This window comes from Miscanthus floridulus, chromosome 4 (genome assembly GCF_019320115.1).
Source record: "Miscanthus floridulus cultivar M001 chromosome 4, ASM1932011v1, whole genome shotgun sequence".
Taxonomy (NCBI): domain Eukaryota; kingdom Viridiplantae; phylum Streptophyta; class Magnoliopsida; order Poales; family Poaceae; genus Miscanthus; species Miscanthus floridulus.
In genome coordinates this window covers 82,128,473-82,200,561 of record NC_089583.1, presented here as the reverse complement: position 1 = coordinate 82,200,561, position 72,089 = coordinate 82,128,473, and the positions used below count along the sequence as shown (strand labels likewise).

The 72,089-nt window shown below is 46.4% G+C and overlaps 1 protein-coding gene and 1 pseudogene across 2 annotated transcripts; one reads left to right on the top strand and one right to left on the bottom strand.

Annotated features, from left to right (window-relative positions):
* Positions 1-18,786: 18,786 nt before the first annotated feature.
* On the top strand, positions 18,787-22,148 carry LOC136551855 (protein DEEPER ROOTING 1-like). 2 transcript variants are annotated; one of them, XM_066543398.1, is made up of 6 exons: positions 18,787-19,011; positions 19,100-19,181; positions 20,821-21,308; positions 21,409-21,583; positions 21,688-21,743; positions 21,854-22,148. In XM_066543398.1, the coding sequence occupies exons 1-5, from the start codon at positions 19,006-19,008 to the stop codon at positions 21,705-21,707; spliced, it is 771 nt and encodes a 256-aa protein (XP_066399495.1). In that variant the 5' UTR covers positions 18,787-19,005; the 3' UTR covers positions 21,708-21,743; positions 21,854-22,148. The 2 variants fall into 2 exon arrangements, 1 of the variants encoding a protein (XP_066399495.1); XR_010782678.1 differs by lacking the exon at positions 21,854-22,148 and having other exon boundaries at positions 21,389-21,583; positions 21,688-21,738.
* Positions 22,149-22,763: 615 nt separating this feature from the next.
* LOC136551854 (heat shock 70 kDa protein, mitochondrial-like) lies at positions 22,764-56,381 on the bottom strand (annotated as a pseudogene).
* Positions 56,382-72,089: the final 15,708 nt, after the last annotated feature.

The following is a 72,089-nucleotide window of genomic DNA, read 5'->3' as shown; positions in this document are numbered from 1 at the left end:
ATTCTAACTCGAGCCAGACCCACAAAATCTTTGTTGAGGAGAGGCCAATGGGCCGCCTGAGCCCAACAAATGGCTCGGGCATCTGCCGTGAGGCAGGTTTAGAAGTAGTGGAATGCCACATGAGGGCTCTACCAACCCCGTCAGTGAATGATGGATCTAGATTCCACACAAACATACCCATTAGCGAGCTCATTGAGTGCGACACTCAAGCCATCGAGGCAAGTATCGTCAACTCAGCCCCTCTGGCCACAAAAACCGAGGACAGGGTAGCACGCAAAAACATGTCCGACCCCTAGCAGACCCTTAAGGGCTCGGGGGCTCGAGCCACTCGATCTAAGATCGAGAGACTGAGGTTCGATGGCTGACCAATGAAGGGTCTAGGGCTGCCTCGCGTCGAACAAGAGCTAGGGGAGAAAACACAGATAAGCCTCAACAGCCTTTGCCCGACCCGCATTAAGGTGAATAGGGTCATCTCAACCTTCTTGTTCAAATCCAGCCTCTAGCCAAGCCCATAGAAACCCCATTGAGGGGAATCTGTTGGAAGGCGGGCTAAGGAGTAGCGAAACGCCATCCGAGGGCTTCGCCGACCCTATTGTGAAGCAAACGGGATCGGATTCCATCAGAACATCCCCGTTAGCAAGCTCATAACGCACGGTCACACAGCAATCATCAAAGTCCTAAGGTAAGGGGTACGAGTAAATACAAATGTAAGTTCGCCTCCCTCACTCCGGTCTCCAGTAACATCCGACCCCAGTAACCCACTCGGGGGCTGATAAAGGTATGTGAACCTCCTTTCTTTTCTTCTCGAGAAAATATTACATTTGACCTCCTCTTCGCATCAAGACTAGGGGCAAGGTTCAGCAGAACAGACTGGTAAGACCACAAAAGGCCCACGCCTAGACAGCTATGGTAATTTTGCTCACCAACACAATCAAGTTTCCCCTAAAAAAACCTCGGGCCCTATGGTCTTAACAAACGGAAGGGTCGATTGTCTAAATCTTTTTCATCGCAAAAAGAGAAGGTAAGATCAAAACAAACGAAATGAGACTTATGCAACCATTTCTAGGACACAAAAGCACCGACACTTGTTCACATATTACAAATAAGTGTTTATCAAACCAATTCCACTAACTACTTCCGCGAAGGAAGAACCTCTTCTTTCAGCTTGTCCACTAGGTTAATCTCCTAAGCATAATGGGAATGGGTGACAGTGAAGGCCTATGTGATCCCGAGGCAAAAGGCACTCTCCTCAAGCTGGCCCACGCGCACCGTGATACCAGCAGCACGGACCATGAGGGAACCAGCCCCCTCCTCTTGTGTCACCCACAGGTCGTCATAGACCGCCAGGACAGTGGAAGACAGGCGATCATACTCATCACCTTCGACTTGAAGAAGCCCCCACGCCTCGATGAGATCGGCGTGCAGACCAACAGAAACTTCCTCGGCATCCAGCGTCGGGCCACCTCGACTCCAAGATCCGCTCGGCATGCCTCGGCCTCCTGACGTGCTTCGTCGCGCTCTCGGATGGCCCGATCGACCACCATGGCATCCTGGTTTGCCTTCTCCTACAACGTCGCGGACCTCTCCTCAGCCTTTAGCTTGAGGTCCCGCTCCGTCTACAACTCCGCCAGGAGCTCGCCGGCCCTAAATAAAATTCCCGCAAATAGAATACCACATTTCCCTTAAAAATATCCCGTCGACAAAAAACCAAGTTCTTCAGCCTTACCCATGAAGGGTCCGATACTACCCCCCGGGCGACTCTACTCAAGTCACCCGGGGGCTCGGGGGCTACACCCATCGGGTGCGCTCGCGCGTACCCTCTGGCAAATTAACTCCGATGAAATTGAAAACACCCCCCGGACGATTATGTCCGAATCGCCTGGGGGCTCGGGGGCTACTGTCGAGGACCTAACACCGGGTACCCCAGGAGGTGGAACCAATAACCATGAATGTTAAAAACTTTTGGATGGACAAGGGCACCGCTACGTTTCTTGCCCGAATGATGGGAGTTTGGTTCCGCCTCGCCCGACGCCTTTGGGCCAGCTCTGCCTTACCCGAGGGCTTAAAGATAGACTCCGCCTCGCCCGACCCTCGAGGGCCAGGCTCGGTCTCACCCAAGGGACACCCACAGCACTGCTTCCTGCTCCAACCCCATGACCAGGGCTCATGGGAAGCCTGCTCACCGCTCTTCTCCGACCGGCGCACTGAGGGCCGACTGGAGCCATCCGATCGGGGGCTCCCCATTCGGAGGGAACCAGAAGACGTGCGGAGAAAGGCAAGGCATGGCTCATAAGTCAAAACCACTGAACCAGAGTCCATACCCTGCGCCCCGATAGGAGAAGTACTGCTAGGGAATGACGGGATGGGTGCTTTAGACCCTTCCAGGCATAGCAGAGCCTGAATAGTGTTATGGGCACGTGCTCGTCGCCCTATAGAGTTGTGGGCGCCTCCTTCAGCCCTCGGGCATGGAACCTGATGTAGACATACGAGAACCACTACAGTCCAGAAAAAGACTCACGTCCTCCACAAATGACGGATATGCTATCACCACGATATGGTCCCAAGGGAGTGGCACCCGCTTCATGGCCCCTCGGGTCCACCAGATTGGAGTATTCACTTCAGCCTCCGGACGTCCCCTCTGATCAAAAGGCTTTGCCCACAGCACTGCTTCCTGCTCCGACCCCGCGATTCTAACCCCGCGACCGGGGCTCACGGGAAGCCTGCTCACCACTCTTCTCCGACCGGCGCACTGAGGGCCGACTGGAGCCATCCGACCAGGGGCTCCCCGTTTGGAGGGAACCAGAAGACATGCGGAGAAAGGCAAGGCATGGCTCATAAGTCAAAACCACTATACCAGAGTCCATACCCTACGCGGGGCAGTACTCTGTAGCCATCCTGACATTCTATAGTGGCATCGACAGTATTGTAGGCGCTTATCATCCTTTCGCACCCACTAGAATGGACAACAAGGCTTGGTAGACATGAACAACAAGGCTAGGTAGCATACGCATTTGAGCCCTCTCACTTGTAAAGCCATTCCCTTCATCTATAAAAGGGGATGTGCTTCCTTCAACGAAGGGACCGACTCTTGATGAACAACACACATCATACATAGTCAAGCTGCTATCAGGCTCTTGACATCCTTTTGACCCTTCCATCAGAGATCTGGAACTAGTCCCTCTCTCGATCGTTTGTACCCCCTACTACGAACCATTTTTGATGCTAATAACACGAGCAGCAACAGACTGGACATAGGGACATTCAGCCTGAACCAGTATAAATCTTGTGTCTATTAGCGCACCATCTGGGCCTAACACGCATAACTATAAATTTACTCACTGGTGCTTATTCGAAACGCCGACAACTATGTATATCCAGAAACTGATCAACTAAATTATACCCACGCTTTATATAGCTTCAAATCTCAACTCCAAACCTATATGACGATTCATATGAATGACCGCACAAGTAAACACTCGGCAAAAGGCCTGAGAACAGATGCCCAACGAACAACGACCAACATTCCTGCAGGCAAAGTGGAGAAACTTCTTCTTTCTCATATCTTTCTTCTTCTTCTTTCTACCACCGAAGAATAAGAAAGACTAATCTAAAAATTATTCTCCTTGGTCCTTCATCGTGGTCCAATCTAACCACAACAAAATGGAGAAGAGACCGAAAAAAATTATTCTGTGGTCTTGATGTCACCGTCCGGAAAGCCAAGTCTCCATGTCGTCAAGCTGAGGAAGTTGAAGTTGCTGACACCGTTGTCGCCCTCATCTTCCACAGAGCCACCATGAAAAAAATGAATCCACCCTACCCTCCGTCGCTGCTGGGAGGAGGAGGGGATAAATCTTCAGTACCAAGAAACTTGACATGGAGAGACGCTAACCCTAAAGGACTTGATCTGCTAGAAAAAACTTAATAAAAACGATGGATCCCCACCCCCTCCACCCTCTGGCAAGATGCTGGAGGAGGAAGTAGGGGGACCAACGACGGTGGCGGCGCTCGCTAGGGCGAGGGAGTCGCGAGTCATGAGTCTATCTCACAACCATTAAGCTCTCAAACATCTTCAATAAAAAGTTTAAACTTTAAGACCATACCTGTTGGCACAAAAAATGTCAACACACAGCAAGCTGGAAGGATATGCTTGATAGAGCAAGGCTAGAGAACTGCTTGGCTTTAACGTAGGACCAGTCGACCCTGTGAATTTTTCGAGGGCGTGCTAGTCAATTTGACCTGCAATTGATAAGGAGAGAAAATTTATCAGTAATTTAAGGTGAAACATGCCAGTTTTGCCCAGACAGTTCCAAGTGTACCGCTTTGGGAGCAGCTAAAAGGTCTTAATGGCTAGAGGGGGGGGGTGAATAGCCTATTAAAAAATTCTACAACAACACTTAATAAACCGGTTAGACAATTATGAGGCGAAACAAGTTTTACACTAGCCTACTAAAATTGCAAGCCACCTACCACAATTCTAGTTTATATAATTTCTATCCACACAATAGTTATGTCACTACACTAAGTTAGTACGCCCTCAAAAGCTAACTAAAGAGCCACACTAACCAAACTAACAAGCTCTCACAACTAGCTACACTAAAGAGCTTGACAACTAGTTTGTGGTATTGTAAAGAGAGAGAGCAAGATAGTTAGACCACCATATCAAGGAGTGAACCAATCAATCACAAGGATGAATACCAATGAAAACCAATCACCTTAGAATCAAATGATGAACACACTGATTTTTTCCCGAGGTTCACTTGTTTGCCGATAAGCTACTCCTCGTTGTGGCGATTCACTAACTTGGAGGTTCATGCGCTAATTGGCATCACACATCAAACCCTCAATAGGGTGCCGCACAACCAACACAAGATGAGGATCACACAAGCCATGAGCAATTCACTAGAGTAACTTTTGGCTCTTCACTGGGGAAAGGTCAAGAACCCCTCACAATCACCACGATCGGCGCTAGAGACAATCAGCAACCTCCGCTCAATGATCCTCGTTGCTCCAAGCCGTCTAGATGGCGGCAGCCACTAAGAGTAACAAGCGAATCCCACAGCGAAACATGAACACCAAGTGCCTCTAGATACAAATACTCAAGCAATGCACTTGGATTCTCTCCCAATCTCACAAAGATGATGAATCTATGATGAAGATGAGTGGGAGGGCTTTGGCTAAGCTTACAAGGTTGCTATGTCAATGCAAATGGCCAAGAGAGTGAGCTTGAGCTGACCATGAGGTTTAAATAGAAGCCCCCACGAAATAGAGCCGTTGGGCTCCTCACTACACAGAACACAGGTCGACCGGACGCACCGATCAGATTGACCGGACGCTGGACCTTAGCGTTCGGTCGCGCGATGCATGCCACATGTCCCCTCTCTTCAAATATTGAGCACCTAATCCCAACGGTTAAGTGATGACCGAACGCGCTACTTTGAAGTGACCGGACGCTAGACCTCAGCGTTCGGTCGTTTCCAGTAAGCATCCAGAGATGATTTTTCACGATCGGATGCGTCCGATCACCCTTGACCAGACTCACCCAGCGTCTGGTCAGTCACCCTCTTCACTGTGTGCTACCATATCAGTAGGACCAGACACACCCCGTCAATGTCCGGTTACTTAGTGACCCAGCGTCTGGTTGAAGACCAATGCCAGTGTCTTCACTGCTTCCACTGACCGGACGCACGACTCCAGCGTCCGGTCACTACGTGACCAGCGTGACTAACTCCTTTTCATCTCTATCTTCTTCACCCTTGCTCAAATATGCCAACAACCAAGTGTATCACCTTGTGCACATGTGTTAGCATATTTTCACAAACATTTTTAAGGGTGTTAGCATTCCACTAGATCCTAAATGCATATGCAATGAGTTAGAGTATCTAGTGGCACTTTGATAACTGCATTTTGATACGAGTTTCACCCCTCTTAATAGTATGGCTATCGATCCTAAATGTGATCACACTCACTAAGTGTCTCGATCACCAAAATAAAATGGCTCCTAGCATTTATACCTTTGCCTTGAGCCTTTTGTTTTCCTCTTTCTTCTTTTTGAGTCCATGCACTTGATCATCACCATGGCATCACCATCATCATGTCATGGTCTTCATTTTCTTCATCACTTGGAATGTGCTATCTATCTCATGATCACTTGATAAACTAGGTTAGCACTTAGGGTTTCATCAATTCACCAAAACCAAACTAGAGCTTTCAATCTCCCCTTTTTGGTAATTGATGACAACCCTTTCACAAAGATATGAATTGAAATTCAATTGAATCCATGTTGCTTGCCCAAGCATATTTACAATGTGTAAAAGGATATGGACAAGTTTCAAGAACCCCAAATGGTAGCAATTGCTCCCCCTATATATGTGCTAAGAGTTTGGATTGTAGCTTGCACATATGCTTAGATAGAAAATATAGGAGACAATGTCTATCAAATGATGCTAAGGTATAAAAGATGGACCTTTGAAGCGTGATACCAATCGGAGTGCACCATTATACCATCCTTAGCACCATGGTTAGCTAGATACCACTTGGAAACACTTAGAAATGTAATCACTAGATAACCTATGCATGCTAGATTTTCATTTCATCATTCAAACCTATAACTAGCATACACCACACAAGCATGAATATTGAAATTTAAAACTTGTGCTATGCAAGCAAACATATGAAATACACATTCAAATGCATCATACAAGTACATGAGCTTGCTCCCCCTACTTGTGTGCTCAAGGTTTTAATTGATCCCTTTCCTTTGTCATATCTCTCCTCCTATGTCAAATTCTCCCCGTTTGTTGTCTTTTCATTATCTTAGTACACTAATATCTTTGTTTTTCTCTCCATGTACTAATATCTTTGTTTTTCTCCCCCTTTGTCATCAATGACCATAAATGTTCAAAATATAGATAGGTTGAGATCATCAATGTCAATCAATGGGGTGAGGATCATTTTCCGAAATTTGGTTCAAACTAGAATATTTGCCAAAGATATTTAACTTGGTTTGATCCAAGGATAAGCTTCTTCACACCTCCAAATAAGGGTTATCTTGTACCATGTTGAGTTAAACACTTATAGCTCATTTTCTAGATCAAACACTAGGTTTACAAGCTCACAAACATGTCATTTGCTATCACTAGATCAAAATAAGCTTAGAAGCAATAGTGATACTATACAATCATCAAATTCATTTGATTTTCGTGAATGAGCCTATTTAATGTGAGAGATGACTAGATGCAATAAACATGTCCTTAGCAAGGATGTATGCCATGCCAATCAATTTTTACCTTGGATTGCTCGAAGGAGAGGCATATCATATGAGTGGGGGGGCATCAACACATATTTGAGAAATCCAATATGTTCAACTCATTCCTTAGCTTGCAAAACCTTTTCTCATCCAATGACTTGGTGAATATATCAGCAAGTTGATCTTTGGTGCCTACACTCTCAATGCAAATGTCCCCTTTTTGTTGGTGATCTCTTATGAAATGGTGGCGGACATCAATGTGCTTTGTTCTTGCATGTTGAGCTGGATTATTGGTTAGCTTGATTGCACTCTCATTGTCACAAAGCAATGGCACTTTCTTGAACTTGATTCCAAAGTCACTCAAAGTGGCCTTCATCCAAAGTACTTGTGCACAACAACTACCGGTGGATATGTATTCGGCTTCAGCGGTTGATAATGTAACACTATTTTGCTTCTTTGATGACCATGAAATAAGTGATCTTCCCAACAATTGACATGTGCCCGAGGTGCTCTTCCTTTCAACTTTGCATCCCGCATAATCCGAGTCGGAGTAACCAACTAGCTCAAACTTTGCTCCTTTGAGATACCACAAATAAACATTTGGTGTATGCTTTAAGTACCTCAATATTCTCTTTATAGCCTTCAAATGACTTTCTCTTGGTGAGGCTTGAAATCTTGCACACATGCATACACTAAACATGACATCCGGCCTTGATGCGGTCATATAGAGTAGGCTTCCAATCAAAGACCGATACAATTTTTGATCCACCATATTTCCACTTGCATCATTATCCAAGTTGCCATTTGTTCCTATTGGTGTGCTAATGGCTTTACTATCACTCATGTCAAACTTCTTGATCATGTCCTTGATATACTTGCCTTGACTCACAAAAGTACCATTTCTCAATTGCTTGATTTGAAGACCAAGGAAGTAACCTAACTCTCCAATCATGGACATCTTAAACTCATTAGCCATCATCTTTCCAAACTCATCACAAAAGTCTTGATTGGTTGATCCAAATATGATGTCATCAACATAGATTTGCAATACAAATAAATCTTTTCCAATCTTCTTGATGAAAAGAGTGATGTCAACTTTGCCCGTCATGAACCCTTTAGAGAGTAGGAAGTCTCTTAATCTCTCATGCCATGCTCTAGGTGCTTGCTTCAAGCCATACAATGCCTTCTTCAACTTGTACATATGGTTGGGTTTTTTGTCATCTTCAAAATCGAGAGGTTGCTCAACATATACTTCTTCATTGATGTAACCATTGAGAAATGCACTCTTGACATCCATTTGATAGAGCTTGATGTTGTGGGCACAAGCATAGGCTAGCAAGATTCTAATTGCTACCAATCTAGCAACCGAGGCATATGTTTCTCCAAAGTCAAGACCTTTAACTTGTGTATAGCCTTGTGCAACCAATCTTGCTTTGTTCCTTACTACTATCCCATCTTGATCTTGCTTGTTTCTAAAGACCCATTTGGTTCTAATCACATTTTGTCCATTTGGTCTCTCAACTAATTCTCATACTTGATTTCTTGTGAAGTTATTCAATTCTTCATGCATAGCATTCACCCAATCAACATCCTTCAATGCTTCATCTATCTTCTTTGGTTTAATAGATGACACAAATGAGAAATGCTCACAAAATAAAGCCAATCTTGATCTTGTTTGTACACCTCTAGAAATATCACCAATGATAGTGTCAAATGGATGATCCCTTGCAATATTGGTTGGTTGGAGGATTGAAACTTGATTGCTTGCACTTGCTTGATCATTGGGTTGAGATGATGTACTAGCCACTTGATCTTGTTCATTGTCATGAGATCCACTTGTACTAGCTTGATTTGTATCATCTTGCACATTTGAGTTAGAGAGCACTTGCACTTGATCATCTTCATCAACATTCACTTGTCTAGGCCTCAATTCACCAACATCCATGTTCTTCATGGCATTTGAAAGTTGAATGCCTCTAACATCTTTCAAGTTCTCATTCTCTACTTATGAACCCTTGGTTCATCAAATTCAACATCATGAACTTCCTCAAGAGTACCACTATCCAAATTCCAAACTCTATATGCTTTGCTTGTAGTGGAATAACCAAGTAGGAATCCTTCATCATATTTCTTATCAAACTTGCCCAATCTAGTGCCTTTCTTCAAGATATAGCATTTGCAACCAAAGACCCAAAAATATGTAATGTTGGGCTTTCTACCATTCAAGATCTCATATGGTGTCTTCTCTTTCAATGGGCGACAATAGAGGCGGTTGCTACAATAGCAAGCCATGTTGATAGCTTTGGCCCAAAAAGATTGACTCACATTGTACTCACTAAGCATAGACCTTGCCATATCAATGAGTATTCTATTCTTCCTCTCAACAAGGCCATTTGATTATGGAGTGTACTTAGCCGAGAATTGATGTCTAATTCCAAATTCATCACACAACTCATCAATTCTAGTGTTCTTGAACTCACTATCATTGTCACTTCTAACTCTCTTGATGATTGTTTCAAACTCATTGTGAATTCCCTTGACAAATAATTTGAATGTTGCAAACACATCACTTTTGTCTACTAGAAAAATACCCATATATATCTAGTGTAATCATCCACTATCACAAAGTCATATTTGTTACCACCGATGCTAGTGTATTGTGTTGGCCCAAACAAGTCCATGTGCAATAACTCAAATGCTTTACTAGTGCTCATCATGCTTTTCTTAGGATGGGTGTTTCCAACTTGTTTGCTGGCTTGACCCTACAAAGCTTATCCTTCTCAAACACAACATCTTTCAAGCCTCTAACCAAGTCATGCTTAACCAATCTATTCAATTATTTTATTCCAACATGACCAAGCCTTCTATGCCATAACTAACCCATGCTAGACTTAGTGAACAAACATGTAGATAATTGAGCTTCACTAGTATTGAAATCAACCAAGTATAGATTCTTATATCTAAAACCTTTAAAGATCAAGTTAGAGCCATCTACACTTATGATCTCTACATCATCTATCCCAAATATGCATTTGAATCCAAGATCACACAATTGAGCCACGGATAGCAACTTGCTTGCAATTAGTGCAAAACTGACCATTGTTCTTCATAAAACTAGTCTTGTGAGGAGCAAAGGCCGCCTTGCCTTTCTTGGGGGTATAGCCCAATCCCTCTTTATAGAGAGAAGCTCTTTAGCTACCCAAGCACATAAGCAAGCGGTTCTCACCACCATAGGCCTTAGCCAAGGTGTGGGTGAGCTTATTGACCTCCTTCTTGAGGTTCTCATTCTCAACCATTAGTAAGGCATCACAAGTGAGACCATCACTACTAGATGAGGTGGAAGTAGAAGTACTACAAGAAGGGTTAGCGGGAGGAACAATGATAGGCATAGATAATGTTTCATCAATTATATCACAAGTTAAGCCTACATTGCAAGTTTCAACATGCTTCTTTTTATTTTGCTCTTCAAGCAAAGAGGAATGAGCCTTTTCAAGCTTTTTGTGAGCTTTGCCAAGCTTCTCATGAGATGCATTGAGCTCATCAAAGGCTTGCTTAAGGGCTTTTAGTTCCTTACGTAAGCTTTTATATTCCCTTCTCTTGATATCAAAGTGTTCTTTAGCATCTTTTAGCATGTCAAATAGTTCATCCTTAGTAGGTTCATCATCATCACTATCACTTTCATTTTTATTTTCATTTTCATTTTCATTTTCATTTTCATTTTCATTTTCATTTTCATTTTCATTTTCATTTTCATTTTCATTTTCAAGTTCCTCATCACTTCCATCATCACAAATTTATACCTTAGTAGCCTTAGCCATGAAGCATGATGGAGTGTCGAAGAGAGAAGGCTTCTCATTGATTGCAATGCTTGCAAGTGCCTTCTTCTTGGTGGTCTTGTCATCATCACTATCATCATCACTTGAGGAAGCATCACTATCCCAAATGACCACATATGAATCACTCTTCTTCTTCTTGAAGGTCATCTTGTCCTTCTTCTCTTTCTTTTCCTTCTTATCCTTCTTCTTGTTCTTCTTGTTGTCATCATCATTCTCACTATTGTATGGACATTGAGCAACAAGATGATCTTTGCTTCCACATTTGAAGCACCTTCTTGACTTTCCTTGTTCTTGTATGAAGATTTCTTTCTTCTAGCATGATACCCTTTCTTCATCATGAACTTGCCAAATTTCTTGACAAAGAGAGCCATATTCTCATCATCATCATCATCCCATGAACCATCATCTTCACTTGATATATCTAGCTTTGCCTTGCCCTTGGATGATGTGGCCTTGAATGCCACGCTCTTTTTTTTCTCATCTTTCTTCTCCTTCTTTTCTTCCTTCTCATCATCATCTCTATATGTATCATCGGTCATTATATCTCACAATACTTGGTTTGGTGTCATGGTGTCCAAACCACTCCTCACTAGAATAGTGACCAATGTGCCAAATCTTGAAGGCAAACATCTCAAGAACTTGTGGGAGAAGTCCTTATCCTTCACCTCTTCTCCAAGCACTTTGAGATTATTGACAAGCACTTGAAGCCTATGAAATATCTCCGGCATACTCTCATCCTCCTTCATCTTGAAGCTTGCAAACTTCTCTCTGAGAATGTATGCCTTTGCACCATTCACAGCTTGAGTTCCCTCAAATGATTCTTCCAACTTCTTCCAAGCCTCATGAGCTATCTCAATATTCTTGATTTGCTCAAATGTTCTCTCATCAATTGCATCATGAATGACACTTAGAGCAATATCATTGTTTTAGAGAAGCACTTCTTTGACCACAGTGGGATTCTTCGAATCATTAATCCCAATTTTGGTTTCTACCACCTTCCACACTTTTTTATTGATTGACTTAATATGTGTGGTCATCTTTGATTTCCAATACGGATAATTTATGCCATCAAATTGGGGTGGCTTCTTGGTGTTGTTGATTTAAGCTATTTTTACACCGAAGGTTGTTAAGCCTCAAATTATGGTGACCTCGGCTCTGATACCACTTGAAAGATCCTAATGGCTAGAGGGGGGTGAATATCCTATTAAAAAAATTTCTACAACAACACTTAATAAACCAGTTAGACAATTATGAGGCGAAGCAAGTGTTGCACTAGCCTACTAAAATTGCAAGACACCTACCATAATTCTAGTTTATATAATTTCTATCCACACAATATCTATGTCACTACACTAAGTTAGTGCGCCATCAAAAGCTAACTAAAGAGTCACACTAACCAAAAACTAACAAGCTCTCACAACTAGCTACCCTAAAAAGCTTGACAAATAGTTTGCGGTATTGTAAAGAGAGAGAGCAAGATAGTTATACTGCCGTGTCGAGGAGTGAACCAATCAATCACAAGAATGAATACCAATGAAAATCAATCACCTCAGAATCAAATGATGAACACAATGATTTTTTTACCAAGGTTCACTTGCTTGCCGAAAAACTACTCCTCGTTGTGGTGATTCACTCACTTGGAGGTTCACGTGCTAATTGGCATCACACGCCAAATCCTCAATAGGATGCCGCACAACCAACACAAGATGAGGATCACACAAGCCACGAGCAATTCACTAGAGTACCTTTTGGCTCTCCGCCGGAGAAAGGTCAAGAACCCCTCACAATCATCACGATCGGAGCTGGAGACAATCACCAACCTCCGCTCGACGATCCTCGCTGCTCCAAGGTATCTAGATGGCGGCAACCACCAAGAGTAACAAGTGAACCCCGTAGCAAAACACGAACACTAAGTGCCTCTAGATGCAAACACTCAAGCAATGCACTTGGATTCTCTCCCAATCTCACAAAGATGATGAATCTATGATAGAGATGAGTTGTCAATGCAAATGGCCAAGAGAGTGAGCTTGAGTCGGCCATGAGGCTTAAATAGAATTCCCATTGAAATAGAGTCGTTGGGCTCCTCACTGCACAGAACACGGCCCGACTGGACGCACCGGTCAGATTGACCGGACGTTGGACCTCAGCGTCCGGTCGCGCGATGCACGCCACGTGTCCCCTCTCTTCAAATATTGAGCGCCCGATCCCAATGGTTAAGTGATGATCGGACGCGCTGCTTCGAAGTTGTTTCCAGTAAGCATCCAGAGATGATTTTTCATGATCGGATGCGTCCGGTCACCCTTGACCGGACTCACCCAACGTCTGGTCAGTCATCCTCTTCACTGTGTGCTGCCACGTCAGTAGGACCGGACACACCCCATCAGCGTCAGGTCACTTAGTGACCCAGCGTCCGGTTGAAGACCGACACCAGCGTCTTCGCTGCTTCCACTGACCAGACGCACGACTCCAGCATCCAGTCACTGCGTGACCAGCGTGACTAACTCCTTTTCAATTCTATCTTCTTCACCCTTGCTCAAATGTGCCAATAACCAAGTGTATCACCTTATGCACATGTGTTAGCATATTTTCACAAATATTTTCAAGGGTGTTAGCATTCCACTAGATCCTAAATGCATATGTAATGACTTAGAGCATCTAGTGGCACTTTGATAACCGCATTTCGATACGGGTTTCACCCCTCTTAATAGTACGGCTATCAATCCTAAATGTGATCACACTCACTAAGTGTCTCGATCACCAAAACAAAATGGCTCCTATCATTTATACCTTTGCCTTGAGCCTTTTGTTTTTCTCTTTCTTCTTTTCAAGTACATGCACTTGATCATCACCATGGCATCACCATCATCATGTCATGATCTTCATTTGCTTCATCACTTGGAATATGCTACCTATCTCATGATCAATTGATAAACTAGGTTAGCACTTAGGGTTTTATCAATTCACCAAAATCAAACTAGAGCTTTCAACAACCAGACGGGAAGATCGACTAAATAGCCGATACGAGAAGAAATCGACTGTTAAGGACTGCGATGTTTGTGGGTCGCGATTGATTTTACAGTAACGAATACAATGCACCCTGATATAAGTAACGTCATCAGCTAGATAAATATAACCAGTGTAAAGCATTGAGCCGATAAGTTCAACGAGAAAGGATGTAACATGCGAACAAATCGGCTGTCTAGTATAAATGGATCTATAAACGTTCTGAATCTAATCTGTTATCATCAATAGTGAGGTTCGACCGGATCGATGCAGCTATGATGATAACAATAAACTAAAGCTAAAGAACCCATAAGATCATCTATATATTGACAGGTTTCTGAAAGACATGCTAGATGTGTGAAAGCACAGGCGAATCGGTTGAAATAGCCGATTCAGGTAGAAAAAGGATTACAGCATGTGAACAATCGACTATTTAACATGGACATGTCTATAAATTCATCAGATCTAACCCATTATCCTTAACAGTGGGGTTCGACCGGATCGATGGCAGCCATAATAAAGATAATAGATTAAACCTTTAAAGTAAACAGATCTATTCACATTTAACAGAATCATGAAGACACACTATAAGCGTTAAAGTACGGACGATCATCTATTTAGCCAATGTAGGCATAGCAAACATTCAGGGTCATGCCTAGTCGAAAGCAAATCTACCAACCAGCATACTCCGATCTAAAGTACTAACAGTGGGGATCGATCAGATCATTACATCCATAATAGCTAGCTATAGACCAGATTCAACTAGCCGGTTAACCTTCTCAAGATCAGACATGTCTTAACCGCGTACTACGCATGATCAAGTTCGAAGTAGAACAACCGATAAAACATAATCCATCGTTTAAAGTAAGAATCATCGCAATGTGACAGAATAAATGATGGACTAAAAGGGTGTGAGGCCGATCTAGATCGATCTCGATCGGGCAGGTTGATATTACTGAAACTAATGACAATAAGAGCATCAACAAGATCGGTAACTTAATGAATCTACCCGAAGGATGCCACTCTTAAGTAGAGCCGATAACTTGACCTTAGTCTAATTCGAGTAGTTGAGGTCGAACTTAACCGATGCAGCCGTACTTGAACTAGATAAGGATCGATAACTAGCTTATACTAGAGCTCATAAGAGGTCGGCCGAACCGATGCAGCCTTACAAACAGAGGTATAAGCCATGACGGTACTTACAGACAAGCCGGAGGTCGGTCGGACCGATGCAGCTTTGTTTGTTGAAGAACTCGCCGAGATCTACACTACTCCTACTACTAAGGGTTGGCGTGAAACCGAAAAAGTAATTAGTATTGATTGATTGGATCCTTTTTTACAATAGCCGGGGTCCAGTATTTATATCCGGAACCTAATCATGAATCATATTCAAACATGGTTCATTACGATATTTGGAATAAAAGAAAACATTCCTAACTTAAGATAACTTGGACCCTAATCTTTTTTTTAGCGTCCGACATATTTTTTCCGACGCCAACTGTAGCTCGTTGACGTTATCGGCTGATGTCATTTGAAGAGAACCGATTCTAGTTCCACCGATCCTTGTGCAATCGATTCCTTGATGACACAATCTTGGAAGCTTTGAGTTCCTGTGTTCTTTCTTCCAAATTTTGATGTAAACAATACCTTAATCATCGGTTCTGTACGGAATTGTAAGGTCCAACCAAGAAATAATAATGTTGAAACACCTCCTTCTCAGTCTTACTAAACGCATTCGGCGATTGAACATTCATTCAGGACCACCATACATTCCTTGTTTGATACTAACACAACAGATCGAGACACGAGTCAATGGAGCAGGAACAAGTTTTTACTAGTACTCGTATACGAGGTTATTGATGGCAGCTAGCTTGTGGCTACAATTAGCTGCCCACTAATCCTCCATACCTACGGGACCATTTGATCCACACACTTCATACTCCCACGACGCGTAGCTCAATTTGACCATTCTCCCACGACGAACGCCTCGCAGGTCGCAGCCAGCCAAGTCGTCGGACGTCGCACAGTTTCCCCGATACTGCATGCTTGACGGAGTGTTTCCAGTTCGATCAGGCGAGGGAATTGAGACGCGCGCGGGGATTCCAACTCAATTCCATCTAAATTCTCTTCGTGTTTGGCGCACGCACGCATTGCCATTGCCCATTGCCGCCGATCGATCGAGCGAGCGAAGAAAAGTCCACTCCAGGGTGATATATCGCCGTGGCGTGGCGTACGTGGCTCATGCATCTCGAGGCCAGGCCAGCGCGCGCGCCGGGGGACAACGACGCCGATCGAGTCGATCCTTATTATCTTCTCGTCGCCAAAAGCCCCGGCACGCACCACATGCTCTTCGTTCGTCGTCCGTCCCTTGCACGATCGCATCCAGGAAACACAGGCCCGAGGCCGCACGCAGTACGTCCGTCCATTAATTCCCTACATTATTATCGAGCCACCAGTTATTATTATGTAATGTTGTAACCCGATCGACGATCCACGCGATTTTTGGAGTGCATCATTGTGCGTACTTGCGACACGTGCGAGACTTGTTTGTTGGTACTGTCCTTCCCGTGTCTATCACCTGTCGTATCGCTTCGTCAGAGTCATCACGTACTGATCCAGATGCTACCACTGCAAATCGACACTTAGTGTGCTGCCGATACCAGAAAGATACAGATCGATGCAGCAGATGGGTCTGCGTCTCGCCGTTCTGTCTGCAGCGGCAGTACGTACTCGCAATTATTAGTGTTTAGGATTGCTCTGAAAGTTCCCAACAAATTTTATGAAGTAGTACTATTTACTGAGAAAGTGTATTTGATATATTTTCAACTTACAGGCTACTGTTTATCGTTTATAATGTGCCCCACTGTTACCGCAATAAGTATTACTTAAGCAGATTGACTTGTCTTATAGCATCTCCAAGAGATTTTAAAACACACTCCCAATCTTAACTTTTTGGCAAGATAGAAAGTGCCAGATTTTGATCAATTATGGACTCACTACAGATGCAATTTCTAGAAGCACTGATACTTGTGATACGAAATAAATATAACTAGATTAATTATCTGATATATTTTAATAGTATATCTATTTGACGTATAATGTTTTTTTTATAAATGTGGTTAAACAATGATTATGTGAGTTTTTAGACATTTGTATCTCTATTCTTTTGGAACCAACTGGTATTGACAATGCCTACAAGCAGGTAACCCTGGAGGCTAAGCACATGGAAAAACAGCAACTACTACTACTACTACTTAAACTCATGCCACTAGCCGCCACGCCATAGCTCTGGCTCACCACGAGAATCTCGGCGTTTGTTTGGTTGGTGACTCAAACGAGGCTGCCACACTTTTTTACAGCACAGACCTCGCCACAGGGTGTGGCGTCCAAAAACCACGCCACCGCCACAACTCGCCGCACTTTAGGTGTGATTATATGTGACCGTGATCTAAACAACCTTCATGTGATTTTGAAAAAGAAGATAAGAGATGAGAGAGTGTTTGACCGAGGACATAATAACTGGAATTTCATTTTTTAGAGATGAGTTTAAAAAAGGGGGAGATTATTAGAACGACGTTTAGACAAATATATTGGAAAGGCTAAAACAACGGTGACGTTTGGCAGCGGCGGAGCACGTGGCATCCGCACCGGTAGGTTTCCCTTCGTCCACGAGCTTCTCCGGACAGGCCTATGTGATTACTCGCGTCGCCAAGGCTGGTCGGCACACGTAAGGACAGACGCAACGGCCGGATCGGAGCGGACGTCGATCGCGACGTACAGAACCTTGCCATCGCCGTCGTGGACGTGCAGAGTGCAGGCGCGCGCACGCACGCGTCCCCCATACACAGGCTTTCCACGAAGGGCCGCGTGGCCCATGCCCGGGGCGCCGGGGCCTGGATGAGGCGAGGCATGGCAGGCTGCTGTTGGTCGCCAGTGCCGCGGCCGGCGACCTTGCACGCCCGCCTGGCGGCCGCTGTTCGGAGACGTGACGGCGAGCAGAGACGACGAGCGACTACACCGCCTGGATGCGACGGGTGAATGGTGGATCGATAGCAGTATCGCACCGGCTGCGGCTGAGAAGATGGGATACCGGCAGCGCTGCTGTTTTGCCCCTACCACAGCACAGCAGCGCAGCACCTTGCTAGTCGATCGATACCAAGTTGGTGAAAGAAAGAAAGAAAAGAGAGAGAGAGAAGAAATGATCGTCAAGGTTGGGATGATCCGCCGCGGTACGTACGCCTGCAGGGCCGTAAGCGCCCTCGTGCTGCTAACCCCTTTGCTTAGTGCCGAGATTAAGGAATAAACACGTGGTTTGGCACACAGGCGTCGGGGCCCGACCAGGCGCGATGGGATCCGTTGCGGCGCGGTCGTGACAATTGTGCGCAACTTGCCCTCGGCCCTCGGCCCTCGGCCCTCGATCGCGCGCGCGCGCCCACACCACACCCTTTTCATTCGCTCCATGTGGGGCAGTGGACATGCAGCTTCGGGCTTCATAATAATTAATTAACCAGTAGTAGTAGTTTCTTGGTTAGATTCAGTGCTAGTAGTATCTCACCTCACCTCAACGTGACTTGCCACGTGAGGTAGCAGCAGCAGCAGTAGCTATCACGCCGGCCATGCCAGCTGCGGCCGAACGCTTCAAAACGAGCCTCGGAACTTGAGCACAGCCAAATAGCTAGCTCCGGTGCTCCACCTCCACCAATAAGCTAAGCTACTACTCGGTTCTGTGCGCCAATCCTATATCGCCGATTGCCGCCACCGAAGAAACCCTTGCACCTTGCTTGCCTATATCTGCCGCTGCCGGCGGGCCGGCTCTCACTCTCAGCTAGGGCGTTCCACTCCTGCTAGGCTGATCCCTCATCCCATTCCAACGACGTGTGCTGCTGCCGTGGTGGTCTCCACTCTCCAGTTCTTAAGGATATGAAGGTGTGAAATTAAAGGCATATGTCATTAGCAGAGTCCTTGTTTGTTCTTCGATCGTTCCTGACGGCGAATTCCCTCTCTTCTCCCGCAGATTTTCAGTTGGGTAGCCAACAAGATCGGCGGGAAGCAAGAACCAAAGCGATCTGCCGCAAATTCTTCCGCACCGGCTTATCGTAAGCCTACTTTGCAAATATATATTTCACTTCCTTCGCTTGAAAATTCTTTCATAGCTTTCTTTGTCGGAGAGAAATTCCTTTTGATGTCTGCAATCTTTATTTAGCGCACATACGCCGCTTCAGGTTTTTATTTGAAGTATTCTAGCTTGCATAGCAGATTCAACTTTCTTTTTTCTCTCATGAATATCTCTCCTTCGTATCAACTTCTTGATCTCTCTATTTCCTTGCATGAATGCATATAAATAGCTTTGATTAGTGTATCCTCTTGATTAGTTTTCTTGCATGGTTGATGCGCTTTAAAATGCCCGTTTCGGAGGTGAATGTTTTTTTCCCAAAATTTTCCCTTCCTTGCTTTACGGTCTGCTTGGTGCGGCTCTCGCACGGCTCCCGGCTCTGTGTCCGGTGGCGCAGCCACACAAAATGGTGCTAACAGGAGGAGCACTTCTAGCGTTGAATCGGTGAGAAGGAGGTGTGTTTTTTTTATGGCAGGTAAAGCCACAAATTGGGACCATAGATTTAACGAGTGCAAGTGAATAAGATGATCGGGGACTTTGAGTCTGCTTCTTCCTTTCACCGTTCTACTTCAACAACAGCGATTTAAAATTACCAAAACTAGTGCAAATTGGGGCTTTGACCCTTAACGAGTGCAAGTGAATAAGATGATCGGGGACTTTGAGTCTGCTTCTTCCTTTCACCGTTCTACTTCAGTACTCTATTCTTCTTTTCATGATCTATAGTTCTATATGCTTCTCGGAAAGGTGATTATTGTTAGCAAGTTCTTTTGAGTTGCCTTTTCGAAGGAAATGAAAAGGAAAAGATAATGTACTCAACTCGAAGTCCTGTCATAGTTCTTTTTCCGGCAATGCTGGTGTTCATTTTGCTGATCACGTATCAGTTTCGATGGTTCAGTCATACTCCTATCTGTCAACAGTCAACACTGTGGGTTCTGATATGTTCACAAATATGTTCCAATAATAATATGCTAAGGAAATATATAGCAGTTGATATATGCATGAGCGCTAGTGCGCTACAGTACATGCCATTATGTTTGTTCTTTTCCTTCATTTTCTTTGCATCTACTTTCTGATTTTCTATAATTCAAAACCTTTCTTTCATCCCCTAGTACGAGAAAGAGGTGAGGTTTACCTCGGATGGTTCCGTACTAATGATACAAAATTGTCGACTTGAGTTACATTTCTAACACAGAATGCTTACCTCGGATGGTTCCCTACTAAGGGATCATATCTGAAGGCCAGTGGTTCATTTCTTTGTTCTTTATTATTCTTAGAAAGGCCAGATGGTACGGTGGTAAACATCTTCGGATGCTGCTATGTGATTGGGTGATAACCAGCATGATATTCGGGTTGAAACATCGTGGTGTGGAGTAAGCATGGGCAAACATGTTTCTCATCAGTGATAGGCTAACGAAAACAGGGCAAACATGTTTCCAATCAGTGATGGGCTAACGAAAACAACAGCGATTTGATTTTCGAAAAACAACAACAGCGATTTAAAATTACCAAAACTAGTGGTCCATGTTCCAATTTATGCTAATATATTCACGTAGGACCATAGATTTTTTTTTTTGTTTCTGTGTACTGATTTGGCAAACTAATTTACTTCTAATAATGCGCAGGTGGCAACGTATCAGAAAGTCGCAACGATGAGTTCAGTGATTGGCCCCAATCATTGCTTGCAATTGGGACATTTGGAAACAAGCAGCTCGAGGAAGAAGTAGCAGAGAGCTCTTCAGCGAATGTTCAGGCGACGCAAGATCCCGCCAAGTTTACAGAGGAGGAAGTAGACAATATACGAAGAGAATTCGAGGTGCTCCTGCAAGGCAATGGTCAAGCAGAAGCTCAGGGCTCCTGTGAAGATGAACAGGTAGCTTCGAAAGAACATGACGGTGAAGATAACAACGAGAAGCAGCGCAGGGACAGGGAGCAATTGATGAACAGGGAGATGATCATAAGCAAAGCGAGAGAAATAGTAGGGAAGAAAAAGAGTGCTAAGCTCAAGCCAAGATCGATGGCTTCGCTCCTTAGATTACTCGCGTGCAAGGGCGGGTTTACCACCCCGGTTCTGGAACCAAGGAACTCTTTCCCCCAATCAAGAATGGAGAAGGTACAGCCAATTTCTTCTTTAAATTTGTAGTAGTAGCTTACCAGTCACTGCGCCTTATTTGCATCTCGTTCACATACTAGCTATGTGGTTATCGCTGCAGCTGCTCAAGGCAATCCTGCAGAAGAAAATACACCCACAGAATTCCAACACGGTAGCAACCAGGAGGCACTTGGACTGGAAGCTAGACGAGAAAGAGATCAATGAATGCCTTGAGGATGCGCTGCGTGATCTTGATGACGATGATGGCGCAAAGTGGGTCAAAACTGATTCAGACTGTAAGTACTATACTAATTCGCTAGCGAAATTCCATGACAGTCATGCGCATCACATTTCTTTTACACATGGGACTCAATTTATGTCCTTTTTCTTGCCTTTTCAGTTATTGTGCTTGAAATGTAAAGGCGCGTGTGGTTATGTTTGTTTCTTTTAGGCCAGGTATGCACTTGTCTTCTGAACCATAGAGCTTTCAGGTTTATATTAGCGCATCATCGATCTTTCATTTGATCGGTTGTCCTGGTTGCCTGATTGGTTTATTGGATGCTCAGGTTCCGAAGGTCTTGGCGGGGGCTTGGTGCATTCACGACGCGATATATATGATATATAGAAGGAATTATGGGATAATGTAAGCATGAAGCTATCATGTACCATCTGTAATTTGGATTATGATGATCCTATTCCATGTCTGCTTCTCTTGGCTATGAGATTGTCAAGAAGGCATCCGATTTTTTTCAGAGTGCCGTTGGCCGTTGACATTCCTAGCTACTCCTATTCCTCTTTGTATCCTTTCTCTGAAATCTTCTGCCGACATGACATGTTCAATTTCAAGGCTCGACCAAAGTTCATTTGTATCCTTCTCTGAAATCTTCTGCCGACATGTTCAATTCCATCAAGGCTCGACCAAAGTTCAGAGCAGCCACGCTCGTGCTTGCGTGATTGGGAAAGCACGGCGCACCGAACCGGCCCTGCTTGCAGATCTTCCGATCGCCAAGAGCATGTTCCTTGGCTCTACGTTCCTTGGACTCGTGCGCGGACGCGGCTTCCGTCTGGCGAGATTCCTCGGTTCCTCTCCGCCGTCTCTCCGGCCATGCCTAGCGGTCGTCCGGGTCTCCGGGATGACTTTTCTACGGCTGCGTTCCGACGGCCATGGACATATCACTGGATGCCGCGGTTCAGCGACGGCCTCCTCTCTCGGTTACAGACTTACAGGGGGGGAGAGACAGGCGTCACGTCCGGGTCCGGGGCTGGCGCGGGAGTCCACTGCCAGCCACCGTTTCACAAGATCGCGGTTCACGAGCCACACGTCAGAAAACAAGCAGCCTAACGAAAACCCATGAGATACGAGAGAATGTTATTCAGCCTGCACAGGTTACATCTCGTCCGGGCTATCTTGCGTCCTCAAAAGAATATATAGCTAATTCTAAATGCGACACTGCTGTTTCTTCTTTCGCAGCCTCCTCACTTCTTAACCTCCTCGTACTCGGCCTCAGGAGCCTGGTAACCACCACCCTGACATCCTCCTGATTGTGAACCACCTGCATGTGAGGATCAGCAACTTAGGATGGGAAAGGAGGAGCAGAGGAAGAACAGTAAGCAGTTCGGAGGACATGATTGAAATTAACAGAATGTTTGATACAATTTTTGTTCGTCCTTCTCTCTCTCTTGCCTTGGATACATATACTAGTGTCTACGCCGCTCACAGAGAATCTGCATACTTCTGGTTGGGCCGCCGGATCCGCTTGGGCCGACCGGAGCTTGGCGAGCCATGAGGTGGGCCTGAAGGAGTCGTCGTGGTACCAGGCCCAGCAGGGAGTGGGTGCTGACATTCCCCCGGTCTTTGGAGCTGGCATGTCCCCAGGCCGACGCCCTGGGAAACTGCTGACGCAGGGCGTCGAGGGGTTCCCAGGTGGCGAGCTCGATCGGTGCGTGTGACCACTGGATGAGGCCTTGTTCCACCGAGCGGTCACCAGCTGACCAGCGACATTGAAGAACACGCACAGGGACCTGCAGTGGTGCAAAATCAGAAGGCAGAACTGGAGCTACATGTTGTGATCCTAGGGAGAGCTTGAGCTGGGACACGTGGAACATAGGATGAACAACTGCCCCTGGTGGAAGCTCCAACTTATATGCCACTGGACCAATCTTTGACAGAATCTTGAAAGGTCCGAAGAATTTGAACGCCAACTTGTTACAGGAACGTCGTGCAATGGAGGACTGAACATACGGCTACAGTTTCAAATACACCTGGGCGCCCACTGGAAAAGAGCGTTCATAACGGCCTTTGTCCACTTGCCTTTTCATCCGTAGCTGAGCATGTTCCAAATGTTACTTGATGGTGGACTGCATGAGCTCGCGGTCTGTCAGCTAGGTCTGCAGATCTGGAACCGGAGCCAAGGAGGCAACATCTATTCCGAAGTGTGGAGGAGGATACCCATAGAGAACCTCAAACGGTGTTCGGCCCAGAGCTGAATGTGTAGAGGTGTTGTACCAAAAGGTGGCAAGCGACAACCAGCTGCTCCATTTGGATGGGCATGCATGAGAAAAACAACGGAGGAAAGTCTCTAGAACCTGATTTACTCGCTCAGTTTGGCCATCGGTCTGCGGATGGTAGGCTGAGCTGAGGCGGAGTGTTGTACCAGCCAACTTGAATAGTGATAGCCAAAACTGACTGGTGAAGATACGATCCCGGTCCGAAATGATAGACTTGGGTAAGCCGTACAAGTGGTAAATATGTTCAAAGAATACCTTGGCCACTGTTGCTGCCGTGAACGGGTGACGGAGCGGTATGAAATGCGCAAACTTAGAGTATTTATCAACCACCACTAAGATTGCATTTGCAGTTCCAGAGGTCGGCAGGCCTTCGATGAAGTCCATCGACACCATCTCCCATGATTCCGAGGGAACAGGCAATGGTTGGAGGAGCCCTGGATACTTGGCACGGTCAGGCTTCGCCTGTAAACATGTAGAACAGGACTACACAAACTGCCAGACGTCCTTCTTGAGTTGCGGCCAAAAGAAGATGTGTTTGATGCGCTGGTAAGTAGCAGGTGCTCCGGAGTGCCCCTGACTGGTTCAGCATGAAAAGCCTGGAGAACCAACTGTTGAACCTCCTTGTTGGTGCCCAGCCAAACACGGCCTTTGTGGCAAATGACACCGGCAAGCAAGGAGAATGGGCCTGTAGAGTCCTGCTGTACTGCCAAGCGTTGTAACAGTTCCATGACACGAGGATCTGTCTGGTACCCAGCGACAACTTGCTCCAACCATTGATGCTTGATAGAAGATATAGACAGGAGTTGTTTTGGGTGTTGGCGACGAGAGAGCGCATCGGCCACACCATTCTCATTGCCTTTGCGGTATAGAATCTTGTACTGAAGCCCGAGAAGCCGAGAAAACACTTTCTGTTGCCATGCGGTATGAAGCCGCTGCTCATTAAGATGTGTGAGGCTCTGATGATCGGTGTGGATGAAGAACTCTACTTGGAGCAGGTAATGACGCTAGGCATCAACAGCCATGAGAATCGCCAGATACTCCTTTTCATAGACCGTCAGGCCTCGGTTTGTGGGGCTTAGTGGCTTACTGATGAAGGCAAGTGGATGACCGCGTTGCAGAAGGACTGCTCCAATTCCTGTACCAGAAGCGTCGGTCTCAATGTGAAATGGAATGGAGAAGTCCGGTAGAGCTAGTACTGGTGCAGTAGACAATGCATTCTTTAGAAGTTGAAATGCTGAAGCATGAACTGAGGTCCAGACGAACAGACGATCCTTCTTCAGAAGTTCTGTGAGTGGTTTTGCCATGATCCCAAAGTTCTTGACAAATTTGCGGTAATATCCGGCCAGCCCCAGAAAGCCACGCAGTTCCTTAACTGATTGTGGAGTTGGCCAGTCCATAATGGCCTGAACCTTAGAAGGATCGGTGGACAGACCATCAGCACTCACCACATGACCAAGGTATGAGATAGTTTGCAGAGCAAATTTGCACTTGGATAATTTAAGCTTCCACTAGTCAGCCCATAACCAAGAGAGGACCTGACATAAATGGTGAACATGCTCTTCAAGTGTTCTGCTGTACACCAAAATGTCATCAAAGAGGACCAAAGCAAAATGTCGCAATCCAGGTGCCAAAGTGACATTCATGGCACCTTGAAATGTGCCCGGCGCGCCAGTGAGTCCAAAAGCCATCACACAGAATTCATACTGCCCCACATGAGTCTGAAATGCAGGTTTATGTTCTTCGCTTGCTTTCAGGAGGATTTGGTGGAAACCAGCGCGGAGGTCTAGAGTGGAAAACCACCGGGCGCCAGACAGTTCGTCCATCAGTTGGTCAAAGATGGGCACCGGGTACTTGGACTCACGAGTAATGGCGTTGAGCTGGCGAAAATCAACACAAAAATGGAAGGTGCTGTCCTTCTTCTTGACAAGCAACACAGGCGAAGAGAACGCGCTGGAACTTGGACGGATCAGGCCCTGTGACAGCATATCCTAAACCTGCCGCTCGATTTCATCCTTGAGTTTCGGCGGGTATCGGTATGGTCTGATGAACACTGGCTGTGGGGGTATTAACCCCTATACCCCTACGGCTAAGCTTGGGCCGGTCCGGATCGGTGGGTCCGGTCCACCAAAAGACGACGCGTGGCCCGACCAACCTATTCGGAGTCCCGCGCAAGGAGTCAAGGCAGATTTGGCGCTCAGGCAAGATCCTGGTCGGTTAGAATAGGAATCCTTATCCGACCACGTATAGCAATTGTAACTGGCTAGGATTAGTTTCCAGATCTGTAACCTTGCCCCCCTAACTATATAAGGCGGGCAGGGGACCCCTCTAAAAAACATCTCTCATTGACATACAGCAATACAAATCAGACGCAAGACGTATGTATTACGCCTTCTTGGCGGCCGAACCTAGATAAAACCTCGTGTCTGTCTTGCGTCACCATCTTGTTTGTGGCTTGCACATCTGTCTGCCGACAATCTACTACCTTGGGCATACCCCTAGGTAGACTGCCGACCATATTTCGTCGACAGTGGCACGCCAGGTAGGGGGTGTGCGTACTGCTCTCCAAGCAAACAAGATGGTCATCATCTCCGGCTCCATGGCTACGCCGAACGGCCTCACGTTCACCATTGGCCAGATCACCTGGATCACCGGCTCCGACAACTTCATCGCCATGACCCCAGAGGAGGCGTGGATTCAGTCTGCGCCGATCACTGCTTCACCTGCATCGGCTACGGCTCCGACCACGGTGGATACGGCTCCGACCACGATGGATATGGCTCCGACCACGATGGATACGGCTCTGACCACGATGGATCTGGCTCCGACCATGGTACATCTGGCTCCGACCATGCCTGCATCACCTTCAGCCACGCCGATAACTCGTCATCCGCTTCCCCGCTACAAAGGGAAGCAGATCGACAACACCGACCTGCTCGACTCCATCGATCGGGTCGGCACCAAACTCGCTGAAGCCCTAGCTCTGGTAAGTATGTTTCAAAGTCAACCTAATGAGCAGGTAACCGCTCCCCACAACAGATCTACCCGACCAGCTCGGACCAGTCGTCCTGCATGACTTGGTACATATCTCGTGGTCACATCTACTCCTGAAGGGCGCTCTGCTCGTCGCCGGCCAGCCTTCGCGACGGGTCTCTGGCTCTCTGAGTATGAAGCCTCAATGGAGAACCACTAGGTCCAGCCCTACGGCCTGTGAAACGCTGCCTCCAACTACGCATATAACCTACAACGTCGCTTGGATCTGTGTTTTATGCACCGACCTCGGCCGAAGCCACGCAACTTTGTCAACATGATCCGGATTGAAGATTATCAAGAAGGATCCGTCCACACAGTCCAAGAGGGCGACTCCAGCTCCTCGTCTGGCATCGCATCTAATGCATCTGTCCACACCGAGCTTTAGCATCACAAAGATGAAGGCGTTAAGTACGATCTGGATATCCTAGACCACGCCCCGGGGTTCTCACAATTCCTGTCTTTCCCGCCAAGACAAGGGGATTTGATCCATGTTGTCAGCAATGATGAACCGCCAGTAGTTGGCAAAACAGAACAAGAAAGGACTGCATGTGAAGCACGCAATATTGACTGGTTTAATCGCCGACAAATCAAAGCTGAAGCAGACTAGGAGGCACGACGCATAAGGGTCCAGCCACATGACCTCAATGATGCTTTCGACAGGGTGGGCGACAAACAGGTCTTCAGGGCTCCAAGTGCCAATGTAGCCGTTGCCATGGCGACAATGCAACGGCTACCCAACACCCCGGAAACCCAAGCAGTTCGCGATGAAATACAAGCCTATCTGACGGCTGCTATGGCCTAGACCGCGGAAATTGTAAACCAAGCTCAGGCTCCATCCGTCTCAGTCGAGTCAAGCCATAGCCGCCAGCACTCAAGTCGCTCATAGCCACTCAACCAACGTGGCTCGCGCAACAATGACCCATCAGACAACCATCAAGGCGGAAACGGTGGCCAGGATGACAACCGCCGCGACGTCTGGGATGATAACCACCGGGACAATCGCGACAATCGCCACGATAACCACGGTCGCAGGGCTAATCCAGATGGCAATCGAGATCGCCACGATGGCAATAATGATCTCCGCCATTACCTCGGTGGACGCGATCTGCATGCTCGCATCAACCAAAGAGCCGGCGATCGAGCATCCCACAAAAGTTATCACCGTATGGAATATGACACTACCCATGGCCCGCCGGGTTTGAAGCAGTTTACTCCACACCTTTGCCAAGTCATATGGCCCAAGAATTTCAAGCTCGAGAAACTTCAGAAGTACAATGGCAAGGAAAACCCCAAATTATGGGTCATGCTCTATGAGACTGCATGCAGATCAGCCATGGCTGACGAGCTCATCATGTCTAACTATTTCCCAGTCGCTGTTGGCCATGCAGGTCACCAATGGCTGGTCAGCTTGCCGATGAACTACTTTGACTCTTGGTAGGAGCTCAAGCAAGCCTTCATCGACAACTTCATTGCAACTTGCGAGCAATCAGGAAACAAATACGATCTGCAACGGATTCGAGATCGGAAAGACGAGCCACTGCGCGAGTACGTCCGGCGTTTCTCAGAGATGCGCATCAAGGTCCCATCAATCTCCGACAACAAAGCAATCGAGGCTTTCATCACTGGCCTCCGCTTCCATGATGCCCTAAGGGACAAGCTCCTCCGCAAGAGACCTAAATCGGTTACAGCACTCCTAGCCACCGCTAAGAAATAAGCGGACACCGACGATGCTAAAAAGATAATTATTGAAGAAGCAGTAAGGGTTCCACGCTCCGACCACCCCCCACACCGCGATGACTACCGCACCAACTGTGGTCGGAACGACAATTTTGACCGCCGCAACCAACGCAACGACTCCCGCGACCACCGCAACCAACGTAATCAGCGACGTAACCGCCGTGACGATTACAGGAGCAAGCGTGCTTGGGAAGACGACGGTGAGGTCAACACCGTTAAAAAGGGTGGCGGACGTCGTAACTATGAAGACGACTATGCCAAAGCATTGAAAGGGCCCTGCCAGCTCCATCCTAAGTCAAACCATACCATGGAGAATTGCCGCGTTCTCAAGTCTATCTACATGCATCAATAGGCTCTAGATACATCCGACAAGCCTAACGACGTAGTGGAACAGCGCAATGAGGATAACGACAACGACAATGTGGACCCTTGTCACAAGTACGTCAAGCCAACCAATCGCGTACACACCATCATCGGAGGCAAAGTGTCCATCGAGACCAAACGAGAACGCAAGCTGCTCGCCCGCACGTGCTTGAATGTGGCCAACACCAACAACCTCCTCACCGATCTGCGGCTCCCTCCGTGGTCTCACCGCGAAATCTCCTTTAGCAGAAAGGACCAATGGGCCGCAATACCTAAGCCAGGGCGTTTTCCCCTGGTCCTCGATCCTTGTATCAACAAGGTTCAGTTCGACAGAGTACTAATCGATGGCGGCAGCTCCATCGATATACTATTCAAGAACAGTCTGCCCACCCTGAAGATAGCTCAGGCAGACCTCAAGCCGTACGAGGCATAGTTTTGGGGTGTTCTCCCCGGACAGAGCTCTACACCTCTCGGACAGATCACGCTACCTGTGCAGTTTGGGACCCCGGACCACTTTCGCACCGACTACGTCAACTTTGTGGTCGCTGACTTCGATGGTACCCACCATGCTATTTTTGGTCGACCGTCGCTCACCAAGTTCATGGCCATACCTCATTACAGGTATCTGGTGCTCAAGATGCCTACCGAGGAAGGAGTTCTAACCCTCCGAGGCAACGTGTACGCAGCCTATACCTACGAAGACGACAGTTTCAAAATAGCAGAGGCTCATGACCTCTCTATTCGCATGGCTAAGACCATGCTCAACGCCAAGAAGACCTCGATCGACCACCTAGAGATCCCGGAGCTTGAGGCTCCACGCAAGAACATCAAGTCCAAGGAGCACAAGGTGATCCAGCTGGTCAACGGTGATCCTAGCAAAACGGCCCTTATCGGGGCCAACCTAGATCCCAAATAGGAAGACGCGCTCGTCAGGTTCTTGAGGTGCAACGTGGATGTGTTCGCATGGAAACCTGCTGACATGCCCGGTGTACCTCGAAGCTTGATCGAGCACTCCTTGAATGTCAACGGCAAGGCCAAACCTATCAAGCAGAAGCTACGACGGTTCACTCGTGACAAAAAGGAGGCGATTAGGGTAGAAGTTACACGGCTTTTGGCAGCCGGATTTATCAAAGAAGTGTATCATCTAGAGTGGTTAGCCAACCCGGTTCTTATACACAAAAAGAATAATGAATGAAGAATGTGTGTTGATTACACTGATCTCAACAAACACTGCCCTAAGGACCCCTTCGGCTTACCTCGTATAAACGAGGTCGTAGATTCAACCGCCGGTTGCGAGCTGCTCTCCTTTCTCGATTGCTACTCTGGTTATCACCAGATCGCTCTCAAAAAGGATGACCAGATCAAGACATCTTTTATCACGCCCTTTGGCACCTACTGCTACACGACCATGTCGTTCAGGCTCAAGAACACCGGGGCTACCTACCAACGCGCTATACAAGCTTGCCTCAAAGACGAGATAAAAGACGACCTCATCGAGGCTTATGTTGATGATATAGTTGTCAAAACCAAGAAAGCATATACCCTTGTTGACAACCTAGAACACAACCTTTGCAGCCCTTAACACATTCCAGTGGAAGTTAAACACAAAGAAGTGCATCTTTGGTGTTCCTTCTGGCATATTACTCGGCAACATCGTCAGTCACGATGGCATACGCCCTAACCCAGAGAAAGTCAAAGCCATCTTGGACATGAAGCCGCCCAAAAAGGTGAAGGATGTTCAGAAGCTTACCGGATGCATGGCCGCCCTCAGCCGTTTCATATCAAGATTAGGTGAAAAAGGATTACCGTTCTTTAAACTACTCAAAGCATCTGAAAAGTTTGAGTGGTCGGAGGAAGCAGACGCTGCCTTCACACAGCTGAAACGATACCTTACGTCACCTCTGGTCCTCACAGCTCCGAGAGAAGATGAAACACTCTTGCTTTACATTGCGGCTACTAATCGAGTGGTCTCCACAGCCATGGTGGTCGAGCGAGACGAGCCCGGCCACGTCTACAAGGTACAGCGACCAATCTATTTCATTAGTGAGGTACTCAATGAGTCCAAGACCAGGTACCCATAGATTCAGAAGTTGATCTACGCCATACTGATAACATCCCGAAAGTTGAAACACTACTTCGACAGATATCGTGTGGTGGTCATGACAGAGTACCCTCTGCGAGACATCATTAGCAACAAGGATGCGAACGGGCGCATCATCAAATGGGCAATGGAGCTATGCCCCTTTTCCTTAGAGTTTGCAAGCCGCACTACAATCAAGTCTCAGGCACTCGTCGATTTCATCGTCGAGTGGACAGACTTAATCACGCCTATCTCTCCCGGATCAGACGAGTATTGGACGATGTACTTTGATGGCTCTCTCAACATCGACGGTGCGGGAGCAGGAGTCCTTTTCGTGTTACCATCCAAGGAGCAGCTCCGGTACGTCCTTAGGATTTATTTCCCAGCATCTAATAATGCCGCTGAGTATGAAGCATGCCTACATGGTTTGCGCATTGCGGTTGAGCTTGGCGTTAAACATCTCTATGTCTATGGAGACTCTGCTCTGGTCATCAACCAACTCAACAAGGACTGGGACACAACCAGCGAAAAGATGGATGCATACTGCAAATCGATTAGAAAGCTAGAAGGCAAGTTCTATGGCATCGAGTACATACACGTGGTCTGGGACAAGAATCAAGCAGCAGATGCACTGTCAAAGTTAGGATCATCCCGAGCAAAAATCCCACATGGCGTATTCATCCAAGACCTACTCACGCCTTCCATCGAAGAGGAAGATTCCATGGTAGACAAGCCTCCAGACCAGCAATTGGTGGCTACGGTTCCAGCGTCAAGCACCGCCAAGCCACCTCCGACCACTCATGAGCCCAACTGGAGAATACCTTTCATCAAGTACCTAACAGATGGCAGTGGTTACACTGATCGGATAGAAAATGAGCGCCTAATGCGTCGCAGTAAGCAGTACCTGCTCGTCGATGGCAAGCTATGGCGCAAGAACGCAAAAGAGGAAATCTTGATGAAGTATATAACCCAGGAGGATGGCAAACATCTCCTAGACCAAATCCACTCTGGCTCCTGCGGCAACTATGTGGCCTCAAGAATGCTAGTCAGTAAGGCTTTCCGAGCAGGGTTCTATTGGCCGTCAGCAGTAGCCGACGCCGAGAAGCTAGTCCGCCACTATGAGGGTTGACAGTTCTTCGCCAAGAGAATCCACATACCAGCACATGAGATCCAGACAATACCAGCTTCCTGGCCTTTCGCATGCTAGGGACTAGATATGATCGGGCCCTTCAAACTGGCTCCAGGGAAATTTACATGCGTCTTTGTGCTGATCGACAAATTTTCTAAGTGGATAGAATACATGCCTTTGATACAGACATCCTCAGAAAAGGCTGTCACGTTCCTCGACTAGGTCATCCATCGTTTCAGCATACCCAACAGCATCATCACCGATCTGGGTACTCAGTTCACCAGGAACGCTTTTTGGGACTTCTGTGATGAAAGGAGCATAGTAGTAAAATACGTCTCGGTGGCGCACCCTAGAGCTAATAGACAAGTCAAGCGAGCAAATGGCATGATCTTGGACACGTTGAAGAAGAGGATGTATAGAGAAAATGACAAAGCTCCCAGAAGATGGCTCAAAGAGTTACCAGCCGTGGTCTAGGGCCTCAGAACTTAGCCCAGTCGTAACACTGGCGTCTCGCCATACTTTATGGTTTACGGCGCTGAGACAGTCCTCCCTGTAGATATAGCTTTCAGATTAACATGGGTAGAGAACTTTGATGAAGGCAAGGCCAATAAAGTACGGGAGCTAGAAGTGAATAGCGTAGAAGAGAAGCGGCTCGATTCTTGTGTATGTACGGCCAAATATCTTGCTGTTTTGCGTAGGTACTACAACAAGAATGTTAAAGAGCGGTTCTTTATGGTCGGGGACCTGGTCCTGAAGTGGAAGACGAACTAAGCTGGTGTCCATAAACTCGCAACCCCATGGGAGGGGCCCTTCATGATCAAGGAAGTCACATGACCAACGTCTTACAAGTTAGCTCACCTGGACGGTATGGACGTACCAAACTCGTGGCATATCGACAAGCTTAGACGTTTCTATGCTTAACTACTGGATATGTACCCCTCTTGTACTTTCGATTTACTTCAATAAAGCTATTATGATTTCTCCGACCACTCTAATGTGTCACTTCGAATTTTATGGTTATTCTAACTTAGCCAGTAAAAGCCGACCACCACTCCTTCTATGGTTTTCAGAGCAGGACCTGTCTCCGGTTCCTCCCAACACGTGCATGGAATCCGCTCTCTACGTTATGGGTGATTTGTAGGTCCTCCTTGGTTTGACTTGTCCGCATCTACGTGTGCACAGGTCATGCACCTCACACTCCGACCACATGGCAAACTAGGGCCGCACAAACTTTTCGGGATGATGTGTCGAGCAAAATGGTACAACTAAACAGAACGTTAACATGTTCTCACTTAGTTACACCAACATAAGTTTCAAGCTTAAATACGTTTTATACAAAGCAAACAAGCTTATAATGATATACAGTTACGTTATTACAAGCTTGCCTGAAGAGGCCCAAGTTTACAATAACACAACTATGTCCTCCTTCTACAGCTCTAAGCCTATTACATTGGCTGGTCGGGGCATGCGGCACCTACTGCTCGCTCCTTCCGATATCCTACTCGAGTCTTGGGAACTCTTATGCTAGTCGAGCTGAAGGGGATGGCCCTACCGATGCCTGGCTGGTCGAGACCACAGGCTTCGTCGGTTGGCTTGCAACTGATGGCGTTTCTAGCTGACTTGTTGATGGCGTACCCTGTACAGGTGTTGTCCCACCTCCACACAGGTTAATGTCGCCAATTATCTTTGACGATAGGTCCAGCTAGGCCATCCGAAGCTCCTCCGCCTTGTCTGGGTCTACCTCCTTCGGGTATCCAGCCTTCAAGCGCTTGAGATCAATCAGGGGGTAGTGGGCACGCACCATGCTTAGCACATGGGCACCCGTGTACTCACCCATCTCCTTCACGAACTCTTGGAACCATCCCCATGCTTGTCTGCATCTCTCGACTAGTCCTAGCTAGGGCGTCCTTGGCTCTTCCTCTGTGAGCACCGGGTCGATAAGGTCGAGGATGGGCAAAATGCCAGTTGCCACTTCCTGGCATCGGTTCTTCCATGTGTCCCGATCCTCGGTGGCCTCGAGGCATCGTGCTTTCCAGCCGTCACGCTCTTTCATCATGGCTTCTAGATGCCTCTTGGCATTGACTTTTAAAACTGCACACCGTACAAGACATCAAATGTAACGGCACGACAAGATAAGGCGGGCAACAAAATGAGAAAGGTGGTCTGGAATACTTACTTTTCAGTTCCTCCTTCATCTTGGTGGTGTGGTCCTGGAGTTGAGACTGGTTGCGCGCCAGTTTCTCGTTGTCCTCCTTCAGGCGACCACACTCTGTGGTCATGCGGCTATTCTCCTCTTGGACTCACATACAGTTGAGCGACATTTATTTAGACCTTGCTACAAGGCTCATATTTCGCCTTCCAGCAAGCTCGGGGACTAAGTGGGCACACTTCACCTTGCGGTGAATGTGTTTATTTAATCGACCCCTATGCTTTGACTGATTGTAAGGATTACTATCGTGCTCGGGGACTGTCCCGACCACTGCTCAGAGATCGTTCTCCTCGGCTACATGTGATTTGTACTCACATCCAGTTCAAAGACATTTATTTAGACCTTGCTACAAGGCTCATACTTCGCCTTCCAGCAAGCTCGGGGACTACATCGGTACGATGCACCTGCCGGTGCATCTCGTATTGCTTATACGACAATTGGGTTCTCAACTTAACTGGGAATTTTTTTAGACCCTGGCACCACGTGCCTACGTCACCTACTACCAGGCTCGGGGACTAAGTGGGCACACTTCACCTTGCGGTGAATGTGTTTGTTTTTCGACCCCTACGCCTCTGATGATCAAGGACGCTACGCTTCAAGACGCACTTACATTTCTTTTCAGAAATACAAGTGGGCACACTTCCTAGGACGGAAATCTTTTTCTTTTTTCTTAAGAGCACCATACATTCTTCGGACAACCTACTTCTCCAATGACAACGGTGGTCAGAGATGTCAAGGACTCAAGCCTTACTTGTCGGAGAAGGTTAAAATGACGTTTTGCAGCATAATACATGGTGCTCGGGGACTAGCTGTGGGGGTATTAACCCCTATACCCCTATGGCTAAGCTTGGGCCGGCCCGGATCGGTGGGTCCGGTCCACCAAAAGACGACGCGTGGCTTGGCCAACCTGTTCGAAGTCCCGCGCAAGGAGTCAAGGCCGATTTGGCGATCAGGCAAGATCCTGGTCGGTTAGAATAGGAATCCTTATCCGGCCACATATGGCAATTGTAACTGGCTAGGATTAGTTTCCAAATCTATAACCTTGCCCCCCGGACTATATAAGGCGGGCAGGGAACCCCTCTAAAAAACATCTCTCATTGACATACAACAATACAAATCAGACGCAGGACATAGGTATTACGCCTTCTTGGCGACCGGACCTGGATAAAACCTCGTGTCTGTCTTGCATCACCGTCTTGTTTGTGGCTTGCGCATCTGTCTACCGACAATCTACTACCTTGGGCATACCCCTAGGTAGACTACCAACCATATTTCGTCGACACTGGCTGTGCCCCATCAATCAATGGAATCTCGTGATCACAGGCCCTTGATGGAGGAAGAGATGTAGGAGCCTGGAACAGATCCTGAAATTGATCTAGTACTGCCTGGATGGGAACCGGCATGGACTAAAGAGGGGCTGGACTATTTTCCTCTGGGACTGGATCAATGTGCTGTAAGAGCTGAAGAGGCCCATCTGGGCGAGAGCCCTACAACAGCTTGAACTGACCACCATAGGGAACCAGAAGTTGTTTGAGGCGCCAATCAATGAGCATAGGACTATGATCTTCGAGCCAATCCATACCAATCACCACATCAAAGTTTGCCAACGGTAATGTTCTGAATTCAGAGTAAAATGTACAGCCATCAACCGTCCATGGTACCTGATGTAGCAGAGATGTGCTCATGAGCCATCCACCACCGGCAACTTCCACTGAACTGGCGAGCGGATCTGAGGCAATGCCACTGAGTTGTGGTGCCAGATTCTCATTAACAAATGAGGATGAGCTGCCCGAGTCAACCAAAATTTGGACCGGTATCTGCTATAAGAAGCCCACCAGACGAACTGTCCGAGCGGCTGGAACACCTGATAGTGCAGACTTGGAGAGGGCCAGCATAATGTGCTCAGCCTGTGGCGAGGTTGGAGGTGTATCAGCTAAGGAATCATTGGACAAAAATGACTCCCAAAGTGGATCGACCGCGTGCAACACTTTGGGCGGGCAGCGATGATCACGGATCCACTTGGTACCGCACTTGAAGCAGAGCCCCAGAGCACGTCGGTAGGTCTTGAGGGCGGTGAGCTTGGCATCGCCAGCCGTTGGTATAGCACCAGCCACCACAGTGGCCGAGGTAGTAGCGGTCGCTGCCGGCCATTCGGAGCATGGTGGTGGTGGTGGTAGTGGTAGGGGCATCCGCGCCACTGCCACCGACTTGTAGGAAGAAGACCAATCACCACCTCGCGCGTGCTTCGGGGCAATGGGAACCGCCATTTCTTCCTGCAATAATGCCAACAAGCAAGCAGTATCTAGGTCTTTCGGAGATTGCATAATGACGATTGCTCAAATTTTAGGCTTAAGCCCGTCAATGAAGCGCTGGGTAAAATAGAGGGGATCACTAATTTGGGAGTAGGAGTTGAGGTGATCTTTGAGCTCATAGAATTCGTTCACATAGGTTTGGACAGAGGAATGCTGGCGGATGTTAAAGAGCCTGCGTAGCAGGATTTCATGCTGGTTGCGATCGAATCGATCGTGGATAAGGTGGCAGAACGTATCCCAAGAGACGTTTTCAAGCTGAGACTGAACAGATTGGTACCAGCGACCAGCTGGGCCTTCGAGATACATCTCGGCGACACTGAGCCAAAGAGGTTCATCCACCAAGTACATGTGAAAGTATTTTTCACAGCGGCGCCGCCAGCGGCGAGGATTTTCGCCATTGAATTTGGGAAACGGAAGTTTGGGAAGGCGGCCCAGATTAGCTGTGATTTGCGCCTGATCAGCAGGGCGTGGAAGGTGTGGAAGGCCTGGATTGGGGAATTGTGTAGTTGGTGGTGTGATGCTGAAATTGGGGACATGTTGGGAAATCGGTGGTTGGTAAGGGGCCAAAAATTGGTGGGGAAACGAATTGGATAGTGGAGGTGGATAATGGTTAGGCATCGATTGGGACATTGGATTTGAAATTGGGGGAGGATGATGCGTAGGCAGGGGTTGGGAAATTGGGGTGGATATTGGTGGGGGAAGTACTGTTGGGTGGGACTGGGAGGTCGACATTGCTGCTGCTGGTTGTGTATGAATCGACAGTGAGTGGACAGGGGGAAAAACACACGGAGGACTAAGAAGACTCGAACCCAGCGCAGACGGCAATGGAACATGAGACGGAGCCGGCGACATACCAGATGCCGGGATATGGGTCCACGTCGTGACGACACCTGGCCCAATATCCCGTGTAGTCGGAGCGACGCAGGGCCCAATGGGCGATTCCACGATGGAGCCCGCAGTAGCTTGCGCGGACGCCGGACCTGGGGAAGAGAGGATGCCTGGTTCACGCGCCGTTGTCTCGAACACCGCACGGTCCCAGTGGTTGGTGAGCTTGGAGACCTTGAGCGACAGGGCGTTGAGGATCCCTTCGGACTCCGGACGCCAGCGGCCCAGCTCAGCCACGGCTCGCTCGAGCTTGTCCATCCGGTCGTCCTCCTCATCGCGGACGCGCTCCACGCAGAGGGACTCGAGCTCCTGGAGGGGGCGCTCCAGGGTGGGATCCAGCACGGTGCCCACATTGGCAGAGTCGAGGCAGAAGCCCTCCAGCTCAGTGATGCGATGCTTGTACTCCGGGTTAAGGACGGCGCCGCCGGTGGACTCGAGGAAGGCGAGGCGTTGGTTGGTGGCGGCGCGAGCCGACTCCAGATCGGCAAATCGGCGCTCCCATTTGGCGTCGTGCTTGTCGAATCGGCGAGCCGACTCCTCCCTGGATTTCTGGATCTCCTCCAGAACCATCTTCATGTTAGGTTCCATAGCACCGTGGGATTTCTGGAATCGAGTGTAGTGATCGTGGGGAAGGGATGGGGAGGCCAGAATCGACGAGTCTCTGATACCAGATGTGAGGATCAGCAACTTGGAGGATGGGAAAGGAGGAGCAGAGGAAGAACAGCAAGCAGTTCGGAGGATAGGATTGAAATTAACAGAATGTTTGATACAATTTTTGTTCGCCCTTCTCTCTCTTGCCTTGGATACATATACTAGTGCCTACGCCGCTCACAGAGAATCTGCATACTTCTGGTTGGGCCGCCGGATCCGCTTGGGCCGACCGGAGCTTGGCGAGCCATGAGGTGGGTCTGAAGGAGTCGTCGTGGTACCAGGCCCAGGGAGTGGGGTGCTGACACTGCACCACCACCAGACATGTGCTCTCCGATCTTTGAGACGGCCTTATTTGCAGCGTCAAGCTTGGCCTTTATCTGCTCAATGTCGTCCGAGGTCATCTGCTTGTGGAGATCAGCGACGGCTGCCTCAATCTCGGACACAACCTCAGCCGAAATCTTGTCCCTATACTCTCCCAAGCTCTTCTCGATGCTGTAGATAGTTGTGTCCGCATTGTTTCTGATGTCGATGAGTGCTTTTCGTTCCTGATCCTTCTAGGCATGCAGCTCGGCCTCCTGAACCATCTTCTAGATGTCAGCCTCAGACAGCCCACCGGAGGATCGGATGGTGATGTTCGTCTCCTTTCCTGTGGCCTTATCTTTTGCAGAGAATGTCACGATTCCATTGGCGTCGATATCAAATGTGACCTCGATCTGAGGCATGCCTCTTGGAGCAGGTGGAATGCCAACGAGATCAAATTCACCCAGGAGCTTGTTGTCTGTAGCCATCTCACGCTCACCTTGCAGCACACGGATACCTACTTGGGTTTGATTGTCAGCAGCATTTGAAAACACCTGCAAAATCAAAACCAAAGATCAGATCAAAGTTGTACTAGTGCAGCATGGATCATAGGATGGTAATCATATCTGGACGCTCAATATTATGTTGATAAGTTGATAAAAAAAATCATCCAGATAACAGGTATACCCAAAAAGTTGAATGGTCCGAAAGAACAGAGAAATAACAACTCACCTGGCTTTTCTTTGTAGGAATTGTAGTGTTCCTGTTGATCAACCTGGTGAAGATGCCACCAAGCGTCTCAAGACCAAGTGATAGGGGAGTAACATCAAGGAGAAGAAGCTCCTTAACATCTCCACGGAGAATTCCACCTTGAATGGCAGCACCCATGGCCACAGCTTCATCAGGGTTGACTCCTTTGCTTGGGCTCTTTCCAAAAATTTCAGCGACCACCTCCTGTACTTTTGGAACCCTGGTCATCCCACCAACAAGAAGTACCTCATCCACATCTTTAGTAGATATTCCTGCATCCTTCAAGCAGTTCTTGCATGGATCTCTGGTCCTCTCAATCAGCTGGTGCACAAGAGCCTCAAACTTTGACCTTGTAAGTGTGATATTCAAATGCTTTGCTCCTGAGGCATCAGCTGTTATGAATGGTAGATTGGTTTCGGTCTGAGTGGTTGATGATGTTAGCCCACAGGATCACCGGCTTAGGTGAGTCGACCACTAACCAGTCTTGCCGACCACGACAAACGTTGTCCGACTACACACTATGGCTAGAGGTAGAAGAAGTGAGGGAGAACAGAGCATACACACATAGCAGAGACACCAGCGTTGGTCGGAGCTCTGTATAGGAGATGGTAAGTCTGAACTCTCTCTTTACTGAGTTGCAGTGGCAAACTATATATACAACTATATCCATCTAGTTCTAGTACAACTGGCATGCTGCTATAGTGACTAGATGTAATAGCAGGGCTGACTCTGGCGCCTGCTCTTGCTGTGGCTACAGTGCGGCAGGTGAGCCGTTCGGCGCCTGCCCCTGCAGCAGCTACAGTACCACAACAGGGTACCTTTTCGGCGTCGTCTTCCCCTGCCGTGTGTTCACACAAGGGAGCAATAGATTATCTAACAATTCTTCTCCTAATCCTACTGCTAACCCTTGAACCCCCTCCATGTCGATCATCTCCTTCAGCTCCGTGAGTCAAAGATGGCCGAGCGGCTTGGTGAGGACGTCCACGAGTTGCCGACCTGTTTCGACGAACTCGATGACGATCTGCCCTCTATCGACACAGTGCCTGAAGAAGTGGAACTTCACATCGATGTGCTTGCTCCGGTCGTGGAGAACCAGATTCTTTGTGAGGGCGATGGCAGGCTAGTTGTCCACCATCAGTGCTGGTGGGTGAGCTTCCACACTGGCCAGCTCGCCCAGCAGCTGGCGTAGCCACACAACTTGGCATACCGCTGTGGCCACCACTACGTACTCTGCCTCACACGTAGATAGCGTCACCACCTTCTGTTTCAGCGATAACTATGAAATTGGAGCCGATCCGAGGAAGACGAGCACGCTAGAGGTGCTCCGCCGTCCGTCGATATCCCCCGCCATGTCTGCGTTGCTGAACACAGTGAACTTCAGCCTACTTCCGCTGGTCTTGGGGAAGACTATGTAACACCCTCGGTGTTACGCTGTAAATCTTTTGCTAAAACATGTCATGAGCATCATGGTTACGTGTTAATGCATGTGATATAGTGTGTAGATCGATTTTCGTAACTCGAAACGATCAACAGAAACGTGAAACGAAAGTTACATTTCATAGTCAAGTTCTATCACCTAGGGTTTTAAATCAATTTTTATTAAGCAAAAACACTATAGAACGTGTATACGAAACTTTAATAAAGTTTATAGTACAAAGCTTGTAGATGACAATGAAATACTTGCGGTCGTGAAAGGAATTCACTAGCTAGCATACCTAATAGCTTGGAAAGCGAATTTGACGCGAATCCGATCAAGACTTAACCAAATCTCTTAAGTCGGAAAATGGTTTGTCAAGGCCAAGTTTGGCAATTTTTGTAGAAGAATCGGGTTAAGGAGTGATGGGGTATTAGGGTTTGTTTTAGTAGCCTAACATGCCCTCCTGAGTATAGAATAGGTGGTTCGGTGTTTGAAGTAACGAATTTGATTTTTGAGGTGCTTTAAAAATCATGCATGGCACGTTTCCGGCCGGTGTCAACGACTGTGCGCGGTCACCATGCCTCGGCTCGGCGCCACAGCGCTGGTTTGCCCAATGCGTGCGCACACTGCCGCGTAGGCCCTAACCGCCGCTGCCCTATCTCGTCTGGCCGGCCAGGCTTGCCTTGGGCTGCCATGAGCCAGCTGCACTGCTAGCCACTGCCACCCGCTGCTGCGCTGCTGCTGCCCGTTTCAGCCGTCGCGCTGCGTGGCTCTACCACCTCGTGTTCGCCTACGCGGGGCTATTGCGCGTGTGGCCGCACTTGGCCTGCTACGGGCGGCACATGGCCTCTGCCCGCACCGTCGCGCCACAGCCGCCGCCGTCTCATCACCATGCTGCCTCATGCTGTCGTCGTCGCGCCATAGCACGCGCACGTTTCTCTGCGCTACGTCATCACGTCGGGCGCACTGCGCGCGCAGGCACGCGGCACCCCCACATGCCGCTGCTCTACCTAGCGTCCGCGTCCCGCCGAGGCGACATAGCACCAGCTACGCGTCATGCCACTGCCTCTGTCATCCTTGATCTGCCCATGCGTGCAACCATTCCCCGTGGCGTCTTTGTCCTCTTCCATTTAGTAGCAAGCGCCACGCTGCGCCCCTAGTCACCTCCGCCTTAAATGGCTTCGCGCCGGCGTCACCGAGCCGCGCCTGAGCCAGCTCACAGCATCGAGTCGCTTCTTGAGTAATTGCGCTCACCTGTGACTCGAGTGAGAACCTAGCTACCCTCCAAGACCGCCCACGGCTGTTGTCGTACCATCTCGAGCCCCAATTTGAAGATTCCCCGTCGTCGGTCATCCTTATGACCAAATGGCGGCGCCCTCGCAATTCGCCTCACACCGTCCACCTCCATCCAATTCCATGCAACCGTGCCTAGCCTGAGAGGTTAGCTCGTGGTTAGGATTGAACCACTGAGCTATCATCCACCAGTGAGGTAATGCGAGGCATTTCCCTCACGGCGGTCTGCCATGGCCGTCGGAAGGCGGTACTCTGCCATGGCGTCGTTTCTTTGCTCCTTTGCTTCTAACAATCGGTGCTTTGGTGTCACTTTGACTTGGTTGCCTTGCCTGTGTAGCAGTTTCACTGATGGAGCAGCAGATCGCCGAGGACACCTTCGCCGCAGTCATCATGAACCAGAGCACTCCTGCGCACGTGGTCAACCACCTTGCTGAGCCCCACGACCGTGTCCAGACCGTCCTACATGTCTTTGGTGAGGCACCACTGCTCCTAGGGTAGACGGTTGAACCGGTTAAGGTCTAGGATCGCCGGTACGCATTCGCCGCCGTCGGCGAATTGGGTTTAGATGTCGTTCCCATGGGCAGCGCGTTTGGGTGTAATAGCGATTCAAATAGGGTTTCTATCTTGTTGCCTGTAGCCTGTGGATGGATAAAAGGGTATCTGTAGAGGCATCGGGCTAGGTGCTTTCGCGGGCGCTGGTGTTGCCGCGGCCAGACCCCGCCACGACGCATGGCCACGTCTATGTACTGCACCATTTTTGGTGTTTGATACCTCGATCGGTTGTGCTTTGCATGTAGAGTGTTATGGTGGTGATGGTCGATGCTGGGGAGGTCCGTGCTCGCCGGTGTTTGGCTGGAGATGTCGCGGCCTCTATTAGTTCTAGCTAGGGACCTAAAAAACGGGAATTCGATTAAGGGTACGGTGCTAGATGCAAATCCATGACTTAGTTAAATAGTGTTTGAGTTAGTTTTGCAAATAGGAAAGAGAACGAGGCTCTTTAGCATAAGAGCCAGCCCACGTGCGGGCTCCGCCGTGGGCCGCGTAGCGTGGGCCACGCTCTGGCTGGGCCACTTGGGGCCGTTGGCCTTTTTCTTTTTCCAGAAAATTAGAAATGTTTGTTATTTTATTTTCTAAGCTGATCTTTGGTATTTAATATAAAATCTTGTAAAAGTCCAAAATTAGTGAAACAAAATTTGTTTGGTTCACAAAATATTATCTATCGGTTGGTGTAGTTAGTTTATAGTTATATGTGATAGTGATTGATTCATTAATTAAATTAGGAAAGCTTAGAATTATTTAGCTTAATATTTGTAGAAATTTTTGTGGCAAATTAGTGATAGATTTAGCCATGAAAATTTTACAGTAGGTTCATTAAATGATTATGTGTTCACTGTAATTTTTGTAGCCCTAGAGTAGGTTGATAAATAGAGTAGCGAGTACTCCTTGTTTTATGATATATGGCGTAAATCGATATTAAGAATAGGAATGCCTTTAGTTGATAAGGTAATACATGCTATGTCTCATACCTGTTTAGTGGTAATAATAGGTAACTTAGCATCTCGGTCGGTAAAGCTAGCTTAGTAGCTTGATAGATGTATTCTTATTTTAAGAGTTGTTGTTGTCGTATTACTAAGTGTTGCATTATTATTTCATGCATGTAGATAACGAGTTGGTAGAGTTCGTGCATATGGGTGCACAGGAGTACGAGGACATCATTAAAGAGTACGAGGAGGAGATTCTCCTATAGGAGGGAGCTTCGGAGCCATCAGTTGCTGACTTTGTTGACACACCGCCTGCCCAAGGCAAGCCCCGGTGCATAACCCTTATTTTGAATGATCACTGAATATGTATATGATATGCATTTACGTTACAGGCATTTTATGGAAACCACATGCATAGATATACCTACCTATGAGTCCTACTAGTATAGGTCGAGTAGTTGCTATACTCAGGATTTCGGTAGCATGGGTAACATGCCGTTACTCACAATAGGTGATTATTAAGATCACTCATGATAAAATGGTGGAATGGAAAATAGAGACCGGATAGAGATATGGTTTGGGTATTGGTGGGTGTAAGAGGTTGTGTCTTGCGGCCAATAGGGCATAGCTTGGTTACACTTTTCCCTGTCTGTGTCGGTTAAGAACCGGTCGTTGCATTGGGTTCTAGGTAAGTCACAGACTTATTATCTTGAGCACATACTTAGGTATGGGTGCAGGAAAGGCTTGTTGCTCTCTTGTCGTGGGTTTCGGCTCTTTCTGGACCGACTGATTGGAGGCGGGGATGATGGAGGTCTAAGCACCGCACTGAGTTTGGGACTTAGGAGCGGGGGCTTAAAGTCCAAGTTTGGATGGGGACCTAGACCTCATGATAGGAGAGTGATGACTTGGTCCTGCTTGTGCCTAGGGTACAAGTAGGGCATGTGTTTCGGGGTACCCAGCTAGGCATATTGATTCACGAATTACTAGCGTTCTGGTACGGTTTGTCTATAGTCTAGCACCATAGTAAGAACTGAAAGATGAAAGGTGATGAAATAGAACTATTTGTTCAACTCTTGCTTGAAAGTAGAACATGTGCTTACATATAATGGCTAGATAATGAAATAATTATGACTGCTAATAATAACATAAATAAGGATTCACTATTAGTATTGCTTTCTGCTAAAAGAAAACCAGCAAACCATAAAGCTTATCATATCCCTTGAAGTCAGGAAATTATTCCCACTAGTCGGATAAGTCTTGCGAGTACATTGTGTACTCAGGGTTTATTTACCCCTATTGTAGGTGCAGCTTGAGGAGTAGCCATTGTGTGAAGGATTTTTCTGGTGGGCATAGATGGATTCTTGTTAATTATTGTTAGATGTTTATTTTCATTCCGCTGTTTAATATTCCATACTCTGAATTTGGTAATGTAATAATACATTTCTAAGAACTCTGGATGTATGAAATAAACTAAGTATTGTAACTTGTTCTCATTATTAGACCCTTTGGAAAAAAATGTGGATTATTTGGGCTCTCCCTTAGGGTGTGCTTGACGAAACCCGCCCGATGTGGCTCGCTCTCGGAGTGCTTAGTGTCAGTGGAAGACAAGCACCTCCATGAGTATGTTATTTCAGGCGGTTCTACCACACACCGTCCCCTTGATCTAGCATAGTAGTCGCTTCACTACAGCCCAGTGATCCTCTCTAGGATCCTCCATGAAGTGACTAACATAGCCCATGGTGAACGCAATGTCTAGCCTCATGTGGACTAGGTAGCGCAGACCGCCGATGATGCTTTGGTAGAGTGTTGCATCTACCTTCGCCACGGTACTGGCCTTTGTCAGTTTCAACCGCTCCTCCATCAGAGTCACGCATGGCTTGCACTCAGCCATGCCGCTCCACTTCAATAGCTTCAAGGCATACATGCTCTGATCGAGTGTGAGTGCCTCCTTCCCCTGTCTCACCTCGATGCCGAGGTAGTAGGAGAGCGTGCCGAGATCGCTCATTCAAAAATGAGCCGCCATCTCACGCTTGAAGCTGTCGATGTCCTCCGCACAGGGGCCTATGATGATCAAGTCATCCACATACACGCCGCCGACGAGCTCCTCCTTCCTCCGTCACCGCGTGTAGAGCACATGCTCAGTTGCACACCATGTGAACCCAAGCTCGCCCAGCGTGGCATCAAGCTTGGTGTTCTACGGTCGTGAGGCCTGTCGTAGCCCGTAGAGTGCCTTGCGCAGTCGGAGCACCCTGTGCTCCACTCCCTTGATGGTGAAACCCGAAGGTTGTCTGACGAAGACCGTCTCCGCTAGCTCATCATTGAGGAAGGCTGATTTTACATCTAGATGATGGACGCGCTAGTCCTTTGATGCTGCCAAAGCTAGTAGCAAACAGACAGACTCCTCGCGCTGAACAAAGCCTCGGGCGACGAGTCGCGCTTTGTGCTTGACAATGGCACCATGCTCGTCCCGCTTGACCTTGTACACCCACTTTAGGTCGATCAGATGGTATCCTAGAGGTGGATCGATGAGCTCCCAAGTCTCATTTTCCTCGATCACCTTCATCTCCTCTAGCATCGCCTGTCATCAATCTCCATTGCGCTCGGCCAGCGCGAACATGGGTGGTTCCTCTACACTAATGAGCAGCAGCTCTGGGTCATTGAGCAGTCGACCTACCAGTCCTGAGGGCCCTATGGCACCGACGATGTCGTCCAGCCTATGGAACCGCACCTCCACACCATCGTGGAAGGCATCCACGAACTCAGTGATGTCACTTGGAGGTGAGGCGAACTCAATCAGTGTTGATGGAGTTCCCTGTTCTGTTGAAGTGATTGGCACAACACCTAGAGTGCTCAGCACCCTGGATGCAGTGCTTGACACTACTCCTGGACCGCTCGTCACCACTCCTAGAGTGGTCTGCACCCCTCCCGGAGTGCTTGACACCTGTCTTGCAGTGGTCGACACCAATGCAAGACCCCTCGGCTCCACTATGGGAGTGTTTGGCACCCGTCCTAGAGTGGCTGCCATCATTGCAGGACCTCCCGCCTCCATTCCTAGAGTGCTCGGCACCCCTCCCGAAGTGCTTGGCACCTCCCAGGAGTACTTGGCTCTATCGCTGGAGTGCTCAGCACCCCTCCCAAAGTGCTCAGCACCTCTTCCCCAGCGTCTCCACCACCATGGATGACCAAATGCTCGACGACAAAGGTGCTGGTGAAGTCGCCAGCTGAAAGATCCTAATGGCTAGAGGGGGGTGAATAGCCTAATAAAAATTTCTACAACAACACTTAACAAAAGGTTAGACAATTATGAGGCGAAGCAAGTGTTGCGCTAGCCTACTCAAAATGCAAGCCACCAACCATAATTCTAGTTTAGATAGTGTCTATTCACACAAAAGTTATGACACTATTCTATGTTAGTGTGCTCTCAAAGGCTAACTAAAGAGCCACACCAACCAAGCAAGCAAGCTCTCACAACTAGCTACACTAAAGAGCTTGTCAACTAGTTTGTGGTAAAGTAAAGAGAGTGATCAAGAAGGTTATACTACCGTGTAGATGAAAGAACCAATCAATCACAAGGATGAATAACAATGAAGACCAATCACCTCAGAATCAATGATGAACACAATGATTTTTACCGAGGTTCACTTGCTTGCCGGCAAGCTAGTCCTCGTTGTGGCGATTCACTCACTTGGAGGTTCACGCGCTAATTGGCTTCACACGTCAAACCCTCAATAGGGTGCCACAGAACCAACACAAGATGAGGATCACACAAGCTACGAGCAATCCACTAGAGTACCTTTTGGCTCTCCGTCAGGAAAGGTCAAGAACCCCTCACAATCACCACGATCAGAGCCAGAGACAATCACCACCCTCCGCTCAACGATCCTCGCTGCTCCAAGCTGTCTAGGTGGCGGCAACCACCAAGAGGAAGCGAAATCCGCAGCGAAACACGAACACCAAGTGCCTCTAGATGCAATCACTCAAGTAATGCAATTGGATCACTCCTAATCTCACTATGATGATGAATCAATGATGGAGATGAGTGGGAGGGCTTTGGCTAAGCTCACAAGGTTGCTATGTCAATGCAAATGGCCAAGAGTCTGAGCTTGAACCAGCCATGGGGCTTAAATAGAAGTCCCCATGAAATAGAGTCGTTGTACCCCTTCACTGGGTACTGATCGGGGTGATCGGACGCTCTGGTCCTACTGACCGGACGCTGCTTCTCAGCGTCCGATCGCCGGATGGCGGCCACGTGTCTCCTGTGTTCAATGGTGATCGTATGATCTCAACGGTCGAAATGTTGACCGGATGCTCCGACAGAGCTGACCGGATGCTGGACCCTCAGCGTCCGGTCGTTTGCAGTAAGGGTCCAAAACGTGTTTTTACCGACCGGACGCATCCGGTCATGCTTGACCGGACCCTGCCAGCGTCCGGTCACACTGTGATTTCTTACAGTGCTGACCGACAACACGACCGGACGTAGCCCTTCAACGTTCGGTCGCTGAGCGACCCAGCGTCCGGTCAGTTGACCAACGCCAACATCATTTCGACCAACTCCATTTCACCTCTAACTTCTTCACCCTTGCTCAAATGTGCCAACCACCAAGTGTATCACCTTGTGCACATGTGTTAGCATATTTTCACAAACATTTTCAAGGGTGTTAGTTCTCTACTAGATCCTAAATGCATATACAATGAGTTAGAGCATCTAGTGGCACTTTGATAACCGCATTCCGATACGAGTTTCACCCCTCTTAATAGTACGGCTATCAAACCTAAATGTGATCACACTCTCTAAGTATCTTGATCACTAAAACAAAATAGCTCCTATGGTTTATACCTTTACCTTGAGCTTTTTGTTTTTTCTCTTTCTTCTTTCCAAGTCCAAGCACTTGATCATCATCATGGCATCATCTTCATCATGCTATGATCTTTGTTTGCTTCACAACTTGGAGTGTGCTACCTATATCATGATCACTTGATAAACTAGGTTAGCACTTAGGGTTTTATCAATTCACCAAAACCAAACTAGAGCTTTCACCAGCTTCCCCAGCGCTTAGACTGTTCTAGTCCTAGGCCGCCTTCTAGTCAAACACAATGTTGCGCGAGACAAGCACCTTGCCTCTATGTGGGTTGTAGAACCAGTACGCCTTGGTACCCTCTATGTAGCCTAGGAACACCATCGGTGTGCTCCTATCCTCTAGCTTGGTTAGGACCAGTTTTGTCTTCCTGACATGACCTATGCAGTCAAATGTCTAGAGGAAGGACACGCTCGGCTTGTGTCCATGCCAAGCCTTGAACGACGTCTTGCCCTTCAGGGCCTTGGTGGGAGCGCGGTTGAGGATGAACACCGCCGTGGTCACCGCCTCACCCTAGAACCTTGCCGGCATGCCCTTGGCCTTCATCATGGATCGAGCCATGCCGACCACCATCTAGTTCCATCGCTCCACCACGCCATTCTGTTGTGGTGAGTACAGAGCAGTGTGGTGTCGCACCACACCCTGATCCATGCAGTACGTAGTGAACTCCACTGAAGTGAATTCGCCGCCACGATCAATTCTCAGCACGTGGAGCTTCTTGCCGCTCTCGGCCTCCGCGCGCCTCTTGAACTTCTTAATTGTCGCCGCCGCTTCGTTCTTGCTTGTTAGGAGTTTCAACCACATGTAGCGGCTGCAATCATCCATGAGCAAGAGGAAGTACCACCGACCACCGTTTGTGGCTAGCGTGATTAGCCCACAGAGATCGCCGTGGACGAGCTTGAGAGCGTCCGCCGCGCGATACTTGGCCGCCTTTGGGAATGGCAGCCTCCTCGGCTTCTCGGTAAGGCAGCTGTCACATAGCTCACCTCCGTGCTCGATGTGGGGTAGCCCTCGAACCATATTCTCCAGCCGACCAAGTGCATCGAAGTTGAGATGTCTGAACCAGGCATGCCATAGCCATGATTCCTCGGTGTGCCTTGTCGCTAGGCATACCGGCTGCTCTATCTTCAAGTCGAGTAGGTACAATCGGTTTCAGAACCTCTTCACCTTGGCAAGAAGTCGTTGTTCTTGGTCCCTGATCCTAAGGACTCCATCCTTGGTCAGTACCTTGCTACCACGCTCATCCAGCTGGCCAATGCTGATGATGCTTGAACGCAGCTGCGGGATGTAATATATATCCGTTAGCGCGCAGTGCTTGCCGTTCTAGCACCTGAAGATGATGGTGCTGCGCCCTTGGATTGCGATCCTTGAGCCATCACCGAACTTCACCGTGTCGGTCACATCATCGTCGAGCTCAGAGAAGGCTGCCTTGGAGCCCGTCATGTGGTTACCGGTGCCGGAGTCCAGGTACCACTGCTACTCTTGCTCGCCGCCCATATGTTCGAGGTGGACTTGGGCACGTGGTTCGTCAAGGTTGACAGCCTTTAGAGTCTTCCCAGGCCCTTTCACCGTCATCACCTCTCCCTTCTCGGCCTCGATGTTGTGTAGTGCACAGAACATCGCCATCAGGATAGTAGCCTCATCATCATCGTCAGCTTGCGCTAGATGAGCCTCAGCCTTCTTCTCCTGCTTGCGATTTGGGCACTCCCTTGACCAATGGCCTATCTTTCCGCAGCGCCGACAGGCATTGGGGTCGACCTGCTTCTTCTTCTCCAAAGAAGCCTTGTTGCGGCGCTTGCCATCACCACCGCGGCTAGAGGAGGCTACCCCGGAGTTCCTCTGAGCAACCCACTCCTCCTCTATCAGCAGCAGTTTGCCGCTGTCTTTCGTTGCTGTCGTCTGCTCTAGGTGCTCGTCCATCGTCCGCAGACGGCCTGTCACATCCTCAATGGTGAGGGTGGACAAGTCCAGCATCGTCTCTATGGAGAGAGCGATCTAGATGTACTTTGCCTGCACGGAGTGGAGGTACTTGGAGACCACCTCCTCTTCGTCGATGGTGACATCGTGGCTCTTCAGCTTGCTGATGAGCATCTGTAGGCGGAGGGAGAAATCCTCCACCGATTCACCATCCTTGAACTTAAGGTTGTCATACTCCTACTTCAAAAGCTGGGCCGTTGCCTTCGTTGCGCGGTCGAAACCAACGCGCCTCGCCACAATAGCCTCCCACGCCTCCTTAGCAGAGCTTTTCGTCCCCAACGGCTCCCTATACTCCGTCAGTACAGTAGCGAGGATAGCCTCCAACGCTGACATGTCATCTTCTTCATTGTCGGTGCCCTTGTCAATAACATTCTAGAGCCATCGGGCTCTGAGCTTGACCTTTATGGTCACCGACCACTCTCCATAGTTGGTGCGAGTCAGCGTTGGCTAACTGGTGCCGCTGACCTCCCGCACTGTGCAACACAACGACCTTCTATTGTGGCTAGGCAGCCACAATAGTGCCACTGCTGTCTTCCATCTCTAAACCATCTGTCATCACCAGCGGTTAGTCCGGCGATGGCGCTTGTACGGCTCTGATACCACATGTTAGCCCACAGGATCATCGGCTCAGGTGAGTCGATCACTCACCAGTCTTGCCGACCACGACAAATGTTGTTCGATCACACACTATGGCTAGAGATAGAAAAAGTGAGGGAGAACAGAGCATACACACACAACAGAGACACCAGCGTTGGCCGAAGCTCTGTATAGGAGATGGCAAATCTGAACTCTCTCTTTACTGAGTTGCAGTAGCAAACTATATATACAACTCTATCCATCTAGTCCTAGTACAACTGTCATGCTACTACAGTGATTAGATGTGACAGCAGGGTTGACTCTGACGCCTGCTCCTACTGTGGCTACAGTGCGGCAGGTAAGCCATTCGGTGTCTGCCCCTGCAGTGGCTACAGTACCATAGCAGGGTATCTTTTCAGCGTCGCCTTCCCCTGCTATGTATTCACACAAGGGAGCAGTAGATTATCTAACAGATGACAGTTCAACTTTTGCCTTCTCGGTAGCTTCACGAAGCCTCTGCAAAGCCAATCTATCCTTTGACAAGTCAATGCCCTCAGTTCGATTGAAACCAGTCACCAGGAACTCCAAAAGAGTATTATCAATAAGCCTGGGCGTTCGGGTTACCCGATTTTTTCGGGTCGGGTAATTCGGGTAATTCAAAATTCGGGTAATAAAAATTGCTACCCGATATTACCCCCGAAAAAACACTACCCGCAAATTCGGGTACCCGATAATTCGGGTTCGGGTTCGGGTATTACCCGATATACCCAAATTTACAGAAAACAACAAACTACACTAAATTTCAGTAGCGATCTATACATAATTTCAGCAGCAATTTGTATAGAATTTCAATAGCAATTTGTAGAGAATAATATATTACAGTCACTCATTCAAATAGAGAGAATTATATTCTAATAAAGTGATAAGTTAAATGGTTCAGCTAACAACACATGATGAATACAAAGACAAAATAAATCTTTGGGTAGTTCGGGTAGTTTGGGTACCGGGGGATATTACCCGAATTACCCAAACTAATTTCGGGTAATCAAAATCGCTATCCGAATTTGGGATCGGGTACCTCGGGTTCGGGTAATTCGGGTCCGGGTTCGGGTACGGGTAATGGGTATCGGGTATTTTGGCCAGGCTTAATTATCAAAATCTTCACCACCCAAGAAAGTGTCACCATTTGTTGCTTTGACCTAATAATACACAGAACCAAATAAAAAAATGTATTTAATAACATGTATGCATCACAACAGATGAGTTGAAAATTATGAAAAAAAATACCTCAAAGACTCCATTTGAGATCTCCAGAATAGAGATATCAAAAGTTCCTCCTCCAAGATCAAAGACTGCTATCAAACCCTCGTTGTTATTCATTCCTTAAGACAGAGCAGCGGCTGTCGGTTCATTGATGATCCTTTCAACATCGAGGCCAGGATTACGACCTGCATCCCTTGTGGCCTGACGCTGCGCGTCATTGAAGTACGCTGGAACAGTTATCACAGCCATGGAGACAGATTTTCCAAGGTAAGATTCTGCTGTCTCCTTCATCTTGGTCAACACAAACACACCCATCTGGCTTGGTGAGTACTGCTTGCCATCTGTTGTTTCAACCCACGCATCACCATTTGGAGCCTTGACAATTTTGCATGGCACCATCTTCGTTTCTTTCTGTGTCTGTGGACCATCAAAGCGGCGTCCGATCAGGCGCTTTGTTCCAAAGAAAGTATTCTGGGGATTTGTTACAGCTTGGCGCTTGGCAGGAGTTCCAACAAGGCGCTCTCCCTTCTGATTAAAAGCAACAGCAGATGGTGTTGTTCTAGCACCTTCGGCATTCTCGATAACTTTTGGATTCTGCAGTCATTTGATTACCAGTTCAGCAAAAGACAACGAGAGAGAGAAAAAATGACCGGTAGAATATTTACAGGGACCTGACCTTCCATAACAGACACACATGAGTTAGTAGTTCCCAAATCAATTCCAATGACCTCATTTCCAGCTGCTTTTGCACTGAATAACAGTTACACATACAAATCTCTATACAACTAAAACATACGGATTGTCAACATCTACCCGACAGAACCAAAAGACTCATGTGATCCATATCCGGCAGACAAATAATCACCGCATCTCATGCGATCCATATCCGGCAGGCAAATAATCACCGCATGGAGAGACTAGAAGGCAAGTAAATAAAATGGAATAAAACTTACGAAATCACCGGCAGGCAAATAATCACCGCATGAAGACACTGGAAGACAAGTAAATAAAATAGAATAAAACGAAAAGAGAATTATGGGAAGAGAAAAGAATTTATTGGAATATCACCACGCAATGATCATGATCGTGATCCAAATCTCGTTCGTCGTCCTTCGCGTTGCGTGTTGACAACAAATACTTTTTTTCTCTATCTCTTCTCTATCTCTATCTCTTCTCTACAACTAAAATATATAGATTGTCAACATCTAACTGGCAGGACCAAAACACTCATGCGATCCATATCCGGCAGGCAAATAATCACCGCATGGAGACACTAGAAGGCAAGTAAATAAAATAGAATAAAACTCACAGAATCACCGACAGACAAATAATCACCGTATGGAGACACTGGAAGGCAAATAAAAAAATGGAATAAAACGGAAAGATAATTATGGGAAGAGAAAGAAATTTATTGGAATATCACCACGCAATGATCATGATCGTGATCCAAATCTCGTTCGTCGTCCTTCACGTTGCGTGTTGATAACAAATACTTTTTTCCCAAAAAATGAATTGTTGCCATGCCTCATGCAGGCTAGGATATTGTAAGTCCGAGTATACATATTTTGGGCAAGCCAGAGCATGGATAAATTCAATTCGATGCCTAGCAATAAATTTTCAGTCTTTGAGACAACTGATGTTTGTCGTAACTTTCAGACAACAAGCTTCAAGCCTAGCTTTTATTTCAGATTCATTACAATAATGAATATGTTTCTAGACATTATCATGGTATAATACACGTGAAAAATTGAATTGATATATTCTTGATTTTAACTTGGCTAACAAACATCTCATTCAATTTATGTTGCACCCGTTGCAACGCACGGGCACTCATCTAGTTAGAGTAACTACAATAAGAAGGTTTAGCTCTGTAGTCTGTAGAATTAAGACAGCAAGAGATCACTGTTACCTGAAAGGTCTTGCGAAACTAGCCCATTTTGAGAACAGGCTGGCAGCACATTTTGACTGTAAGCTGGCCCTGAGCTGAGAAAAGTTTGATCGAATACAGTAAGTAGGAGCAAGAAGACAAGCAAGGGAAGAAACAATATTGTCTATGATGATATTCAAAAAATCCCTAAGGTGCAATCCTAGCTGCACTGCCTAAGTAAACAAAACCACACTAATGACATACAGAAAACTTCCATTATACAAATAATTAAAACTGACTACACAATGGTGCACAAAGATAATTTGTTCGTGTTCATGATTAAGCTACCCTTCATGCACAGGAACCACTGAGCCAATGATGCTAGAAATCCTTAGGGCAAGTACATTTGTACAAATGAACCGTATCATAGGAATATAGGATGTATCATGCACTGCTACTAAGAATTTATGACGTGAAGGTGAGAAAAATAGGTAGTTAGTTCACACAGCAATGGTTTCATAAGATAAGTTTTAGAACTATTATTATGAGACTAATTCCACACCATTGTACGAGTTGTACGTACATGTAGTTGCCATGGTAGTCACAACATACGTTCCTTTTTCTATGAATGATGAACAAATTAAGGAATTATAGAGTTACTATGAGACAAATTAAAGACATGTAATTCTAGAGGTTGATTGTTGTCATCTAAGAAATACTGATCGCGTTAATGCATGAGAAGCCCTGAAAACAGCACCCAGGCCTTTGTGCATGAAATAATCTACAAACATCTATAACTCTTATAAAGCAAAACCCTACTAGCATATTTCTCTGCGATTTCGTGAAACCACGTCATCAAACGGGTCCCGCAACTCACTAACCTTCAAGTCACGCAGGCCAAAGCTGTCTCCCCCCAGCCGCCATGGACGATTCCTTTCCAATTCCATCGAGTCAGCTCCTCAGAAGTCAAAACTCGAAGTGACACATACTCCTCGCAATACTGATGCATCAAGTCTGCAACACTAATGCCGCCATCAAGTCTATCTTTAGTGATCGAAGACAAAGAGACGTACGGCTCCACTATCATCTACTGGCCATGTCTGATACTCCAATTCGATCCCTTCGTATCCCATGTCATTGAACCCAAAGACGACACCCTTCTCTCTGTCTGTTCCTACTTATATATGCAGTGCTACGGCAATGACGATCACCTTGCCTCTTGGCTCTCGGCCGATCCCTGCATTCAAGGTGATAGGTCGATGAACAACTGCACATCAGCAATTCAACACATCCTTGGCGGCTACAAACTACATGCAGTTCTGTCTTCGTAGAGATCGCTCCTTTTCTCTCTCTATACTCGTGCAGGTGTCATGCTTGGTGTAGTATTTGTTGATATTTCATTCGAGAAGTTATCTTCTGCTGCTACTGATCATGGCTAAGCCATCAATTTCTTATTATTTTTGTTACAGATGAGTGCACAACGAGCTGACACAAGGATATAGACTTCAACTCCAAAGTCAAGATGGGCACATGGCACCGAACGCCTACTTTGATTTTTTTTCTTCTGTTGATCTACATGGTTATTTGTTTGGAAGTTTGGTTGTGATATATTTATAGTAGATCATTATTCACCCATCCAGCTATGTGGCACAATTTTCCAGGTATGGCTAAAAGACATCATTTGACATGGTTTGATTCACGTCTTTTAGAAATTGTTTATACATATCAAATAATGTATATGAATTTGTACTATAAACCTTACGGTGCTCCATCACCTTGAGAATTTTAGCCTGCAAGCAAAGAAGCTTCTACATCTATGCACATCCCTATTTTCAGTTCAATGCTGCGATTTGCTTTCTACATAATATTGATACTATTAAATTATTCTTCTCTTAGCCTGCAGGATTATCTAATATATTTTAGCATTTTATTTTTCCATTCTCTTTAACTTTTAGCATAACCTTTCGTTCATAGAGAATTTGTCACGAACTGATCTTTACATCCCGCAGCAATGCGTGGGGAACTCAACTAGTTTTGGAGAATAGAGTGCCGCTTCCATGAACACAAAATCATTATGTTGTACTAATCGGCAAAAAAATAAAACAACACTAATTTTAGCGTAGCGGTAAGGCCGCAATTTCCATCCATCCTTTTCGCATCAAAACCACAAGCACGTGAGAGAACTCAAACCAATCTACATTAACTATTCAACCGCCAGTACACATCTCTCCTCGAGTTAAGAATCAACCCCAATCCACTGGATTACCAAACAAGCATGAGATGACTAATACTGATTATGAATAAAAACAAGGAGACGAAGGATGCAAGAAGGCGGGGGTTACGGATCCGAGAGGGTGGACGCGAGGTCCCATCACCGCGCGGCGCGGAGGAGCAGCAGCGCCGCCGCCATCGATGGCTAGTAGTCCCCTACGCGGTAGCAAGATGGGTTTCCGGCTTGAGGGTTTTGGGACAGAGTCAGGGTTTTGGGGGAAAATGAAAGGAGGGTGACGAGATCCTCTAACAACGTACGTACTCGTTTGTACGTGAGAGGGACGTCCAAGCCTCCTGCACCGTTGCCGCAGCATCTGACGGACGATATTGTACATCACAGAACTACAGGTGAGGTCACGGCCCAAAATCCCTTCAGCCCATACGTGGACACAGACTACACAGACCACTAACTATGCTCGCGTTCCTTAAAAAAAAAGGAAAAAGAGAGTTAAATGCAAGGTAGGCCCATGAATGTCTAGGGTGCTACTTAGGTCCATGAACTCTCAAAACATATTTCTGGCACCCTAATTTTGTTGTGTTGTGTCGTTTAGGTCCACAAACTCTCAAAATACATTTTTAGCACCCTAATGTGGCCCAAGTGTGTCATTTAGGTCCATAATGGTCCTGGAGCTTCCTTCTAGCCTACATGGCATCGCTAGTGTGGCGCTGACAGTGTTGCCGCGCACGTGAGGAGCGCGTGAGGTGGTTTGGGCCATAGAAAAAAGTAGGCACATCCTCTTCTTCCTTTCCTTTCATTTCTATCTCTACGGCATACCCAAGTGGCTACGTGGCGAGGTCATCGATCGGCAGTGGCACGAACGGGATGGGCCGTATAGCAGCAACTCCATGCGTCCCTGTGCGCGACAACACGGCGGGGGGTGTGCATGCGCAGCACACTCGCCACGGCTGAGTCTGCCATAGGTCGTACGTGCAAAGCAGAGTAGGCAAGCAATGTACAGGCTGGAAAGCAACGGCTAGTGTCACGGGAGATGAGACCGATGAGCCCTCAAGACCCCGCGACTCCATTTGGTCACCACTCACTAGCTTGCTCCATCGCAAGGTGAGTGAGCTTTCAAATCCGCTAGCCACTGCTGCTGAAAGGTCCTTGTTTGATTTTGGTAATTGAGTGACAACCTAGCTGGACTAATTGTGTTTAATATGAGACACATAGGTAATTAGTCCACATATATATGTGTGTGAGCAACATATGCCATGGAGGTGAAAATAGTTCAGAGATGTTGCAAAGCTCACACATGTGATGAAGGAGCTCATTGCATATGAGACATGACATTGAGTTATGTGACTAAGGTGGAGAAGATCAAGACATGACTTAGCTCGATGGACCAGTTGCAAGTGTGAAGGGCAAGTTGAGTGATGACTTGGTGCCAAAGGACCGAAGCAATGAAAAAGAGCAAGTGAAGTCAAGATCGATGAACCAATACGGTCATATGATGATATAAAGTGGATCATATCATTTGTGATTGGTTGGTGCATGTGTTGCATCAACATTGGAGGAGATGGAATGAAATGCGCAAGACAAAAGTATATTTGTAGGGTATTTCATTTCACTAGTCAAAGATTGTGTAGAGAAGTACTTGACCGAGTATAGGATAGATGGCCATACTATTAAGAGGAGCAAACTTATTTGCATATCGGTCATCTAGTGCCACTTGAGTGATCTAACTTTGCATACGTGTTAGGATCAAGTGGCGTTGTAAAAAGAGTGATAATCCTTTAGGAAATGTTTGTCAAAAGCTAACACACATGCACAAGGTGGTGTTCACTTGGTGGTGTTAGCACATTTGTAAAGGTGTTAGAAAAGGCAAAGAAGAGGAGGCAAAACCAGGCTTGAAGTGCTGCCTAGGTGGCACCGCCACCCCTAGGGTGGTGCCCACCTGGAGGCCGAGAGGGAGGAGTTGGCTGGTGCCCTGGGGGGCACCGCCACTTCCTATCTGGTGGAACCGCCACCCCTAGGGTGGTGCCCACCAGACCGAGGCTGAGAGCAGCAGTGGGTGACTTGGTCACCGCCATGTAGAGGGCGGTGGTACCGCCAGGGGCTATCCGGTGCACCATCCCTTTTTGGCCAAGAGCGAGGGAGCAGGGCTTGGTCACCGCCTAGCCATCGTCATGCCTAGGGTGGTGCACCACCCTATTTTTCCTGAGGGCAAGGATTTTGCGTAGTTGGCCAGGGGGTCACCGTCACCCCTATGGCAGTGCACCGCCCCTAGCTGTCCGGTGACCAACAGCTTAGAATTTGACCATTGGGGAGGGAATCGTCGTTGCCCTTGCAGAAACCAGCAGCTTTGCTCCAACAACTCTATTTGGCTTCGGGGCTATAAATAGAGGTGGAGCTCGAGCTTGGGCTAGTTGCTGAGCACCCTTAAGCCTTGGTGGCTTGTGTAGGTGTGCTTGGATGCCCTCTAACTCACTTGTGCTTGCAAGAGTGTGATCCAATTGCGAGTGAGTGTGATTCTAGTGCGTTGCATCATGAGGTTGCATTAAGTGGCACTAGGTGATCGAGTTGCAAGCCGGTGATGCTTGTTACTCTTGGAGATTGCCACCTCCTAGATGGCTTGGTGGCTTATGATTTCATTGAAGCACACGAGAAGATTGTGCGGTGCTTCAGAGGAGGATTTGCGAGGGGGATTGTGCTCACCCCATGGGGATCATGAAGAGCAACCCTAGTCGAGCGTGTCATTGAGCTACCCTCACTTGGCTTGTGAGGTTCTTGCAGTGTCTAATGTGTGGATGAGGTTCATGCAACACCTCTTAGCCGCCGAACCACCAAGTGAGCGGTCGACACAAGAGGGATGTAGCTTGGTGGCAACCAAGTGAACCTTAGGAGAAAATCATCGTGTCAACCTTGTCCTCCCGTTGGTTTGCATCACCATTACACAAGATTGTATTTACTTTCACATGCATTGTGCTTGTGTAGTTGCTCTTGTAATTAGTTGGCTTGTGTAGCTTGCTAGTTACCTTCTTGCTTGTGTAGCTATAAGTAGCTCCTGTTGCGTGACTAATTTGGTTTGTGTAATCTTGTTAGTCACATTGCTTAGTTTGTGTAACTAAGTAATTTGCGCTTCCTAATTTGGCATTGGTTGCCTTGTTTTTGAGCATTGCTAGTGAGCTTGGGAGCTTTGTGCTTTTGCTTACTAGTTGTGTAGGAGCTCTCCAGTGTGCAAAGTACTAGTGTCATAGGTTTGTGTAACCTTACTCTTAGAATTGGTTAGGTGAGCTCTTGCTAGGCTGGCACCTTATTTGCTTGTTTAGGATCTTTTGTAAGGTGCTAGTGAACATAGATAGAGGGGTGTAGCCTTGGCTGGACCGATAGTTTTATTTTCGCATTTGTTTCGGTTAGACGACATGTTTAATTTTAGAGAGGACTATTCACCCCTCTAGTCCGCCATCTCGACCCTACACGTGGTATCAGAGCTTGGTCTCTCATTTGTAGTCTTCACCGACCCGAGAGGATGGTGAACTATGGGCTAGATGTTAAGTGTCCACACATATTTGATGGCACACACTTTGCATGTTGGAGAAATTGGATGACTTGTAATTTTAAGTTTATTTCTCCTCAAATATGGTGGATCGTAGATTTGGATTTATCTCAATAAGAAATATGGGCGTTCTCCGATGATGATGATGATGATCACAAGGAGGCACATGAGGATGTTGAGCATTGCCATAATTTGGTGATTGTGGAAGATTGCTCTACCTCATGGTCAAGTGATGATGATGATGATGATGATGATGATGATGCCACAAGATCACTTGACAAGGTTGATGATGATGCCACAAGTGATGCAACCGATGATGATACTCCATGCACACTTGATGGTGATGATGATGGTTTATGCTCTAGATATGAGTGTGATGCTTCTACAAGCTCTCCAACATCACCACATTGCTTCATGTCACATGGTGACGCAAAGGTATCTATTGTTGGTGTGATTGTTGATTGTGATGATCCAAATTTTGAGCTTGTATGCAAACTCACTAAGGCTTTAAGAAATGAGATGGCAAAAACAAGTAAATTGGAAAATGAAAACTCATTTGGCTCATGAGGAACTAAGTGTTGCTCATGATAACTTGGTACAAGACCATGCTTTTCTCACTAATGAACTTTCTAATGAAAAGACTAAAACTAATGAAAGCTCATCACTTGGGTCATGATCAATCACATAATGTTGCTAACCCATGTGATATAGGCAAGAAGTATGTATCCACCTCTTATGGTGATTTATTAGATATGCCATGTTCTTCACATATAGATGCTTATTCTTCTTCTATGTCTTGTGAGACTAACCTTTTGAAGGAGAACAATGAGCTCAAAAAGGAAGTGAAGAATTTGAGCAACAAGCTAGAGAGGTGCTATAACTCAAAAGTCACATTTGAGCATTTGATGAAGACTTAAAGAAACTTTGGTGACAAGAGTGGCCTTGACTTCAAGAAGAAGATGACAAAGGGTGAAAGAAAAAGAGAAAAGAAGATGAAGAAAGAAGCACGTGAGAAGCTTTCTCATTTCATGTGCTATCGATGCCATGAAGTGGGTCATCCTCATGATCAATGCCCTAACATTGAGAAGCTCAAGAAGATGAAGGAATAAGAGAGGCTCAAGCATGTCAAGTGCTTCAAGTGCCGCACTTGGGGTCACCTCACCTCAATGTGCCCAACCAAGCAATTGGTGAAGCAATAAGTAGAGCCTCAACCAAAGCCACAAGTTGAGTAAGAGAAGACACCCCAAGAGCAAGTCAAGATCAACCATGATGGTGGTGACTTGATGATGAAGAAGAGAACAAGAAGGGGTGGAAGAGCAAGGCATCCAATGCAAATCCAAGATGCCAAGATGATGAGCAAGAATCAAGACAAGAAAAGATATTTGGCTCCCATCAAGTGCTTCAAATGTAGGGACATAGGACACTTTGCCTTGGGGTGTCCTACCAAGCTTGATAAGAAGGATCAAGCAAATCATGAGAGGTAAGGCAATGAGAAGCAACACATGAGCAAGGAAGAAAAGGCTCAATTCGAGAGAAGTTGCTACTTATACCGGGAAAGGGGACACATGGCATATTCATGTCCCCTAGGTAACACTCCTAAGCCCATTTCAATTAATAATGATTCTATACTTAGAAAGGATGTATCTCATTGGTTGCAATTGCAAAACATCCCGCTATTCATACTAAGGCTACGCCTATGTATGTTGCTCCTAACTTGAGAGGACCTAAACTAGTTTGGGTACCATCAAAAAGTGGATGAATGATTGTAGGTACCATCGGCATTGGAGTCTTGGTTCAAGTGGTATTTATTTTGTTGATTACATGATTGAGCCAAGTATTGAAAAGCAATGATCATTATCCCAATGCTATGACAAGATAGTGAAGTCCAAGAGCTATCAACATACAAGTGTTATAATTCAAGTTGTGGTGATTTATTAGAATTATTTGGTGGCTTGCAAATAATTGAGTGAAAGCTTGCTATGGATAATCATGAGCTAATCAAGGTATATCTCTAGTTAATCATTTCATTTGGGTGCATATGAGTTGATTGAATTGGATAAATATATAATGTTGCTTGCTATAAGATGTTTGAATGGATAAATACTTAGTAATCAAGTTTGGATTGATTTGTGTTCGATAAATTCATGAGATGACTTTTAGTAAGTGGATTGAATGGATATATGTCTTGTGAAAGTATTCAAATAAGTTAGTTTTAAGTTTGATTCATATTCGATGAAGTATAGCTCAAGTGAATGAAATCTGTCCTAAATTGAAAATCTAAGCTAGCTGAGATCAAATCTGAGTTTGAGTGATCAAATCTATTTGGATTGGCTTGAAATTTGGCATACATGCTCTAGACTTATGATATGAGATGCTGTAGAAATGTCATGAGAATTGGATAAGAGATACTTCAGTTTTGGAGTGGATCTTTTCAGCCATAGTGTAGAAGTTTTTAGCATATAGCAGTGGTGTAAGAATTGAAATCTGGTAGTAATCTAGAAGTCAAATGAATCCCAAATTTTTACAATTGCTAGATGACTTAGTGAAACACATTTCCACCGAATTTTGTGGTAATTGAATCGGTACATTGGGAAATACGGATTTTTCATTGAAGGGTACAAAATCTACCAGAAAAGTGACAATTATCAGATTGATCAAGAGTCACTTTGATTGAAGGGAAAATTGTCTGCGGATATTCAAAGTGATGGTTATTTGCTGGCAGACACCTATTTTTAAGCAGTTTGCCAAAAGACACTGTGGTTCGTTGAAATTAGGCCACAGGACACCGCGGCCCGATTTCAGTCGATTGAGGGGAGATAAAATTTCGTTTTGGACATCCGGTGCCCCTGAGCCACACTTGGGTCTGCCTCCAACCTGGTCTGGTTGGACCCCAACGGAGGGGATGGTGGCATAGGAGGGGAAGGCAGTGCGGGAGGCCCTTCTTGGAGGGGAAGGCACAGGCTCCGCCAACCATGGCTTCGCTGGCCACGGGCACGAGGGCAGCCTCAACGTCATCCTGGAGCAAGTCTCGCACCGGCCACCCATGACGTTGTTGCACGCCATTGGTGACCTCGCACTCGCGACGCCCGTGACCAGTTCATCCACTGCCTCCTCCATGATGTGAGCTAGTTGGTGCGACTGTAGGCGAAGGCGCCCCGCTGCCTCTAGTGGGCCGCACCTACGCACCGATGGGCAAGGCCCGACTGCCTCCACGGTGCCTTGTCGGAACACCTACGGGTGAGGCTGCCCCATCGCCTTCATCATGCCCGGTTGGAGGAGCTATGGGCAAGGCTGCCTCGCTGCCTCCACTGTGCCTAGTGGAGCTCGCGCCCATGCATGGCGGAGCTCACGACCGCGGCCGTCGGAGCCGTAGGTGGAGGAGCTATGGCTGGCGGAGCCCGTGCACAACGAGCTGGACAAGATCATCTTCTTCGGTGATGAGATCGACTCTGGCTCCGACTACACCTTCTCGGCTTCCACCCCCACCGCCTTCGCCTCGAAGCAGTCAGCCCACCCCTACTCGCTCTCCACCACTGTCTTCCTCACGCAGCACCACGACCTCAAGCACACCAACTTCATCTAGGCCACGCACCTTCATCGCATCCCGCCCATCTCCCTCCTTGGCCACAAGACCTTCCTCGACTTCCTCTGCTTCGGCCATAGCTCACTCCCCTCCACCGACCCGCTACTCCCCTCCACCTTCCAACCATAGGAGCCCCACCTCCACCCACCCTTGCTGCAACAGAGGACCCTACGGCCACCGAGGAGGCCACCATGGGAAGCAAATCCGCGTGCTCGAGTGGCCCTTCAAGGACCGCAACGTGATCCTCGACGCCCGCAGCCACGATTTCCTCGTTATCTTCTAGGTCACCGTGCACCGCCAGGACAAGCAGCGCAAGGCCGGTGACACCTTCCCCTCTGGCAGCGGCCTCCCATGCTGCCTTCCTAAAAGGTCCTAATGGCTAGAGGGGGGGGGTGAATAGCTTATTAAAAATTTCTACAACAACACTTAACAAACCGGTTAGACAATTATGAGGCGAAGCGAGTGTTGTGCTAGCCTACTAAAAATGCAAGCCACCTACCACAATTCTAGTTTATGTAGTTTCTATCCACACAATAACTATGTCACTACACTAAGTTTGTGTGCTCTCAAATGCTAACTAAAGAGCCACACTAACTAAACTAACAAGCTCTCACAACTAGCTACACTAAAGAGCTTGACAACTAGTTTGCGGTAATGTAGAGAGTGAGCAAGATGGTTATACCACTGAGTTGAGGAGTGAACCAATCAATCACAAGAATGAATACCAATGAAGACCATTCACCTCGGAATCAAATGATGGCACAATGATTTTTTACCGAGGTTCACTTGCTTGCCGGCAAGCTAGTCCTCGTTATGGCAATTCACTCACTTGGAGGTTCACGCGCTAATTGGCATCACACGCCAAATCCTCAATAGGGTGCTGCACAACCAACACAAGATGAGGATCACACAAGCCATGAGTAATTCACTAGAGTACCTTTTGACTCTCCGCCGGGGAAAGGTCAAGAACCCCTTACAATCACCACGATCAGAGCCGGAGACAATCACCAACCTCCGCTCGACGATCCTCGCTGCTCCAAGCCATCTAGGTGGTGACAACCACCAAGAGTAACAAGTGAATCCCGCAGCAAAACACGAACACCAAGTGCCTCTAGATGCAAACACTCAAGCAATGCACTTAGATTCACCCCAATCTCACAAAGATGATGAATCAATGATGGAGATGAGTGGGAGGGCTTTTGCTAAGCTCACAAGGTTGCTATGTCAATGTAAATGGCCAAGAGGGTGAGCTTGAGCTGGCCATGAGGCTTAAATAGGGAGCCCCCATGAATAGTGCCATTGGGCTCCTCACTGCACTGAACACGGGGTGATAGGATGCTCTGGTCAGATTGATCGGACGCTGGACCCCAACATCCGGTCATGCGATGCACGCCACGTGTCCCCTCTCTTCAAATACTAAGCGCCCGATCCCAATGGTCAAGAGATGACCGGACGCACTGCTGTGAAGTGACCGAACGCTGGATCTCAACGTTCGGTCGTTTCTAGTAAGCATCCAGAAATGAGAAATCTCAACCGGACGCGTCCAGTCATGCTCGACCAGACTCACCTAGCGTCCAGTCACTCAGCGTCTCCTCTATGCACTGCCACGTTAGCGGGACCAGACGCAGCCCTCTAGCATCCGGTCAGAGATCGACGCCAGTGTCTTCACTGCTTCTTTAAACCGAACGCACTGGTCCTTCCGAGACCAATGTCCGGTCACTCACAGTGACCTTCGTCTTTTCTGTATAGGGCGCCGGTGGCACCGTCGGACTATCCGCACTCTATGGGCGGACACTCCACCGATAAAGTTCCTAACCCTTGCTCAAATGTGCCAACCACTAAGTGTATCACCTTGTGCACATGTGTTAGCATATTTTCACAAACATTTTTAAGGGTGTTGGCACTCCACTAGATCCTAAATGCATATGCAATGAGTTAGAGCATCTAGTGGCACTTTGATAACCGCATTTTGATATGAGTTTCACCCCTCTTAATAGTTCGACTATCGATTCCAAATGTGATCACACTTACTAAGTGTCTCGATCACCAAAACAAAAATGACTCCTACCATTTATACCTTTGCCTTGAGCCTTTTGTTTTTCTCTTTCTTCTTTTCAAGTCCAAGCGCTTGATCATCACCATGGCATCACCATCATCATGATCTTCATAATTTCTTCATCACTTGGAGTAGTGCCACCTATCTCATAATCACTTTGATAAACTAGGTTAGCACTTAGGGTTTCATCAATTCACCAAAACCAAACTAGAGCTTTCAATATCTCCCTTTTTGGTAATTAATGACAACCTTTTTACAAAGATATGAATTAAAATTCAATTGAATCCATGTTGCTTGTCCAAGCATATTTACCATGTGTAAAAGGATATGGACAAGTTTCATGAACCCCAAATGGTAGCAATTGCTCCCCCTACATATGTGCTAAGAGTTTAGATTGTAGCTTGCACATATGCTTAGATAGGAGATATAGGAGACAATGTCTACCAAATGATGCTAAGGTATAGATGGACCTTTGATGCGTGATACCAATCGGAGTGCACCATTATACCATTCTTAGCACCATGGTTAGCTCGATACCACTTGGAAACACTTGGAAATGAAATCACTAGATAAACTTATGCATGCTAGATTTTCATTTCATCATTCAAACCTACAACTAGCATACACCACACAAGCATGGATATTGAAATTTAAAACTTGTGTCATGCAAGCAAACATATGAAATGCATATTCAATTGCACCATACAAGTTCATAAGCTTGCTCCCCCTACTTGTGTGCTCAAATTTTAATTGATCCCTTTCCTTTGTTATATCTCTCCCATATGTCAAGTTCTCCCCCTTTGTTGTCTTTTCATTATCTTAGTACACTAATATCTTTGTTTTTCTCCTCATGTACTAATATCACTAATATCTTTGTTTTTCTCCCCCTTTGTCATCAATGACCACAAAGGTTCAAAATATAGATAGGTTAAGATTATCAATGTCAATCAATGGGATGAGGATCATTTTCCTAAATTTGGTTTAACTTAGAATATTTGCCAAAGATATTTAACTTAGTTTGATCCAAGGACAAGCTTCTTCACACCTCCAAATAAGGGTTATCTTGTACCTATTGAGTTAAACACTTAGAGCTCATTTTCTAGATCAAACACTAGGTTTACAAGCCCACAAACATGTCATATGCTACCACTAGATCAAAATAAGCATAGAAGCAATAGTGGTACCATACAATCATCAAATTCATTTGATTTTCATGAATGAGCCTATTAAATGTGAAGGATGTCTAGATGCACTAAACATGTCCTTAGCAAGGATCTATGCCATGCCAATCAACTTTTACCTTAGATTGCTCGAAGGAGAGGCATATCATATTAGTGGGGGGTGCATCAACACATATTTGAGAAATCCAATATGTTAAACTCATTCCTTAGCTTGCAAAACATTTTCTCATCCAATGGCTTGGTGAATATATCGGCAAGTTGATCTTCAGTGCCTACACTCTCAATGCAAATGTCCCCTTTTTGTTAGTGATCTCTTATGAAATGATGGCGAACATCAATGTGTTTTGTTCTTGCATGTTGAACCAGATTATTGGTCAACTTGATTGCACTCTCATTGTCACATAGCAATGATACTTTCTTGAACTTGATTCCAAAGTCACTCAACATGGCCTTCATCCAAAGTATTTGTGCACAACAACTATCGGTAGATATGTATTCGTCTTCGGCGGTTGATAATGCAACACTATTTTGCTTCTTTGATGACCATGAAACAAGTGATCTTCCCAATAATTGACATGTGCCCAAGGTGCTCTTCCTTTCAATCTTGCATCCCGCATAATTCAAGTTAGAGTAATCAACTAGCTCAAACTTTGCTCCTTTGGGATACCACAAACCAATATTTTGTGTATGCTTCAAGTACCTCAATATTCTCTTTGTAGCCTTCAAATGACTTTCTCTTGGTGAGGCTTGAAATCTTGCACACATGCATACACTAAACATGACATCCGGCCTTGATGCGGTCACATAGAGTAGGCTTCCAATCATAGACCGATACAATTTTTGATCCACCATATTTCCACTTGCATCACTATCCAAGTTGCCATTTGTTCCCATTGGTGTGCTAATGGCTTTGCTATCACTCATGCCAAACTTCTTGATTATGTCCTTGATATACTTGCCTTGACTTACAAATGTACCATTCTTTAATTGCTTGATTTGAAGACCAATAAAGTAACTCAACTCTCCAATCATGGACATATCAAACTCATTAGCCACTATCTTTCTAAACTCATCACAAAAGTCTTGATTGGTTGATCCAAATATGATGTCATAAATATAGATTTGCAAGACAAATAAATCTTTTCCATTCTTCTTGATGAAAAGAGTGGTGTCAACCTTGCCCATCATGAACCCTTTAGAGAGTAGGAAGTTCCTCAATCTCTCATACCATGCTCTAGGTGCTTGCTTCAAGCCATACAATGCGTTCTTCAACTTGTACATAGTCGGGCTTCTTGTCATCTTCAAAACCGGGAGGTTGCATAACATATACTTCTTCATTAATGTAACCATTGAGAAATGCACTCTTAACATCCATTTGATAGAGCTTGATGTTGTGGGCACAAGCATAGACTAACAAGATTCTAATTGTTTCTAATCTAGCAACCGGGGCATATGTTTCTCCAAAGTCAAGATCTTCAACTTGCGTATATCCTTGTGCTACCAATCTTGCTTTGTTCCTTACTACTATCCCATCTTGATCTTGCTTATTTCTAAAGACCCATTTGGTTCCAATTACATTGTGTCCCTTTGGTCTCTCTACTAATTCTCATCCTTGATTTCTTGTGAAGTTATTCAATTCTTCATGCATAGCATTCACCCAATCAACATCCTTTAATGCTTCATCTATCTTCTTTGGTTCAATAGATGACACAAATAAGAAATGCTCACAAAATGAAGCCAATCTTGATCTAGTTTGTACACCTCTTAAAATATCACCAATGATAGTGTCCAATGGATGATCCCTTGTAAGATTGGTTGATTGGAGAATTAGAACTTGATTGCTTGCACTTGCTTGATCATTAGGTTGAGATGATGTACTAGCCACTTGATCTTGTTCACTATCATGAGAGCCACTTGTACTAGCTTGATTTGTATCATCTTATACATTTGAGTTAGGGAGCACTTGCACTTGATCATCTTCAACATCATTCACTTGCCTAGGCCTTAATTCACCAACATCCATGTTCTTCATAGCATTTGAAAGTTGAATGGCTCTAACATCTTCCAAGTTCTCATTCTCTTCTTGTGAACCCTTGATTTCATCAAATTCAACATCATGAACTTCCTCAAGAGTACCACTATCCAAATTCCAAACTCTATGTTTTGCTTGTAGTGGAATAACCAAGTAGGAATTCTCTATCATATTTCTTGTCAAACTTACCCAATCTAGTGCCTTTCTTCAAGATATAGCATTTGTAACCAAAGACCCAAAAATATGCAATGTTGGGCTTTCTACCATTCAAGAGCTCATATGGGGTCTTCTCTTTCAATGGGTGACAATAGAGGTGGTTGCTACAATAGCAAGCCGTGTTGATAGCTTCGGCCCAAAAAGATTGACTCACATTGTACTCACTAAGCATAGTCCTTGCCATATTAATGAGTGTTCTATTCTTTCTCTCAACAAGGCTATTTGATTATGGAGTGTACTTGGCCAAGAATTGATGTCTAATTCCAAATTCATCATACAACTCATCAATTCTAGTATTCTTAAACTCACTACCATTGTCACTTCTAACTCTTTTGATGGTTGTTTCAAACTCATTGTGAATGCCCTTGACAAATGATTTGAATGTTGCAAACTAATCACTTTTGTCCACTAGAAAGAATACCCGTGTGTATCTAGTATAATCATCCACTATCACAAAGCCATATTTGTTTCCACCAATGCTAGTGTATTGTGTTGGCCCAAACAAGTCCATATGCAATAACTCAAATGCTTTACTAGTGCTCATCATGTTTTTCCTAGGATGGGTGTTTCCAACTTGTTTTCTGGCTTGACAAGAGCTACAAAGCTTATCCTTTTCAAACACAACATCTTTTAAGCCTCTAACCAAGTCATGCTTAACCAATCTATTCAATTGTTTCATTCCAACATGACCAAGCCTTCTATGTCATAACCAACCCATGTTAGACTTAGTGAACAAGCATGTAGATAATTAAGCTTCACTAGCATTGAAATCAACCAAGTATAGATTCTCATATCTAAAGCCTTTGAAGATCAAATTAGAGCCATCTACACTTATGATCTCTACATCATCTACCCCAAATATGCATTTGAATCCAAGATCACATAATTGAACCACGGATAGCAAATTGAAGTTCAAGCTCTCTACTAGCAACACATTGGAAATGCTCATGTCATTGGATATTGCAATCTTACCAAGCCCTTTGACCTTGCCTTTGCCATTGTCATTAAATGTGATACTATCATAACCATCATTGTCATTTGTGTTGATTGAGTTGAACATTCTTGCATCATCGGTCATGTGTTGAGTGCACCCACTATCAAGAACTCAATGCATTCCTCCGGCTTTGTAATTAACCTACAAAAGAAGATCAATTCTTTTTAGGTACCCAAACTTGCTTGGGTCCTTGAAGGTTAGTCACTAAGCTCTTTGGTACCCAAATGTCTTTCTTCTTTAAGCCCATCCATGGTTTACCAAGGAACTTAGCCTTTACACCATTTGCACCCTTTGTAAGCATATAAAATGAATCAAGCTTAATGGAGGATACATTAGCATTTTTACTCTTATTTTTGCATTCATGCTCTTTATGACCAACTTGCTTGCAACTAGTGCAAAACCGATCATTGTTCTTCACAAAACTAGTCTTGTGATGAGCAAAAGCCACCTTGCCTTTCTTAGGGGTATAGCCCAATTTCTCTTTGTAGAGAGAAGCTCTTTGGCTACCCAAGCACATAAGCAAGCTGTCTTCACCACCATAGGCCTTAGCCAAGGTGTGAGTGAGCTTATTGATCTCCTTCTTGAGGTTCTCACTCTCAACCATTAGTGAGGCATCACAAGTGAAACCATCACTACTAGATGAGGTAGAAGTAGAAGTACTACAAGAAGGGTTAGTGGGAGCAACAATCATAGGCATAGATAATGATTCATCAATTATATCACAAGTTAAGCCTGCATCATAAGTCTCAATATGCTTCTTTTTATTTTGTTCATTAAGCAAAGAGGAATGAGCCTTTTCAAGCTTTTTGTGAGCCTTGCCAAGCTTCTCATGGGCTTCCTCTAGCCTCTCATGAGATGCATTGAGCTCATCAAAGGCTTGCTTAAGGGCTTTTAGTTCCTTACGCAAGCTTTTCCATTTCCTTCTCTTAATGCCAAAGTGTTTTTGAGCATCTTCTAGCATGTCAAATAGTTCATCCTTAGTAGGTTCATCATCATCACTATCACTATCATTTTTATTTTCATTTTCATTATCATGTTTTTCATCACTTCCATCATCACAAATTTGTACCTTAGTGGCCTTAGCCATGAAGCATGATGGAGTGTCGAAGAGAGAGGGCTTCTCATTGATAGCAATGCTTGCAAGTGCCTTCTTCTTGGTGGTCTTGTCATCATCACTTGAGGAAGCATCACTATCCCAAGTGACCACATATGAACCACCCTTCTTCTTCTTGAAGGTCATCTTGTCCTTCTCTTTCTTTTCCTTCTTGTCCTTCTTCTTGTTCTTCTTGTTGTCATCATCATTGTCACTATTGTATGGGCATTGAGCAACAAGATGATCTTTGCTTCCACACTTGAAGCACCTTCTTGACTCTTCTTTGTTCTTAGATGAAGACTTCTTTCTTCTAGCACGGTAGCCCTTCTTCACCATGAACTTGCCAAATCTCTTGACAAATAGAGCCATCTTCTCATCATCATCATCATCCCATGATTCATCTTCTTCACTTGATGTTTCTTGCTTTGCTTTGCCCTTGGATGATGTGGCTTTGAATGCCATGCTCTTCTTCTTGTCATCCTTCTTCTCATCTTTCTTCTCCTTCTTTTCTTCCTTCTCATCATCATCTCTATATGTATCATCAGTCATTATATCTCCCATCACTTGGTTTGGTGTCATAGTGTCCAAACCACTCCTCACTAGAATAGTGACCAATGTTCCAAATCTTGAAGGTAAGCATCTCAAGAACTTATGGGAGAAGTCATTGTCCTTCACCTCTTCTCCAAGTGCTTTGAGATCATTGACAAGCACTTGAAGCCTATGAAACATCTCCAGCACACTCTCATCCTCCTTCATCTTGAAGCTAGCAAACTTCTCTTTGAGGATGTATGCCTTAGCACCCTTCACGGCTTGAGTGCCCTCAAATGATTCTTCCAACTTCTTCCATGCTTCATGAGCCATCTCAATATTTTCGACTTGCTCAAATGTTCTTTCATCAATTGCATCATAAATAGCACTTAGAGCAATGTCATTGTTTTGGAGAAGTACTTCTTCGGCCACGGTGGGATTCTCTAGATCTTCAATCTCAATTTTGGTTTCTACCACCTTCCAAACCTTCCTATTGATTGACTTGATATAAGTTGTCATCTTGGCCTTCCAATAGGGAAAGTTGGAGCCATCAAATTGGGGTGGCTTCTTTGTGTTGTTGATTTGAGCCATTTTTACACCAAAGGTTGTCAAGCCTCAAATCACAGCGACCTCGACTCTGATACCACTTGAAATGTCCTAATGGCTA

What these genes read in the sequence shown, in the direction of transcription:
- LOC136551855 (XM_066543398.1), top strand. An exon ending in TTCTTCCGCACCGGCTTATC is followed by an intron (nt 19,182 to 20,820) that starts GTAAGCCTACTT and finishes AATAATGCGCAG; the next exon opens with GTGGCAACGTATCAGAAAGT. An exon ending in GGTCAAAACTGATTCAGACT is followed by an intron (nt 21,584 to 21,687) that starts GTAAGTACTATA and finishes TTGCCTTTTCAG; the next exon opens with TTATTGTGCTTGAAATGTAA.